Source organism: Cnephaeus nilssonii (genome assembly GCF_951640355.1).
Source record: "Cnephaeus nilssonii genome assembly, chromosome: 15".
Taxonomy (NCBI): Eukaryota; Metazoa; Chordata; class Mammalia; order Chiroptera; family Vespertilionidae; genus Cnephaeus; species Cnephaeus nilssonii.
Genome location: NC_137086.1, coordinates 39,754,198 through 39,826,286, shown reverse-complemented (window position 1 = coordinate 39,826,286; position 72,089 = coordinate 39,754,198). Strand labels below are relative to the sequence as shown.

Genomic DNA, 72,089 nt, shown 5'->3' with positions numbered 1-72,089 from the left:
GAGTCCCACAGAATGGACTCCCAAGTAGGGAGGGGGAAAGGGTCCCACTGAGTTCTTTTTCCCAATGGCTTATAAAGGCTGCAGATCCTGATGCCTTGATATCCCCTCTGATTGGTCACTATTCCCTTAGACTGGTTACTATAGTAACTCCTGGGCTCAAAGGTCGAACCTCACATGGGACATGTGATGCGCTCCTTCCTCATTGTCCTTTTGTTTCTGGGCTTTCTTCCTTCTTCTTTTTTTATTTTGTAAATATAGACCTTTTTGGCTACTTCCAGCTCCCTTGTCTTACGTAAATGCAACTGTTGCTGCTCCCTGCAACTGGCTTCCTTGTGTTATGGAGATGTACCTTCTCCCAATCTGTAGCCCTGTGTTTTTCCATGGACCCCAATTCTAAAAATTCCCTAATCCTGCGTATATCCCCTAAAATTTCTGTTTCACTTTATCTGTGAATGTTTTATATATTATCATCATTACAGTACTAGTAACACCCATAATTCTTTATCTTGGTTTATTCTGTGGAATTATTTCAGCAGTTTGGGAAATCATCCCGAGCTTGTGGTAAAATTTGTTTTACTAGCCATGACTGGCACCTGACACTATAGGTATTTAAATGATTGCTTCGTGGGAGGTGTTCATTTGAGTGCAAATGAGTTTGGCTCTGAACAGATCTTAGCAGGCATTTGACAGCTTGGATGACTGGCGCATTGTCATCTTCATAACACACCTAAAATGCAGAGTGCCAAAATTCGCAAGCAGGTTGGGTGTAGTTAAAGATCTGAGACCTTGTCCAACTTAGTTAATCTTTTCAATCATAGCAGCAGAAATATGCCAACTTTAATTAGAATTGCAGCCTGTAATGAAAAATATGATTATCTACAGAAATATGTTTTTATTTTAATGTTTCATACTTGCGTTAAAATGTATCTTTGTAAGACTCGCATGGTGTGGGATCGACAGCTCATTGAAGTGAAGCCTCCTTAGGAGACAAAGGGGACTGTTGGTATACCTATCATCGTTTTCTTTCTTTGAACATCTTGAATGTTTGCTCTAGGACTATACAACTTGGGGAATTTTTATTGATGAGGAACAAAATCCATTTTTGTTATATCATGTGTTGATGATAGACATTAATAAAGGACAGTGAAGGGACCCTGAGAGAGTCAGTGATTCATATCACATAAAACACTTTTCTGGTGGTGCTGGGTTTTTTGAAAAAAAAAAAATATTTTTATTGATTTATTGATTTAACAGAGGAAGGGAGAGGGAGAGAGAAACATCAACGATGAGAGAAAATTATTGAGTGGCTGCCTCCTACACGCCCCCTACTGGGGATGGAGCCTGCAACCAGGCATATGCCTGGCCAGGAGTCTAACCATGACCCCTGGTTCATAGTGAAATAGGAATTTTTAGAGGTGAAATAGGAAGGTTTAGAGACTTTTTAAAATTAAGTGGGCCATGAAAAAAGCACTGGCTACAAAGCTGCAAAAGGTTACATTTCCATAAGACAAGGGAGTTGGGAGAGGCAGCAGTTACATTTGAATAAGACAGGGGAGTTGGGAGAGGCAAAAGGTACACATTTATGGAATAAAGGGAAAGAGGAAGAAAGCCCCGAGTGAATAGAACAATGAGGGAGGAGGGCCTCGCCTGTCCCATGTGAGGTTTTGACCTTTGAGCTCAGGAGTTACTATAGTGACCAAATCAAAGGGGAATAGCCACCAATCAGAGAGGATATCAAGGCACAAAAAAACTGTAGCCTTTATAAACCATAAAAAACACACAACAACAACTCTGTGAGACTCTTTCCCCCTTTCCCCGTGCGAGTCTGTACTTATCCTATCTAATAAAGAGGGAATATGCCAATTGTCACGCCCTCACAGAGATGGTGGCGCCCACAGCCACAAGATGGCGGTGCCCAGTCTCCTCAGCCCCGTCAGTGTGGCAGGCACGTGCGGCACAGCTGGGCCCGCACCCAGATGGGTCCAGCCACTCCATGCACCTGCCTCCGGAGTCCCCCAGTCCTCTCAGCCCCCCAGCTGCCCAGAGCTGGCCTGAGGCATAGGCAAGCCTCAGATGGTGGCTGCCCAGCTGCCCAGGGACAGCCCGAGGTGCAGGCAAGCCTTGGGTGGTGGCTGCACAGCCACCCAGCGCCGTCCGAGGCTCAGGTAACCAGGGCCGGGTGAGGCTTGCACTGCCAGCAGTGGCAGCAGCAGAGGTGTGATGGGGGTGTCGCCTTCCCCTGATCGCCAGGTCGCCTCCCGCCCCTGCGGGCTCCAGGATTGTGAGAGGGGCCAGGCTGGGCTGAGGGACCCCCTCCAGTGCATGAATTTTCATGCACCGGGCCTCTAGTTTTTCAATAAATTTCCATCTTTGCCATACCACCTTTCATCCATGGTGTCATTCTTCAACTCCACTGGACAAGAGCCCAGAAGACCATCCTGCCCAGGGAAACACTGCTCGTTTCCAGTCCAAAATTCCCATATCAATAGGTTGATGCTCAACCACTGAACCACACTGGTCAGGCTGGAGGTGCTGGGGCTGTGTGTGTGTGTGTGTGTGTGCTTTAATTAATATCCATAAGTTAGTGAAATAAAAAAATAGAACAAAGGCTTAAAAAGGTATAAGGCTAAATTTTTTTGTTTAATTTGCTTATTAGCAATTTCTGCTACGTTGCAAAGTATTCACTAGATGGCTTCATTCCTAGTGTAAGTGAGGAAAAGTTATCCTTCTACCCTTCAAGTTCTTCTGGCTGAAGTAATAATCAAATTAACATGAGCGATATTCGCACGAGAAAAGTAAATTAAAGTTTAAAAACATGTATACAGGAGGAAGAAGCCCAGGAACACTGAGTACCTCACCAAAGTGGTAGAAGAAACCATCTTAAATACCACCTTCGGCCCCTCCAGCCTGCGTGGCTCAGTGGTTGAACCTCGATCTATGAACCAGGTGGTCATGCTTTGACCCCCAGTCAGGGTATATACCTGGGTTGTGGGCTTGATTCCCAGTAGGGGCATACAGGAGGCAGTCAGTCAATGATTCTCTCTCATCATTGCTGTTACTATCTCTCCCTTCTTCTCTGAAATATAAATATATATATTAGAGGCCCGGTGCATGAATTTGTGCATGGGTGGGGTCCGGCCAGCCTGCCAGGGGGAGGGGACATGGGCCGTTGGCTGCCTGCCTGCTGGTCGAACTCCTGGTCAAGGGGACAATTTGCATATTAGTCTTTTATTATATAGGATATACACTGAGTGGCCAGATTATTATGCATTCAGAGATCATAATAATCTGGCCACTCAGTGTGTGTGAGATCATATATTAGTGTATAGATAGATAACTATATAGATATTTAAATATCACCTCTACTAAAGACAAAAGAAGAGGTTGGGGATGGAGAGTCAGTTATGGGAGGTTACCAGGAAATGCACTGCAAAAAAAGTGTAGATTGTTATGCTGAAAAGAAAAATGGGGGTGGGGAGGGGCTTGCAACCTAGTTCAGCATCTGGTTAAAACTGTAGTCTTACTTCCCCACTCTGACTGATTTGTGAGGAGCTGCAGAGCCTAACCCCAGGGCCCTGCCACAGCTGACTTGGGCGGAGCTGTGGAGCGTGCCCCCAAGGCCCCACCAAGACTGACTTGGGCAGAGCTGCAGGGACCCTCAGGGGTCCGCTACAGGAGGAGATATATAGGTCAGAGCCTCCCCACGAGTTCAGTTCAGGCTTTGGATCCAGAATTACCCTGGACTAGCAGATCTGCGAACTAAAGATTAAATTTTCCTCCCTCAGAGTGCTGGCTGATCCTTCTCCTGTGCTTTCTGCCACAACAATGCTGATTGCAATTCTGGACTTCTCTATTGATAGTAAGTAAAGGCTGCCCTGGTACCCTGAGGGAGACACTCTTACAAATGGATATTTCCCTTATAAATGTAAATGTTCTTTTATAAGGTTTTCAGAGCTTCTCTTGTGTGTGTGTGTGCGTGTGTGTGTGTGTGTGTGTGTGTGTGTGTGTGTGTGTGTATGTTTTAATTAACTAGCCTAAAATAATAAATATTCCAATGAGGCATACTCTTTTCCTTTCACTAGCAAAATAAGTTATCAATGCATATTAAGGACTTATTTTTAATTTCTTCTTATCACTCCCACCCCCACCAGAGGGAATGTAGGAATCCTGGCCCATTAAAAAACTGAGCAGGCATATGACCTATGCAAAGTGAAAAGAAATCAGTGGAGAAAGGAAAATCACAGGAGTCTGCTATCCTGAAAATCAAGGCTAGAAGTGTACGTATGCTGATAAAAGTAGGGAGGTGGTTTAGAGGAATGTGTTAAGGGCAGAAATAGAATAATGGGACTAGCTATGGTTATGAGAAATATTAATCATGCTCTGTTAACCAGATTGTTTTGTTCTGATTAAAGAAAGCACATATTAACCTGGCTGTGAGTTGTAGGCCCCAGGGTCCTAGGAGTCAACTTGGACCTGGGAGTCAACCTTTGAATATGGCCCACTATCATGGAAAGAATAACCACCTTGTTGCCCAAACAACAGAGCCCAGACCAAATTGTCTGTAACCTGGAACCATTATACCCATTCTTATTCCTTTTGCCTACTTCCCCAAGTAATCTCTGTCCTTCTACCCAATATAAGCAGCTGGCTTGGGAGGGGGCAAGTGCAGAACAGGTTTTCATGGATAACCTACTGCTTTCCCATATAGCCAGCATTATTAGAATAAAGCTCATACAAGATTGAACCCTCTCTCTGCTTAATTGGCTCAAGTAATGACAGGCAGCCTGGACCCATTGGTTGTCCAGTTTTAAATGGAGTGGAGAAGAGGATGTTTGATGTCATTATAAGTAAATTACTGATGGTTCTGGCATTTGTACCTTGAGGAAGTTACTTATCTTAAAACTGAGAATATAAGAGCTGCCAGAGACCTTAGTGAGTTTTTAATTCCCTCATATATTTTCCAGACAAGGTAATTGAGATCCAGAGACTTGACCAAGATCTTACAATGAGGCAGGATTGAAGTGTTGTAGGCGGAGTGAAGGGCATCAGAGGACTCAGACCAAACTTGGGTTTGTTGTAGGCAGTTAGGTCCAGCAACCTTGGTACTTGGGTTGCGGCTAGGAAAGAATTCAGAGCCAAGACCCAAACTATAAGAGAACATTATTTGATAAATCAGAGGTAGAAGAAGTAATTCCTAGAAGAAACGGGCTTAGGAAACAAGTTATGGAGGTGAAGGACGGGCCCTTGGAGCTTGGGAGTGAGGGAGCTAATGGTAAACCTCCCTGGGGGAGAGGAAGGGGAAGGCACAGGCATGCTCCCATCAGGGAGAGCCCACTGGGTCCTCTGTCCTAAGGGTTTTCTGGGTGGAGATTTTAGGGGAGGTCCCAGGGGAAGATCTTAATAGAATATTCAGCCGCTTTCTAGGTGTGCCCTTTCAGTGTTGTGGTCTCATTGATTGATTGGCTGGTGCCAGGGCAGGGGTTCATTATACAATGTAGCTGGTCCTGGGGTCAGCGGTGGGGTCAACTTATCTGGTTTTGTTGCTTTTCTGGGCCTGGAGTTGAAATATAACTGAGATCCAGATGTTATCTCTAGGGAGCAAAGGTCATGGGATCCAAATCCAATGACCAGCGATATGCTAGGGGAGGAAAAGTCACCCTAAGGGTGACCTCCCACCTACATTTGTCCATCCCTAGGCACCTGGGGCTTTCCACCCTAGTGACCTTCTGTGCCTGGCCCATCGTCCTTGCTCTACTCATGTCTGTCTAACTGCCTACCACAAAAGCAGAGATCGAAGGGCAGATTTTTGTATTTTCACTTGACTTTGCAAGATTGTATCAATGTAAGAAACATTCAAACCTGTGAACAATTCTTGTGAGTTTACTTGAGCCTGTCAACAATTGCTGGGAAGCAAAATCTCAAAGGATTGAGATAATGCTCTGGAGAATGGCAGTTTTGCACCTTGTTTTATCCATTACAATCAAAACATTTCATGTATGAAGTTTACATGAAATCCATTGGTGATAGATTAGAAAGGGAGGAGAAAGCAAAGCAGCGAAACCTCTGGGATTGGATAAAAAATAAAGTGATAGGCACATACTTCTTTTACATAGGTGGGTATAAGATAGTTAACAGTTAACAATTAACTCAATGACAATGAGGGAATTTGTGGTCTCCCCAGAGTGGTGCCTATGCTTTGAGGGGTCTGGAAAAAGGAAAATTACTTTGACATTGTAATGATATGCTATCATAGATGTAAAAAGACAATAGTCAGGCTCAGTTAAGGTAAAGATTGACCTTTGTCAGGGAAGATACCGGCCTGGGACATGACTACCCACCATAAACTGCTTTTAGTTTAAAAAGTTTTCATTTCAGACCCTCCTTTGTGGTTACTTTAGGTCTCTGAGTTTGCAAGGCCACCATACAGGCCTTCCCTGAGCTAGTCAGGTTAACATGTGGCCCCTTTCGTCCACAGTCCACAGTTGTTACAAGATTTAGAGAGAATGTTTATAAGCACAATAGGTCCGCAAGAAATAGTAGCTAGTGATAAAAACAAAGTACAGCCAATACTTACTGATACACAGTACTCCTGTTTAGTATTGTCAATTTAAGAAATGCCCAAACCTGTATTTTTATAGTTTATTTGATCCAAACTGATGACATTGCTGGGAGGCAAGATCTCAAATGCTCCAGAGAATGACAGTTTTGCAGTGTCTTTTACACATTTGCAATTAAGATGGAAACATAAGGAAGATTGCATGAAGGTGGGAGAAAGCAAGGTACAGGATAGTTAACAATATTATATGCTCCCTTGAGAGTAGTTACACTTCCATGGTGTCAGAAAAAGAATCATTTCAAAGATGAGTCAACCTAGATCCACAAAACCAATGGACAGGGCTTGCTTATGGTAAAGATAACCCTTTCTTAGGCCTGAGGTGTGACTATCCACCATAACCTGACCAGTTAGGAATTTATGATCAGATTACCCTGTGAGGTTACTTTTGATCACTGTGTCACTGGAAAGAGACTGGGCCTAGAGTGGGTTTGCCTTAGGTTGGCCAGTCATGTGTGGGTTCTTGACTTCATGAAGGAAAGATTCCATAATTTGAGACTAGGTGATTTTGAGACTACCTTGACTAAAGTCGGGGACAGGGAAACAAAGATAGGACAGGACAGATGAAGCAAAAAGAGAGAGCCTAGGCAGTTCTCTATTGTGGCTCTCTAGAAACGTTATAGGAAAGACATGAACCACGCTGGGCTGCATGGATTCACTGAGAAGTAAGAGTGACAGTGACAGAAGTGAGCCAGGCAGGGCTGCGGTTAACGCTCTGAAAAGTCAGAGAAAAGGGGACTTTGGAGACAGGTTCAGAGGGTTAGCCCAGGACAAGCTGCTGCTGCCTGCTGCTCCCCTGGTTGCAAGTCTCACTGGGACCCTTAGATCTTAGGCAAAAGAGAGAAGAGCTATACACCTGAGAAGGGTGGAAGAAAGGCATGGGTGTGCTCCAGAGTAAGCCCACACTGACTTCCTTTACACTGAGGAGTTTCATCTGTTTTTAAAGGCAGGGAATATTAGGGGAGCTCTCAGGGGAGGATCTCAATAGAATATTCATCAGCTTTTCAGGTGAGTCCTTTCAGGGTCACGGTTTCCACTGATTGTTCAGCACTAGGGGAGGGGTCATTGGTCATTGCATTGGGGCCTGATGTCAGCCATGGCATCCCTCTGTCTGGGTTTGCCACTTTTCTGGGTGTGGAGCTGAACCACATCTGAGGCCTAAATGTCATCTCTAGTTTGACCAAAACTTTGTCTCCGTGGTCAACAGACCCGAGGCCTTGTTCTCAAGATTATTTAACGTGTGTCAGAACTTCATTGTCCTGAGGGCCCAATATCTAAGGGAGTGGTTATACAAGGGCTTGTGTAGAAGTCACATGAGACTATTTTCTGACCCCTTGTTCCTCCTCTAATGGGGTCTGAAACCACATTTCTGGAGACATGCCTGGGGAGGAAAAGTCAGGGGAGGGTAGGACCTGCATGGCCAGCGATGTGCTAGGGGAGGAAAGGTCACCCTAGGGCAAGGCCCTTGTTTTCCCAGTTTTGCCCGTTGTTAGGCACCCTGGCTTCTCATGCTGGTGACCTTCTGTCCTGGGCCATCATCCTTGCTCTGCTCATGTCTGTCCAACTGCCTACACAACTGGACTTGCCCCTTTCTTGACCACAGTACCTTACGTGCAATATCTCATTTGATCACTTAGACTATTTGTATGAAGATGACCATTTAAAAACTATGTATTATCTTTGCTCAACGTCTGTCCTAGCTTGTCTTTTGGAATTTTTACATTTGCATCAACAGAAGAGATAGTTTTCTGAACAGGAAGCTGCTGCCTCCCTGCTGTGAGAGCCCATTAGATGCCTCTAATCTCTAACCTTAGGCCATGCCTCTAATCATGAGTTTGTATTGTTTTATGTGAAGGTGAATTTTGGTTCCTACTGTTGCTCCTATAACCACTTACTATAAACTTAGTGGTTTAAAATATCACTAATTTATTGTTTTACATTTCTGGGGGGTCAGGATTTCGAAACAGGTCTCACTGGGCTACAATCAAAAGGTCAGCAGGGCTGCATTCTCTCTGGAGGCCTTTCCCAGCCTTTAGGGCCTGCCTGAGTTCCTTGGTTCATGGCCTCCATTCCTTCATCTTCAAAGCTGACATTAGGCCAAGCCTGTCTCATGCTGCCACTGTTGGGTTTTCTCTCTTCTGCCTCCCTTTTCTATTTATAAGGACCCTCAAGATTATCTTGGACCATCCAGATAATCCAGGATAATCTCCTTATTTTAAAATCAGTTGAATAACAACCTTAATTCAATGTGCAACCTCAATTTTCCCTTGCCATAATGTAATCACAAGTTCTGGGGATTAGGATGCGGATATCTTTGGGGAGCTATTATTCTTATTAACACAGGAAAGTACATAAGAATAAGTAGAAGCTGCTAGTTAGGAGCTGAATAATTTTTTTATCCTCACCCGAGGATATGTTTATGGATATGTTTATTGATTTTAGAGAGAGAGGAAAGGGGAGAGAGAAAGATAAAGAGATATTGATGTGAGAGGGAAACATTGGTTGCCTCCCTTATATAGTGCCCCAACCAGGGATCGGACCTGCAACCTAGGTATGTGCCCTGACCGGGAGGGAATCCTTCCTGCAACCTTTGGTATATGGGACGATGCTCCAACCAACTGAGCCACCCAGACAGGGCAGGAGCCAAATGATCTTACTTTATTATATCTATGTTCTCCATGGGAAGAATCTAATAGCCTTGATGGATCTTTCACTAGCCTTGTTTTGTCATCAGTGCTGCTTTGTCTCTGTGGTCAACAGACCCGAGGCCTTGGTCTCAAGGTGAGATTCCTCTTTGCCAGGCAAATAGTTCATTTTATACAGAATTTATGTTCAGCAACTTCTTTAAGGTTTGGTTAGCATTATAATTCCTAATATCTCAACAACTTGCCCTTGAAGAGATAGTGTGGAAGAGAAGGCATTCTTGAGGGGAGATATGGGAACTGAGTATGGGCCATGGCTTTGCTGCATGCACTCCCATCCCTATTGCTGTGGCTAGGAGCACAGGGTAGGTAAGAAGCAGATGAACCTGGGTTTGAGTCCCAATGCCCCTTGTTAACAAAATGACCTTGGGAAAGGTACTTACATTTTATAAGTTGCAATTTGCTCATATGCAAAGTAAAAAAGTTAGTGCTAATTTGTAGGATTATTGATATTAAATAAAATAATGCATGCAAAGTATTTAACATAGTAACTGACTTATAATGAGGAATCTATTATAAGTAGCTGTTGTTATTTTCATGCCTCTGAAGTTCAGTTCCCTTATCTGCAAGAAAGGGTTTAGCCAGATGCAGAATGGATTAAACAAATGAACTTTATTTTGCTTTTGGAGAGTGAAGTGTGTAGATTTTAATTAAGGATTAAATATCTCTGTTCTAAAGGTTACACATCCAGTTAGGTATTTTTTTGAGATGGATCCAATAAGTTATATATGTTCTAAGAGATTATTCTTTTTATTTTTGGTTTCAAACTTAATGACATGTTTGACTGTCATATTGTCTCTGATTAAAAAACAAACAAACCACAAACTACTCTTTCTGTAGCTATGTACTTTCTCCCACTTTGAATATTATTTATTTTCCTTCTCTTTGTTTTCTGTATCATTTTGGCTAATGGTTTCTGTATTTATTTGTCTGACTCATTTCACCTAGCATAATGCCCTCAAGTTTCATCTAGGTTGTCACAAATGGTAGCATTTTCTTCTTTTCTATGGCTGAATAATAATCTAGTATATGTGAAAATATTTTTATCTGGACAATTTAGTTCTTTTATATTTGCTTTTATTAACAACATTCAGGGATTTATTTGGTTCATATTATTTTAGACTTCTCCTGTTTTCTTATTTAGGAACTAGGTTATAACTTAAGTATGGAAATATGTACATACATACTTAGAGAAGCCAATGGAGTAGAATGACAAGAATGAGAGTAAATAAAATATCTGAGATGTGAGGGCAGAATTTAGGGGAAGATTTAACAGGCCAGACAAAGAGATCCACAATTAGGCAAAGTCTGACCAGAGAACCAGGAAAAAGATCTGGAAAGGCAATGTCTTAGGGTCTAGTAGTTGAAAAAGTTTCAAGTTGGAGTGTGTGATCAGTGTTATCAGATATTAGATTCTATAAAAAGTGATTATACTTGGTGGTTAGAAGATTGTTGAAAACTTTTGAGAGAGTTGTTTCAATGGAGTAGTAGGAATAGAAGTTTTGTGGGTAAAAAAAAAAGTCCTGGTATAGAATATAATCTTAGAGTACAAGGTTTATAAGGATAGGGACGACTTCAGCAAGAGAGAGGATGTCTATCAAATGTAGGAGCAATGAGGCAACAGAAGAGAGGTCTTCAAGATAATAAAGATCTCTCTTCCCTTTCTTCTGATGTAGATTTCTTTTCAAGAGTCTTAGACACTGCACAGATTACATGCCTAATTACGAGTTGGAAGAAATGCAATATAAATGACGAGGGTGTCTCAATAGGCAGCACTGATGAATCCATTAATTTGGGTATCATTGATCAAGCACTGTGAAGTTAATCTAGCACTGTGAGTTAGATCAGAGCATACATTAATAAACGCACTTGTGCTTGACCTATAAAATGAGTGATCAACATGTCCCATAGGGCTGTGAAACCGGTGAGCTCTCTGAAGAATCATCACTATCACTAAGCCATTTTAAAGGCCTGGTTTTAGATTTTCATTAGGAGAAATATCTCTGAATGCCTCTCCTAATGAAAACCAAGTGCCTAATTTCTGCTAAAACAGACTCAGGGCAATTATTAAAGTTTTTGCTCTTAAAGTGAAAATTAAGCAATTTTACTTTACCTACATCTTTTGTCTCCTTTCCATTGGGAAGTAACTGCAATTACCAATTTATTTAGCAAATATTTATTGAATAATGCTAAGAGTACAACACTTATCCTAAATGATATTGGCTTATCAAATAGCTCAGGAAGAACTATTTATATTTTCTATAGGAAAATAATGCTTAAACAGGATGTACTTCCTCTAGTTAACTTTAATACAGCTCTGTTCCAAGGTAAGGGTAGTTATCCACACTGATGAGAGCTTTGACTGCTTAGGCAAACCTCTGTTCATCTCTTCCTAGAACTCTAAAAATTGGATATTGGCTTCCCTTGGAGATGGCTACCTTCAAACAAGAGGATTTCTCTTTTTGTAAAAAAAAGTCCCTTTTTAGGCTCTTTGGTTATGATAAATGAGTGATCCCCCAACTCATCTAAATATTGGAGAAAGTGCTTTATTTGATTTACATAATCAAGTAACAAGAATTTGCCAATTATCTCCTGTTAACTCAAGAAGGAGTTGTGTTAAAGCTTCACAGTATTGAGAGGAGAGATGGAGTTAAAGGGATTTATTTGGAAGATAACATTGCTGAAGGTCAGGAATAAAAGGAGAAGGATTGGTAAGAGGTTACCCATGGAAAAATGGTTGGATATATGATATAAAATATTCCACTTGAAGTTGGTTTTTGATCTGTGGTATAATCTAATTTCCTTGTGTAATCTTAAAACAAAGCCAGTGTAACTCAGCAGCTCTTAATGATGCTTTTGGTAAAGAAGGAAAAGGAGCTCTCCAATGCTTGCAAATGACTGGGAATGAGGAAGATTTTACAAGGAGGGTGGTTTGATGAAAATGAAAGAAATTTCCAAAGCATCAAGACAAAAATTATGACTACAGAAGAAATACACAATTTTAACGTAGACCATGAAGATATCAAAATTGTTAAAGTGTTTGCTTTGGTTCAGTCATCAATTCACAAGGAAAACTGCAGCCAAGAAATTAAGAGAAGCTGAGACTCAGAAGGGCAGCAATGGAAGAATTCGGAAAGATCACCAAGAGCAAAGCCGTATCATGAGAGATCTAGGCTAAGATCATCCTCACCCTCATATCCTCAATTACTATGTGCGGAGGCAAAAGTGGACAGTGTAGAAGGCCGATAGGAAAAAAAAAATACTCCTTTGAAATATGGGGGTGGAGGAGAGCTCTCCAGATACCCTGGACTAACAGAAAGATGAACAGATGGGTCCTATAGCAAATTAAGCCTGAAAAATTCCTAGAGGCAAAAATGATAAAACTGAAGCTTTCCTACTTTGGGTACATCATGAGAACGCAGGATTCTTTGGAGAAGACAATAATTCTGGGAAAAGTAGAAGATAGCAGGTAAAAAGGGAGATCAACTATGAGATGGATTGACTCCATAAAGGAAGCACGAGTTTCCAATAGCTAACAGGGCTGTTGAGGGCAGGACATTCTGGTCATCATTCATATTCATAGGATCACCATCAGTTGGAGCCAACACAAAGGGACATAACACACATAGGGACTGAATTGAGAAGTCCTTTGGGAACCCCTGGAAGTATGGAGGGGCTAGTCTCACAAAAAATGGAATGATTACAGAGTAATTAAAAATAAAAATAAAAATAAAAATGTGGTTCCTGGTTCCTGAATGCCAGGGAACTGGGGGGATTGCTGTTGGCTTCCACCTCAAACACTGATAGCCGAGTCAACTGGTCATGAGAATTTATGTACAGCAAGCAGCCCAGGGCGGGGCGGGGAGTCGGGGCGGGGGGGGGGGGGGGGGGTGGCGGCGGGGGAGAGAACAGACCTTTAAAGTTCTAGGACTTGAACTGGAAATAACAGACTTTTCAAAAAGGGGAAATGAACCCATTATATTCCAACATAAATGCCATTTCAATATTAACATTTTCTTCTCTAGTTAGCACTTCTTTTCCAAGTCATATTCAGCTGTAGGAAAACTTATTAGGCCAAATCATATTCTATAGAGTAAGAATAGTTTTATTCTTTTGAGAACTTTAGTGGCTTGTAGCCCAAATAAGGTCAGACTACATCTCATCATTTGCTTTTCTCAATAGCTTTTAGCCAAGGATTCTCATGCAGTGTGTACACCCAGTCATTGGTGTTCAACATTTGCTGAACATCTTAACAATGGCTTCCAATGGGAGTTATTATCATTTTGTTACTTTTTTTGGGGGAGGGGGGTAGTTTTGTCATAATAAGCCACACAACCACATGACAAAAAGCTAGGAAGACATGATGCATCAGGTAAAGCTTGGGAGGAGTCTAGTAAAGCTGTTAAGGGGTCCATAGCACAGGCTCTGGTGTCAATTGGGGTTGTTGAAATTCTGGTTCTGTTTCTCACCGGCTGTGACTCTGCATAACTGACTTGGCCTTCCTGAGCCTCAGTTTCTTTATGTGTAAAATGAGTTTCTGTTAGAAGAACGCCCGGCACATGGTGTTTTAATCAACACTAGCTTCCATAGAAGGTGATTTTTAAAAAGTATATATTTTTATTGACTTCAGAGAGGAAGGAAGAGGGAGAGAGAGAGATAGGAACATCAATGATGAGAGAGAATCATTGAGCAGCTGCCTCCTGCATACCCCAAACTGGGGATCTAGCTTACAATTCCTGCATGTGCCCTGACCCGGAATCAAACCATGACCTGCTGGTTCATAGTTTGACACTCAACCACTGAGCCACACCAGCTGGGCTAGAAGGTGATTTTTAATGTTATCCAAAGAAATCATATATATATATACTTAACCTCTATTCCCTATCTACTCCGTGCCAGAATCTGTTAGACTATGGAGCTGGACGAAGAAACACCACCTCTTTCCTTAAAGACTTCACAGGCTTTAGAATTTTGGAAGAGCCTAAGGCTAAGACTAACCCTTCTCTTCTGTGGCTTTATAACCAATGAGGAACAGCCAGGAGAAGATGAGTGGGGATCTGAATCTACTTAGAAGCACAATGCTCCACAGCGCAGGGCCCCTGACACACACACAGAGAGATGGGAAAGTGGGGGGTTCGAAAGTCCACCTTTGTAGACTGAGGTGCAGAGAAACTTCGTTCAGCCTTGGGAGGAAGACCCTGCCAAGGAGAGCTTGCTTCATTCGGGCAAGAAATAGATAAGGACACATATTCCCTGGTGAACAAGCAGGGCTGAGAGAGCGTAGAAGGGGCACCTTTCCTAGTTCGAACCAAATAACAGTTGGGTGGGAGTTGGCCTAATCTGACCGTCCTGTGAAGGATTCCTCATCTAGTCTCACAAACATGCACATGTGTGCAGTTTTCAATGTTCCAGAGAATGGACTCTGTATTAAAGGCATCTCCATTCATGTTTATTAATGGCGAGGTTGTGGAGGCAGGACTGGTGTTTGTTTCATTTATTTAGCACTTGTGACAAGATGGCTCTGGGCCTGGCTGGTGCGAGGGCATTCCTTTATTGATTAAATAATGTGCTGAAAGGGAACAGTGCTTATGTGTTGAGAGATTATTGCCAGAGACACATGGCCAACCGAGTGCTGAAAGGAGAGCCGTGTGACACTTTCGCTGCGAGTCAGTAATTAGTAGTCAGTGGAACCGGACTGCAGTCTCCTGGGGAGAGTTCCAGTGAATGCTGCAGCTTTGCATTTTTGAAGGCATGCAAAATCACATATTTTGTTTCCCCATTGAGCTCATTGTTTTGACTTTGAATAATAAAAAAAAAAGCATCTGAAACGACAGTGATATAAAGCACTATATTTGAAATGGTACAAAAGAAAATGGACCAATTTTATAGAAAAGGGACATGATTCTAATATTAAGAATTGGATATAAAACAGTAAAAATTTTTTTTCAAACCATGCATTTATTCCATTACTTTATTGCAGTTCTAATAAAAAGTCTACAACTCTCAGAAATGTTATAGGAGCCGTGTGAAGTAGATGTGTTTATTCATACATTTACCAGAAAATACCGGACTAGAATGACTCAAGAATGTAAGTTGACATTTTTCTTTGGGCCTGTGGAATGATTTGAAGGATAGATATGTTGCCAAGAAAGATGGGGCGGAAATCTTTAGGGACCTGAGGCATAAGTGCATCTACTTCGAGTGATGGATGGCACTGGGGTTTACTCTCTGCTTCATGTGCATAGTCTAGCCCTCCTGGCAGGGAATACATGGGGCATTTGTGGCTTCTTTTGACAAGTTGATCTGTATTCCACCAATACTTCAGAGTATCACTTCTTCATTCTTTATCTTTACTGGTCTGCCAAAATTCTGTATTTTCCTTTTCTCTCCCTCAGTAGAGCAAATACTTAAAGCAAAGACTCTGGAGGCTGTCTTCCTGCTTTGAATCCTGATCCTGCAATTTACTAGCTCTGTGACCTTGGGAAAACCACTTGACCTTTCTGGGCCTCAGTTTTCTCATTTTTAAAATGGTGATACTAAAGTACCTATCAGATAGAGTTGTTATAAAGATAAAATATTTAAAATATTTAAAGTGCTTAAGAAACTCTTGACACATAAGTGCCATCATACTTTGCATGTATTAATACAACTAATAAACACTGGTTTGATTCCCACAGACTCAAAAATATTTACTGGCTTTCTAAGACCTACAAAATGATGCAATGGATTCAAAGTACTGTATTAGTGGACTACAACCATTCTTTTAAAATCATTTCACAATATGCTCTAGCACATTGTGTATTCTGGTCATTTGGTCTCTTTATCTCTACCTGAATTTGCCATACATTTTCCAACTTCTTTAAATTACTGACTGAGCCAGAAATGGCCCCATTTCTTGTTTTCTGCCACTCAAAGGCTGAACATTTATGTATTTTCACTTATATTAATAAATTGAACACTGAGAGTCCATTAAAAACTCCCTGTATAAATTGCTCCCCTTTAAAATGGTTGTGGGAAGCTGATAATGGCTCCCCTCCCCCCAGCTGTCATCCTAATCCCTGGAACCAGTAAATATTATTTTATAGGCAACAACTTCGTAGATGAGATTAATTTAAGGATATTGAGATGCGGAGATTACTGGTATTTTGGATTATTCATGTGGGCTCAAATGCAAACAAAATCTATATAATAAAAGCCTAAGCAGAACAACCAGAATGACTGGTCGCCATGATGTGCACTGACCACCAGGGGCAGATGCTCAACGCAGGAGGTCAGGGCGCTCCCACAGGGGGAGTGCTGCTCAGCTAAAGCTGGGCTAACAGCTGGGCTGGCGAGCACAGCGGAGGTGGCGGGAGCTTCTCCCGCCTCCCTGGCAGCACTAAGGAGCAGCAAGCTGAGCAGTAAGGAGCAGCAAGCAGGTGGGCGGATCTCCCGAGGGGTCCCGGACTGCGAGAGGGTACAGGCTGGGCCGAGCCCCCGCCCCCCCCCCCCCCCCCCCAGTGCACAAATGTCATGCAACGGGCCTCTTCTAGTGTCATTATAAAGTGAGAGAAAGTGAGATTTCACGTGGACAGAAGAGGGGACAATGTGACCATGGAGACAGAGATTGGAGTGATTTAGTCACAAATTAACACCAGCAGGTACCAAAAGTTGGGAGAGGCAAGAAACAGTGTCCCTGTGGGGGTGTGGCCCTGTCTATGCCTTGATTTTAGCCCTGTAAGATTCATTTTGGACTTCTGGCCTTCAGAACTACAAGAGAGTAAATTCATGTAGTTTTAAGTCACCAAGTTTGTGATAATTTGTTAAAATAGTCATAGGAAACTAAGACAATCATATTTTGGTCTCGTATGTTATTTTCAACATTATTATTCATTTATTTTTGTTCTATATAGAGTAACATTTATTATTTTTGGTATACAGTTCTATGAGTTTTGAAAAACATATAATCTGTTGTAAGCACCTCCACAATCAATATATAGAACAGTTGAAAAAGAAGAACAAATAAGTACTTCCTGATTTCAAACTATATTAAAAAGCTATAGTAATCAAAACAGTATGGTACTGGAATTAACAGACACATAGATCAATGCAACAGAATAGATACCTAATTTAATTGACACTTGTTTATATAGTTGTACTGTATAAACTTTATCTAGGATGTTTTCCTGCTGTGTATGCTGGCTGCTGACTCTCATGTGGCCTTTCTCTAGGTGAATTTTATAATTTTCCTTTCAGAGATAAAAACTGAGAGATAATTTTCAGTTCTTGTGGTATCAAGTCTATGGTTCTTTTTTTTTTTTGTAATTTCCTGTTCTTTGGATTCCAAATCTGCACAAAATATTCATTACTTGTCTACCCTACTCCACCATTCCTTCAATATAAGCACCATTTCTTATTGATTTTTCTCTTCCATAAATACATAGTGCAGTATTTACATATAGTAGATGCCAAAAATTGCTTGTTAAAGCAGTGAAAGTCAAGTGTGTGTTTCAGGATTCTCTGGTAGAATGGAGAGAAAGTTATTTCTAGAAATATGGGAGAAAGACAATAACAAATATATTATTTTGACCAGATCATATTCCTTTTGCTTCCTTAGATTCATTCTCTCTGAATTGTCTGTTCTGTGCCCTGTTGTGACTTAACCCCCATGACTGAAACAGAAAGGCTTCCTGGCCCTCTGGCTTCCATTGGGGTTGAGTTAATGGGAAGCACCAATAAGAAAATGAAAAACAAGAAATAGGTTAGAAAAGGACTTCTCACACTTGAATACACATACAGATTACTTGGGGTTCTTTTTGAAATGAAAATTCTGATTCACTGGGTCTGAGGCTATGATTCTGTATTTCTACCAAACTCCCTGGTAATTGTCATCGACACTCTGAGGACCACTCTGTAAGTAGCAGGGGTGAGAGCATTTTTCCTTATCCTCTCCCTTCCCCCGGTGCCTGCATTCTGCCACAGTTGCAACATCCCTCTTTGACCGGGGTTCTCTACTTTGGCTATACATTATAATTATATATTAGGTTTCTGAAAACCGGATGCACTGGCTACATCCCAGATACATTAAATCAGAATCTCGGGGTCAGACCTAGGTGTCAGTAATTCTTCAAGCTCTAACGCACAGCCAAGGTTGAAAGTGGTGAGTCTTTGACTAGATATTTTCTTGGGTGGCCCCTCTTCCAAAGGTTATGATAACCGTGTTCCCCCATTCCTTGCCCCTCAGGTCTATGAGTAGTAGTGGCTTCTGGTACTAGTTACCGAGTGTCTCAATATTCTATAAATAGTCCCTTTAACACCTCTATAAATAGTCCCTTTAAGACATTATTTTTAACTCCCAGCTCTTTCCTGCCAATAATCTAGTTGATATAGCAAGATAAGAAGTTTGATTTTTATTTTGTAGGTAACTGGGAACCAGTGTAATCTTAGGAATAGTGTAAAGTTCAGACTTATACATTAGTTATTGCTTCCAAATGGAACTTGTCATTTTACTTCCTTTACATTTAGAAGTATTGAAATTTACTATAAGGTGCCAAGCTCAAACATTTATTTGCAGCAGTTCTGCTAAAAGTATGACTTATGATAACATTAACGTTTTGAAATCAATAATAGCATTTGAAAACAATATAGCATTAATTCAGTTTCAAATTATGATTGTTTTTTAGCTGTGGTATAGCTGTAACTGAATCTGTAAATCATTAGTATTTTCTTTTTGCTTTTATGTATTGAGATAACATTGGTTAATAACATTATATAAATTTCAGGTGTAACCCCAGCCTCGGTTTGGGCATGTGTTGGAGGCAACTAATCTAAGTATCTCTCTCACATCGATGTTTCTCTGTCTCTCTTCCTCTCCCTCCCTTTCACTCTCTCAAGAATCAAAGGAAAAATATCCTTAGGTGAGGATTAACAAAGAAAAAAAAATTTTTTTAAAGTATTCCTTCCAAAAAGACTAGGTATTAAAGCTTTTTTTGAATGTTTGGTAGAATCACCAGTGAAACCATCTGGTCCTGTAATTTATTCGAGGAGAGGGTTTTGATTACTTGTTTCAATTTCCTTGGTAGTGATTGGTCATTTCAGGCTTTCTTATTCTTCATGATTCAGTCAAGGAAGGTTGTATGCTTCTAAAAATTTTTCCATTCCTTCAAGATTGTCCAATTTCATGCTGGATAGCCTTTTATAGTATTCTTTTATAATCCTTCATATTTCTGTGGTATCTGTTGTAACTTCTGTTTTATTTCTGATTTTTTAACATAAGTTTTTCTCATTTTTCTTTGGTCTAGCTAAATGTTTGTCAATTTTGTTTAACGTTTGAAAGAACTCTGAATTATTTTTTTTTCTATTGCATTTTTATTCTCAATTTCATTTATTTCTGTTCTGATTTATTATTTTCTTTCTTGTACTGACTTTGGGCTTTATTTGTTCTTCTTGTTCTAGTTCCTTAAGGTGTAATATTAGATTGTTTATTTAAAATTTTTTATTTGTTTGTTTTTTGAGGTAGGCCTGTATTGCTATAAATGTCCCTCATAGTACAGCTTTTGCTGCATCACAAAGATTTGGTATGCTGCATTTTAATTTTTATTTGTCTCTATGTATTCTTTGGTTCCTTTTTTATTTCTTCATTGACTCAATAGTTGTTCAGTATCATGTTGTTTTATTTTTATTTGTGATTTTTCCCGTTTTCTTCTAGTAGTTGATTTCTAGTGTCATACTATTGTGGTCAGAAAAGTTGCTTGACATGATTTGAGTGCTTTAAATTTACTGAGACTTGTTTTGTGTCCCAACACAAAACAAATTTGTCCTTGAGAATGTTTCATGTGCACTTGAGAAGAATGTGTATTCTGTTGCTTTGTGATGAAATATTAACTCCATCTGGTTTAATATGTCATTTAAGGCCAATGTTTCCTTACTAATTTTCTGTCTGGATAATTAATACATTAATATAAGTGGGGTGTTCAAATCTCCTACTATGATTGCATTGCTATCTATTTCTCTGTTTAGATCTATTAATAATTGCATAATGTATTTTGGTGATTCTACATTGGAGGCATATATAGTAATAAATGTTACGTCTTTTTGATGGATCATCTCTTTCATCATTTTAAAATGTCCATCTTTGTCTTTTGTTACCATTTTTGGGGTCTTGAAATCTAGTTTGTCTCATATATGTATGGCTACCCCCACTTTTTGTTGGATATCATTTGGTTAGAGTATCATCTTTTACCCCTTCACTTTGAGCCTATGTTTGTCTTTGGAGATTAGATGTGTCTCCTTGTTTTTTTAATTTATACATCTACTCTGCCTTTTGATAGGTGAGTCCAGTCCATTTATATTTAGGGTGATTATTAGGACTTACTACTGACATTTTATCTTTTTTTTTCTAATTGCTCTGCATTTTCTTTGTTTCTTTTCCCTTGTGTTTCTGGTTTCTGTCTGCTACTCTAGTTTGGTGTGTGTTTTTTTCTATGATGTTTTTCTTTTTTTGTGTCTCAGCTCTAGATTTTTGTTTTGTGTTTAGCATGAGGTCTGTATAAAAATGTCTTATAAATAAAATGGTCCTTTTTCTTGTGATAGTATCTTATCTTTATTCACCTATACAATAATCATCCTTTCCTTCCTCCCCTTTTGTGTTTTTATTTCAAATTGTCCCTTTTTATGTTGTTTGTTCATTACCAACTTTCAATAACTATAGTCATTTTCATGCTTTTTTCTTTTTTTTTAATTTAAATTCCTTATTGTTTAAAAGTATTACATGAGTTTCCCTTTTCCCCCATTGACCTCTCACTTTTTTCCTTTTAAAACAAAAACTATATTTTTATTGATTTCAGAGAGGAAGGGAGAGGGAGAGAGAAATAGAAACATCAATGATGAGAGAGAATAATCGATAGGCTGCCTCCTGCACGCCCCCTACTGGGGCTGGAGCCTGCAACCCAGGCATATGCCCTTGACTGGAATTAAACATGAGACCCTTCAGTCCGAAGGCCAACGCTCTATCCACTGAGCCAAACTGGCTAGGGTATGCTTTTTTTCTTTAACCTTAATGTTGCAATTAAGTGTTTAACATCCTGTTCTAAAGTAGAGTTGTAATTTTATGCTTCTCTCTCAAAGTTTTGTGTACTTTTGTCTTTTTGTTTCAAGTGAAGTGTTTCTTTAAACACTACTTGTCATGCAGATCTTGTGGTTTGTTTGTCTGAAAAGATCTTTATTTTGCCTTCATATCTGAAGGATAATGTTGCTGGATATATTATTTTTGGCTGGTAGTTTCTATCTTTCAGTATTTTGAATATGTCATTCCACTCTCTCCTGGCTTATAGGGTTTCTGTTGAGAAATCTGTTGGGGTTTGTTTTGTAGGTTACTGTTGTTTTTTCTTTTGGTTTTTATTTTTATCTGTCTTGAGCATTCTTTCTTTATTATTAACTTTGGACAGTTTTAATGTGATGGGTCTCGAGAAGGTCTTTTTGCATTTAGGTAATTGCATGTTCTGTTAGCTTCTTATACTTGAATGTCCAGTTCCTTCCCTAGGTTTGGGAAGGCCCCATCAATTATTTTTTTGAATAGGTTCTCTGTTGCCTTTTTCCTCTCTTCTCCTGGGATACCCATTCTATCTCTCTCTTCCTAATGGAGTGATATCGTTCTACTAGAGACCTTTCTAATGGAGTTGTATAGTTTCTCCATTGTCCTTTCTAATGGAGTTAGATAGTTTTTCTTGCGTTCTTTCATTTTTTAAAAATATTAGTTTTCTCTCTTTTTCCACTTGGATCATTTCTAAATTATTATTTTCAAGCTCATTATCTTTTTTTGTATGGTCTTCTCGATTTTTAATGCTTTCTACTGCCTTTTTTCATCTCACTTACGGAGTTATTGAGGTTTTGAATTTATGTTTAGTTATTTTTTATAGTTTTAATATCTTTGGTAAAATACTCTTTCTGTTCATTAATTTTATTTCTGAGCGGATTGAATTGCCTTTCTATGTCTTTTGTATCTTGTTGAGTTTCTTTATGACTGCTATTTTGAATTCTATCATTTAGATCACAATCTTTCACGACTTTGTGTTTGTGTTCTGGAGAATTGTCATTTTCTTTTTGGGTTACCATGTTACCTTAGTTGTTTATGGTTCTTGAGGTGTTGTTCCTTTGACAGCACATTTGAAGTAATGAACACCTTTCTAATTTAGGTACTCTTGATTTTAACAATTCAACAGGATGATAATTGGAGGTCTTTCTTTTGTTTACCAGTAGATGGTGCTATCGTCCAAGTTTTTGTTTTCTATTACCTGTGCTACTTACCCTCAAGGGTCATGGTGGCAGACCTCACTGTGGTGGTCGGAGTCGCTTTCTGGGTGACCAGGGTGGTGGGTGTCCCTGCCTGGGTCTTAGGGCATCGCCATCATAGTAGGGAGATGTAGCATGTGGAGGGGGGCTAGCTTTGCTAGCTCATTGTGCTATATTACCTGGTTTCTTATGGTTACTGGTGGCATTGTGCTGTAGCTGGGAGGCCATAGACACATCTCTGCTGCTGCTACTGGGCTCAGCCACATGTGGGGGAGGGAGCTGGATTCTTGGACAATGAAGCTACCTTAGCCCCTCTTACTCTCCACCAGGCCATAGTGTGGGGGCTACACCCCAACTTCTCTGCTACTGCATTTAGGACCACAGGCTCAGCTACAGTGTCTAGGGAACCGTGTTTGTGGGTATTATGCCTGTCTTTTCCCCCAGCCTGCCTACCCTAAGAATGCCAATAAGTCCACCTTCAGAAGTGCCAATGTATGGATCTCTCAGGCATGCCACTGTGATGAATAGAGGAGCCCTTGTTGGATTATAGGTGTCCGACTAGTTGTAGATTTAAGGGGTGATATAGAGGAGTCCTCTCACTCCACCATGATGCTGATAATCACTTCTTGAGTTTTCTTGAATTTGTACCTTCACTTAAAAACTGACTCAGTCACCATACTACTATTGGTCTCTTGATTTTCCTTGAAGGCACTGGCAATTCCATCACTTTGTGATCCACTTACAGTGTCATCATTTTGAAATAGTGAGTTTGAATTCATCTTTTCTTCTTAAGTATTATACATTTCCTTAGAATTCACATTTCAAGAACTCCCTGGATATTCCGACTAATTTGCCATTTTAAGAGGCTCTCCATTTCAATTTCTCAATTCTCTGCCACTAATCCTGCCTTTAATCCTAGCAATGGACTTCCCCTACAAAAGACCGCTAAACCATTATCATTCCCCAAGAGAAAATTGTTCTCTAATCTTTCCCTCAATTTCTTCGTGCAAACATTGAGCCTCTGACACTCCACCCAGAGAGTTGTTAGCCTTTTGTTTCTTCTTACATGTGAATGAGCTTATGCAATCAGACTCGAGTATAATCTTGAACTCAACTCAAGTGAACAAATGATTTCCTCCCCACTGTTGTATTGCAACTCTGCAGTGGAAGAAAAGGTTCATAATTTATTTTCAATATTGAGAATAGGGTAAGGGTTTGGTGCTACTAACCCTACTTCAAGGAATAGCCTTATTTTTAAGATGGGTATAAAAAAATCAACTTGAAAAAAGTGGTTTTTGAACGGAGCCACGTGTTTTTAACCCCATCTACTGATTTAGATGCCCTAGACTCAGCCCATTTGGGGATATTCTCTTCCTCAAATGTAATTTCTTCATTCTCTTTCATAAGACTGGAGAGAAACAGGAGGATCAGTTAGAAGTTTGCCTAGAACATGATGATAACTAATCATTTTGGCTAGTAACTGGTTTTAGTGTGTGACAGAATACACTGGTTTGAAGAAAAATTTAGGGAACATTTTACTGGGAACTTCCAGAAAAAAGAGATATGTATAACACACCCTTGCCCATGCTTTTTTGGAACGATTTCTTTCTTTTTTTTTTTAAAATATATATTTTATTGATTTTTTTACAGAGAGGAAGAGAGAGGGATAGAGAGTTAGAAACATCGATGAGAGAGAAACATCGATCAGCTGCCTCCTGCACACCCCCTACTGGGGATGTGCCCGCAACCAAGGTACATGCCCTTGACCGGAATCGAACCTGGGACCCTTGAGTCCGCAGGCTGACGCTCTATCCACTGAGCCAAACCGGTTTCGGTGGAACTATTTATTTCTAAAGTATTTGCTTGCTGTTATGTAGATGAAATCTGAAAAATTGAGAATTAAAACCATCAATGAGCACTGTGAAAGAAAATGAGCTTCTGAGGCTTTACTGGACTTAAATATGTGATTTTTTTGTAGGCTAATTCAAATGTTAATAAAAAAGGCCCTGCCGGCATGGCTCAGTGGTTGAGTATCAACCTATGAACCAAGAGGTCACGGTTCAACTCCTGGGCGGGACACATGCCCGGGTTGCTGGCTCGATCCCCAGTGTGGGGCATGCAGGAGGCAGCTGTTCCATGATTTTCTCTCATCATTGATGTTTCTCTCTCTCTCTCTCTCCCTTCCTCTCTGAAATCAATACAAATATATTTTTTAAAAAATGTTAATAAAAAAGAAAAGAGAATTGACCAGAATGTCTTTATTCTTATATCATAAACCAAATTCTGCACATTCATTTAATAAAGAATTTTTAACCAGTTTAATTATTTAGATTGAAGTACTTCTAGGAATTGCATCTAGGCATTCAGTTATTGAAATGAATATTTTTAAAGTTTTTTTTCTATAATGTCTTCAATTTATTTTTAACTTAGAAATGTTTCAGGTGATTTGGGATGTTCTTGTAGCTGCTGCTCATGAGCAATAGTGAATTAATTAGTAGCTAATGGATCACCAACTCCCCCAGTTTGTCCTTCATATTCTGTGGCGCAGGTCTTCTAAAAGACCAGTGGAAATATGCTCACACCAACAATCCCTGGTAAAGGAAGGTTGCAATGGCAGCACAAATGCCAAATAATCATCCATAATAAATCCATTGCTTTAGAATGACATTTACTCTTTTAGTGTGTTTTGCTAATGACAATTTTTAAAAAAAATGATTCTTTATTGTTGAAAGTATTACATATATTCCCCTCCCCCCCCCATTGACCTCCTCCAGCCCTCCCCCAACTCCACCCCATACCTTCAGCACCCTATTGTCAGTGTCCATGGGCTATATATGCATACAAGGTCTTTAGTTGATTACCTCCAACCCACTGACCCTTCCCCACCCTCCCTCCGAGATTCCGCACTCTGTTTCATGCTTCCATGTCTCTGGGTCCACTGCATTCATCAGTTTATTTTGTTACTTTACTTGTCTTTCTCTGACTGACTTATTTCACTTAGCATGATACTCTCCAGGTCCCTCCATGCTGTCTCAAAGGGTAAGAGATTCTTCTTTTTTACTGGTGCATAGTATTCCATAGTACAAATGTACCACAGGTTTTTTATCCACTCATCTACTGATGGGCACTTAGGCTGTTTCCATATCTTAGCTATTGTAAATTGTGCTGCTATGAACATAGGGATGCATACTTTCTTTCTGATTGGTGCTTCAGGTTTCTTAGGATATATTCCTAGAAGTGGGATCACTGGGTCAAATGGCAGATCCATACTTAATTTTTTGAGGAAACTCCATACTGTTTTCCATAATGGTTGCACCAGTCTATATTCCTACCAGCAATGTACTAGGATTTCCTTTCCTCCACATCCTCGCCAGCACTTGTCATTTGTTGATTTGTTGATGGTGGCCATTCTGACAGGTGTGAATGGTACTTTATTGGCTAATGACAAATATTAAAAGCAGTTCGTCAAGGAACTGTTCCAGAATAAAAAAGATTAAGAGAAATGACAACTGAATGCGGTGCATGATGCTTTATTTATTTATTTATTTATTTAGTCATAAAAACATTATTGGGATACTTGGTAAAATCTAAATAAAATTTATAAACTTGGTAATAGTATTGTATTAATGTTAATTTTCTGACTTTGATAATTTTATGTAGTTTTGTAAGGGGATGCCCTTTATTAGATACACACACATGGTATTTAGGGTTAAAAGAGGATCACTTTTATAACATATTCTCAAATTATTCAGAAATCATGTTTGTGTGTGAACACCTACATCACACATATGTATATGTAAGGCATATACATATATATATATATATATATATATATATATATATATATATACATATATATAAAGATATGGCTGCTTGTGTGTTTGCATGCATACAACAGAGATAGGTAAAGGAAATGTGGTAAAATGCTAACATTTGGGAACTAAACAGGAATTCTTTGAGCCATTCTATGGCACTTTTCTGTGAATCTGAAACAATGTCAAAATGAAAAGTTAAAAGAAGAGAATAAAAACCACTTAGCATGTTTTGACAGGGGAACAGGTTGCTTAGAGACAATAATACAGCAAGAAAAACTCAACCTAAATATCGGAAACTGCAGGTCCCATTAAAACACTATTAGTCTATATACCTTTATATGGATATTTTTCAAAACCAAAACTAAATTTTCACTTAGGAAATCTTGTTAAATGAATTAGAACAAATCCATCCAGGAAATAGGAAGTAGTAAATTCTATGATATTTTACCTGGTATTTGTTGGCAAATACCAACCTGCCTTTAGTGTATTAAATAGGATGGTGTTCGTTTATTTTCATGAACCATGATACTTTTCAGATGTTTATTTTATTAATCTACTTTGGTTTCCTTCTTCCTGGTAATGAAAACATGGGGTCTTGTTAATTTCAGATCAAACAGGAAACACATAGTGGATTCTTTATAGATATGTTTCCTTGTTAAATTTGCTAATTTTTATGAAACATGAAGTGCATTATCTAACAGGAAATGGTCTTACATTCTATTTCACCAAATCTTTCCCTCAAAACATTTTCCTTCCTTGCATCAGACAATTCTTGCTTAGTATATATTTTCTCACAAGACCCCACCTTTCTTGCCCACAGACCCATGTGCTTCAGGGTAGGCAACCTCATCCCTACTTCCAGGGGTTGGCGGGGGTGGTGGTGGTGGTGGCGGGGGGGCAGAGCTATTCAATCACAGTGCTCCCATTTTCCTGGCCAGTGACTGGTTTAGGAATTAACATTTTATTTTTAGCCAAAGAAAAATGCTGATTTAAATTTAAGGAGCATTTAATTCACTCCCAAGAAAAGGATGTTTCTTATCACTGTGGAGTCTGACTATGACACCTGGAACTGTGCAGCTCTCTGTGGGTGAAGCTGGCGAGAGATGGGAGGATGGAAAAATGAAGAGGCTTTGAATCCTCGCTGACACTGATGAACTGCTGCATCAACCAGCCCTGGAACCTGAATTGCCTTTGCACTGCCAGGTATTATAGACCCTTAATGCTGGGAATCTGTGTTACTTGAAGGTACATACATGCTAACCTATTACTCTACAGGGTGTCCCAAAGAAATGGCTACACACTCTAACAGCTGATAGCTCAATTTTGAAAATGAAATGTATTTTAATAAACACTGCCTTTATAATTATTCAAAATGTGTGTGTATCAATTCATCAAACTAGATGATACAGGCTTTTAAAAAATATATACTTTATTGATTTTTTACAGAGAGGAAGGGAGAGGGATAGAGAGTTAGAAACATCGATGAGAGAGAAACATCAATCAGCTGCCTCCTGCACACTCCCCACTGGGTATGTGCCCGCAACCAAAGTACATGCCCTTGACCGGAATCGAACCTGGGACCCTTGAGTCTGCAGGCCAGCGCTCTATCCACTGAGCCAAACGGTTAGGGTGATACAGGCTTTTATATTTTATTTAAAGTAACCACAAAAATGCAGATTTCTTGAGTCATAGTCATAATCTTATTCATCTTTTAAGATATATAATAACCTTTTAGAAGGGAAATTTGTGGTAAGGAAGATGAAGAAATGCTGGCTATACAGTGGAAGTAATGATATTTATCAACTTCATAAGTGATAGTGAGGATTAAATGAGTTCTGAGTTACTATATTTAAAGCTCAAAGAACAGTGGCTGGTACGTAGTGAGTTCACAATGATTGTTAACAATAGCAATAATAACAACAACAACAACAATAATAATAACAATTTCTTCTCATGGCTTTTATTACTAAGAAACTTACCTCAATTTTAAGTTGTTTTTATCCTAAGTCACAGACTCTTTGAGAAGCAAAGAACAGTGTCAATGAATTCAACTCGTGAGAGTTTTAGGGAGTAAATATTATAACTCTCAGTTCTTAGATGAATAAGTTGAAAACTTGAATCATATTGATGGGACCATCTGCGCACTACTTGCAAGTACACTTTTGGTCACCATACTGATATCAGGTCCAACAGAACAGAATTTAAAATTCTGAAGGGCAGCATGATGTAGTATGGCATTTACCAAATTGTGAGTCATGCTATAACAGCAGGTTGTGAGACCAATTTAGTGTGGTTGCAACCAGACTTTTAAATAACTGAACTATAATAGAGTAGGATGAGTGAAATCCAAGTGAATTGCATGTATAAAGGTAGATATTATTTTATGAAACTTTGTTTCAGCAATGCATGTGTGTGTAGGGTTACATGACAAAGAGTTGTTCTCACTGTGAGTTTTGGTCATTGATATGGTGGAAAGATATGGGCTCTGTGGCAAGACAGACTTGGCTTCAGGTATCTAACTCATTGGCTTGTTATATGGTAAAGAGCATGAAACTGCCCAACAGTAAGAACTCAGACTAACGTCCCTTCTTTCCCGCCTCTGTCCTCAGGCTCCCTACCCGCCTTCCTCTGTGGACTTGAACTTATGAAACCATCGAGTAAAGCAGCGCTGACATTAGCAAACAAAGTGCCTTCAAAAGAGCAGATACAACTGTTTTATGTATTATGTATTCATCCAAGCTTGAAACACCAAGAGCACATTGAGTGATCTGAGTCCCGAAGCAAGAAAAATCACTTTTATTTAAACTACAACAAACAGTATCTCCCGTGCTCCTCACAGCGGAGAAATCACTCTTCCTTTATTCTTAAAATAGTAGGTATTTGGGTAGAGCTATTGATGGTTTTCAGTTTGGTTACCTTGGCAAGGTGACACACCATCCATGAAACATGGGAGTGTGAGGACAGTGGGCCACCCTGGCACGCGGAGCAGCTGGGCAGACTGTGCTCAGGTGCCACCTGGCCCCATGCGCTGAGGCCGCTGGACGCACCAGCTCTTCCTGTCAGAGGTGAAGGAGGGAGAATGAGAGGGTAAATGTATTATCACATGGTGACCATTGCTTATTCCACAGAGTCCATATTACCATAGGAACGCATCATTTGTTTTTTTCCCAAGTCCAGTCCTTTTACGTGATATTACTTACCTTAACTCCTTATGTACTATGTGGCATTCTTCTGTGAATCCCAGGGAGAAGAAACAAAACATTATTTGTTTTCACAGACACAGAATTGAGCCAAGAGAGAGAGAGAGAGAGAGAGAGAGAGAGAGAGAGAGAGACTGACTGATTATCCTTCCTTCCTCCCCTCCCCCTTCTCTTACTGTTCCTCTTCCTCTCTCTCTCCAATTTCATTTCCTCTTCCTCCTCCCTCACCTCTTTCCTTTTCTTCTTTAGTAAAATGTATATTGTTTTGTTTTGTTTTGTGCCAGCACTTCGTGAAACTGCTGAGTTAGTCAAGGTAGGAAATTGAATGGGTGCCTTTTGCCTCTAGAAAATATGAAAGCATGTTCCTGCCATTGAGCTGGCCCCCATGGTGGTATCAAGTGCTGCTGATGGGGAGGCAGGGAAATGCATTACCACGTCAGTGCTGTCATTACCAGAGGGGTTCACTGTGAACTCAGGCGTCCAGGAAAGCAGGCAGGAGGGAAAAGGGGTCGGGGTATGGGGCAGATGGGCCGGAGAGAGGGAAATAATAAGCAGGATTTTGGGGGGTTTGTTTAAGAGGCTGACCAGAATGGTGGTGATATTAGTTATAGAAGAATTCAATTTGAATGCAAATCATAATCCTGCTTTCATTCTTTTTTTTTTTTTTTTTAGAGAGAAAGAAAGAGAGATGAGGAGGGAGAGAGAGAAACATTGATATGAGAGGGAAACTTCAATCAGCTGCCTCCTGCACTCCCCCTACTGGGGATCGAGCCACAACCTGGTCAAGTGCCCTGACCAGGAATTGAACCAGCAACCTTCTGGTGCATGGGACGATGCACAACCAACTGTGCACACTGGCCAGGGCAATTCGGCTTTCAGAAAGGTGATTAAGATAGCCACCGGTTACCCTGTAGCACGTATTTGGGAAAACAGAGGCTCAGCCACACCTGATGGCTTCAGTTCATCAATTCATGTACATTGTACATCTACCAAGACAAGCTCTCCTCTCTAGTTATAAACCTCAAGATGTATAGTATGTACCAGTGTAATCTCAGAGATCAGCTCATTTTATTTTTTCTTTCTGCTTACAGAAGAAACTCATTTTAAGATGTTTTCCTCCGGGGAGGGGTTTGGGATGGGAATGGAGGGATGAGGACAAATATGTGATACCTTAATCAATAAAGAAATAAAAAAAAAGATATTTTCCTCCCTGATATAAATCTTACGTTTATTTTAAATAAATCACTTACTTAATATAGACTCATTAATTGAGTTCATAATACAGTTGCTGAGTGCTGCACCTAAGCAGTGTTATCCTCTTACAACAGGAGAAGTTGGCTTAGGGGAAGGAGGGAAGTTCAGAACCAGGTTTTACTTTCTTCATTCCATTATACCTAGCTTTCTTCCCATGGACACTGAGCTCTTAACTGAGAGTAGTTATAATCATTTTTATCTGTTTCTGCGAAGTCTGTTTTCTGTCTGAATTCTGATGTGCAGCATATCGGATAAGCAGAACCCTAAGGAGTTCAAAGTCAGCTAGTTAGTTCCTGGATGTGTCCCAGGCCCTTGTTAATCCAGTTATGCGTAGCAGGTTACTCATTTTCCCATTTCTATTCTCCACCCTGCCTACACGAAGGTTTCTAATTTTATTGCAGAATGATCCACCTAATAGCAATAGAGAAATCATTAGTATTATTATTTTTGAATGCAACAGTGGTAAAGAGTAATTCCAAGCCAAGTGTTATAAAAAAAAAGCAGTATATAATGGCTATGCTACCATTCCCTATAGGACTATCTGTTTTCCCAACAACAACATAAAATCTTGTGCTTCCCCAAGTTATTTTTTAAAGGGCTTAAGCAGTCATTCAGATAATCAGACTTCATTGCTGTGAAATTTCATCAAAGTGTACTCAATCCTTGAACTCATATCTGGGTCCATTTTGCCAATCAGATAAAACTTCCCAGGCTTTTTCCTAGAGGCATGGGGGCGAACGTGATCTTATTGCGCCGCAAAAGATTTTGTGCTACAAACCATTTTTCATAAAAGCTATTTGTTGTGTTAGGAGCACTCCAGACAGGCTCCTTGTTAAAACAGATTAGGGGGTGGGATGGCTTGCTCTGCTTTGTCACTTCGGATGAGATGAAAAATTCTTAGAAATTCTTACCAGTTAACTGCAGAAGAAATGAAAAGGCAGAAAAAGAATATAGGGCAAATTAGCATCTTAGTAAGTACAAATGTCATTTCTCATGAATGGACCAGTAATTATTTAAAAGAAGAAAAGGGGGGGGGGGGAATAACCCTAAGATAACCTCTGACTTGGAAGCACTTGCAATTCATTTGTCTTAAGATTGCCACTTGCTTCTTTTCATGTTTTGGTCATAGAGGTTGAAGCCAACCGAGTCCTTTCTTTTTTCCTTTGTAAAGGTCAGCCACCCGTGTCAGGCCCACTCACTCCCATAGCCCCACAAACAGCCTTTGCATCGAAAAAGCACTAGGTGGTGCCCATTTTCTTTGCTGATGAAAGAGCTGGGTTTCCCCAAGGGAATCACACCAGGGAAGTTCAGCAGCCCGGAGCCCCACACAGTGCGGTCCCCTCCTCTAACAGATGACCAGGAACGGGGTGTCACGTTCTGTTATTTCCCCAAAGCATCCTGGGGCTTGCCCGGTTTAGGACAGAGCTTTGGCTTGGGTGACAGTGCTTTTAAATGTGAAAGTGGGACTGGAGGGATGGTGGTGGCAAGAAGCTTTGAATATTCTCTTTGAAAAGAAAAGATAAGAGGAATGAAGGCTGCGACTCTGCCATCTGTGTCTCTAAAAAAGTGGGAGCATCATATCGTTGCCAAGGCTTTCCTCCTGCCAGATCATCCGACAACGCAGTCCACGTGCTAGTTTAATTTTTCTCATTTTTACCCAGAATCAAGGTATAAGAATCATAAAAGAAAATAAAGGCTAATTTTAAATTTCAGTTTGCTCCCTCAAGAAAAGAATGTTTTGTCAAAGGAAGTATGGTGAAACTGAGGAATTTGCATGCCCCTATATACTGTTTGAAGAGGTAGCTTTATAACACTGGGTTTATTCCTTAAAAAAAAAAATCTTATTAGGCACGCTTAACAGATTGTTGCTTTGTGTGCAAGGAGAGCAAATAATTGGCTAAGAAGATGTTTTCTTCAGGAGAATTTTATCCAGGCGCTATGCCCATCAGATTTGTTTTAGAATTTAGAAGCATTCAGAAAGTTTTTGTTCTTGTAAAGGTCTGGTAGCTGCAATTGGGCATGATCAAACTATTGCCACAAAATGAAAATAAGAAAAGAAGATACTGATTTTTTTCCCTAGTTAAAATATGTCAGATCATTGTCTATCTATGACCTATTCTCAGAAATTTGGCTGAATGGGGACAGTTTGTTCAAATATATTTATTTTGTTTCAAAGGAGGCAAGAGAATAGTCTTTTTGAATATCAAAAAGTAGACTTGTACTAAAACCTGAATCCAGTTTCCTAGTTGGTGAACCATACTCCAAAATGAAGAGAAAATAAAGACGGGTAGTAGTTTTAAAAAGTTGAGATAAGAAAAAGGCTTTATCATGAAACTCCGAGAATTATTTCTGTGCTCTCGCTGCCCTGTCATATGTCATGACATGTGGCAGGTTGACTGCTCATTAATTCTATTTATATCAGTATGATAATCCACCCCACTGAGTACACATGTGTTAAAATATTCATAAATTATGTTTATTGCGGACAAATATACATTAAATGCCAAAAGAAGACCATTATTTAAAGACAAAACTAGTCAAAATCAAACAAGCATTGCCTTTTTACTGTCAGCCCCATACATTATGTTTTATCAAATTCGCATTAATTGCCTCTCCTTCCAGTGCCTCATAGGGAATGTTTATTGTTTATTTTTAAAATGTGCAAAAGAAATAGGTTTCTCCGAAAGGAATAGACTTGAGAGACAAAAGCTGTTACGTTATTTCAGACAAATAATAACATCGACCGGAACAAACCATCTAGAGAAAGGCGCTTCTGGTCTCCAAATTTGGTGAAAATATGACATTTAAACCCTAATACAGAATTGAATTTGAGGATGTTTTTCATGACCTCGGAGCCGAGATTAAATAAATCAGAGGATTTCTTGATAAAAGGCTGCAAATAGCAATTTTAAGTTTATACATATTTTGAAACCAAGTATGTAAAGGGAGGTTGAGAAAATCTAGAACGTTGAGAATTGAAACCAAGAATTAAAACGTGCTGCAGCCCACTGTGTTTTGGAACTTATTACTTCCAAATGAAACAATCCTGACCTGCTCTATTTTGAGTGATTTCAGGAAGTTGAAGAAGTCGAGGTGATTATTCTTTTTACAAGCTGCCTGTGCCGTTACAGACCACAGTTGAAAAGTTTGAATTCCTTGTCAAAATCCAAAGTGGTTTTAGTTAAAATATATTGCCTAGCTTATCCAATTCATCACATTCTGAATTAATGCCACGAAAACATCGAGGATTATTAATTATTAGGACCACACTTCAGGTATACCTAAAATAATGGTCCCTTTAAAAAAATGAACTGTGTGCTGGTCTAATAGCCTATTTGCAATACTCTCTAGGAAACTTATAAATTTTCAAAACTTTAATTATGCGTAAAGGGACACTTTTTTTTTCCTGGAGAGAATGACAAATGATGAGTAGAACAAAATAGGAAATTCTGATTTTATTTAATTGTTATCATATGCTTTTTGAAACAGGGGCGCAGCAAAGGACACGCAGTGAAAATGAAGTACTTTTCTCATGTTTCCAATATATTGCTACAAGAAGGAAGCCATCACCCTTGGATTGCATGTTAACTTCAGGTAAGATATCTGTTATTTGTTTTTAAGTTTCGGCTTTATTGGGGTGTAATTGACAAAATTGTAAGATAATTTAAAGTGTACACGGTGGTCATTTGATATATGTATTCATTGTCTAAGAATTCCTCCCATCTAGTTAATTAACACATCCATCACCTCACATTTTATCCTTATCTTTTTTTTGGGGGGAGGGGTGGTGAGAACACTTAGTTGTACTCTCTTAGCAAATTTCAATTATATAACACAGTATGGTCACCATGTTTACATTCGATCCTCAGACCTACCTTATTCACCTGATTGTTGAACATTTGACCCCTTTTACAAACAACCCCTTCCTATCTCCTTCATCCCCAACACCTTACAATCAATATTCTACTCTCTGTTTCTATGAGTTTGACTTTTTTCTTCTTTTTTTAGATTTCACATAAAGGTAAGGTTTCCAATATAGTGATACTTTACAGAATGTTTTGCTTTTCACTTTACCTTGGAAGAAAATTACATCATTTAAAGAAACTTATGGGCATGGGAACTGATCCTAAGGAAATAATTCAAAATGTGGGAAGAGCCATATGTATAAAAACTGTCCTTATAATGTTATTTATAACAGTAAACATTGGAAGGTATTTTAATATATAATAATGGGAGCATAATTAGAAAAATGATAATCACCTGATGAAATATTATGCAGTCAATAAAAGTATGGGCACATAGCAGTATGGGAAATGTATAATAAAATATTAAATGAAAAAAGTCAGGATACAAGATTAGGGTATAACATCATTATAATAATGTTAAGATATGCAAATAATAAAATGTTAAAAGAGAATGAACACAAAGCTATTCATTAAGGAGTAAAACTGATTTTTTGCCCTTTTCAAACTTCTTTTAAGCTGTCTTGCTAAGATAATTTAAAATGCATTTAAAATTTCAAAGAAATTATTTGGAAGAAATCAATAGTCAATTTACATTTTTTCCTTAGATGTCATAAATAATCATGACAGATTTTTGAGGAGAAAAATTATACAACTCCCACTTCCCAAAATGCGAACTTTGAAACCAGTATCCCAACGTGCGGCTTGAGCAGTCAAACCTAATTTGCTTTTTACTGAATCACAGTGCACATGTATTTTGTGAGATAAGAATTTCCTCTTTTATTTTTTTTGTATTTCCTTGCTTATTTATATTCAACCCCAAACCACAGCATTTTCATCTACCAGTTCTCAAAAACCCCGGGCAGCCATTTCAGAAAAACAAAACAAAACAAAACAAAAACTCATATCAAAACACCACAAAACACCCTCATTAAAGCTCTCTTCGAACTTTGGGGTAGACTTTCATGTGAATCTTGGCCTCTGTGCAGCATGCTGCACAATCATTTTCATCTGAGATTTGAACATATTGGAAGAACGAGAGCCTTCCTTTCTTTTATCCTGTCATCCATCCCCCCGCCCACCACCCCCCTGGAAATGATGGGCATATGGCAGGCACCCTCCCTGGATTCTCAAACAACAGGAGGGACCTGATTTCAATTCCTACATCCTGTCATCAGTGACTCTCGGGATATTTTGTTCTTGCAAGGCTAAAGATGTGATTCGAATTTACCATACGGACAGAGCTTAATGCGATGCCATTTTTACCACCAGAGCCCTCAATCAGTTAATTAAACATGATATAAATCACCGCATGTATTTGTAAAGTAAGATTAATATGGCAAAGTCAAAGTACATGAGGAATTCTCCCCTTCCTAGGAGTGTGAATCACCGGGAGGAAGATTACACTTTGGGAAACTCAATACTTTGGAGCAGGCTTTGTTGGTTTAATCCCTCAGACTGCTTTGTGCAACTCGAAACCTGGAGCTGTTATCTTTAGCCAGAATTTCAGCCATAACGTCCTCAGCTTTCACCCCATCATTGAAATCAGCATTCACAATCCTTAACAAAGATGGACCTTCCTGCGGACCACAGGGCAGCCTCTTACCACCTGGACACCAGAAACACGTTTCATAAATATTTCATTTTGTCTTAACAGGAAGACTTTCCCCAGTTTCCCTTTTTTTTTTCCTTTCCTGGGGAGCTAAGGGCTACCCCCAAGCTGCACATTCCATCACTGTAGTCAGTTAGGTTTATGGCCTTAATAAAAGGATTTTCCCCTTTCACGTGCTAGGGCGCCTTGTTAAACCAGAGCAATTATAGAAACACAAGATAGGTGCTCTGCGGAGATCAAAGCTCACCTACAGACAGCTCTGGAGGAATTTGGAGCTCTCTTTGAAAAGCGCTCAGTTTACAAAGTATAGAGAGGTATTAAACCTCAGGAATTAAAAAAAAAAAAAAGCCGAGTTTCAAATAATGTTAAAAGTCTGACAGTAGTTAATATGGGATCTCCTCCAGCCACTCTTTGTGTATTATTCCTAATATCTATTCACAGCGTATCTGTAATAGCTCCAAAGGAACCATTATGCTCAGAAGACATACGCATATGATGGATCCTTAATACCAAATACATTACCTACTCAGTAGGTACATTTTAACCTCAATATCCTCGCTCAGGGGGAAGGGTGAGAAAATGGCCTGTAAATTTCTTTAGGAGGAAAAAAAAATGTAGCAGGCCTGGGTCTTATAGCTGTGGCTCTCTCAGCAAGATCCCTAGAGGCTTCACTAGGTGACAACAGCTTCTGCCCTTTGGGGCCACTGCACAACTCACCCAACTGCAATGGGGCATTAATGCACCCAGTCATGGGCATTGTAATGTTTCCTCTACCTCTCCAGATTGTATCATTCTTCCTGAACACACACACACACACACACACGCACACACACACGCACACGCACACGCACACACACACACCACACACACCACACACGCGTGCGCGCACACACACACACACACCCACACACACCTACCTTGCTTGGGTTTAAACTCAACCTTGTGGCTACAGAAGCTTTCAGGTGACAAAGGCTTTGGGGGTGCCTTTCTTGATTCAGCCCCATTTGCAAGCCAAACGTTTTCTTTTGTTGTGCAGCATCTTAATACAACAGCGCAGAGTAAACGGGCTCAGGCTGGGATTTTGAATTCCATGCTTCAGTTTAGAAAAATGAGTTATTTAAAAGGCAGCTATTGCCACGAACATTTTGCTATTGATTTAGAGAACACCATTTGGGGTTTTTGGTGTCTAGTAATCTTAGCTTGGAAAAATGCAGAGGTAAATGTAAACTCCTGATTTTACTTCAGCATATCCATGTTTAAGAAAACATTTAAAGATGATAGAAATAAGAACTGATATTTATTGACTGCTTGTTTTGTGCTAGGTTTTATGCGAAGGTGGTTGCATGAAATATCTTAATCTTCATGACAACCCTATGCGGTAGGTTCTATTATTACATTTATTTTGTAGACACAGAGGGGCTGTGTCATTTGCCAAAGGCCACACAGCTAGTAACAGGTGAGGTCTGGATTTTATTTTATTTTTTATTTACTTATTTTTTTATTTTATTTTTTACAGAGAGGAAGGGAGAGGGATAGAGAGTCAGAAACATCGATGAGAGAGAAACATCGACCAGCTGCCTCCTGCACACCCCCCACTGGGGTTGTGCCCACAACCAAGGTACATGCCCTTGACCGGAATCGAACCCGGGACCCTTCAGTCCGCAGGCTGACGCTCTATCCACTGAGCCAAACCGGTTTTAAATCTGGGTTACACGACGCTAGAATCTCAGTTTTACAGCCTGTGACTATCTGATTTGAAGTTTATTTTGTGCCATGACCTAAAATTTCTGTTTTATAGTTTCTTTTTATTTAGCAGCAACATTTAGGAGTTGAAATTAAAGTTAGCAGAGTTGTTTATGTTTTTCTGAAAATTTTGATGTTGAATGGATTTTATTTTTATTTTTTAACTATAAAAAGTAATTTTTATTTTTAAAGTAAAAATTTTTTTAGTTACACTTGACATTCAATATTATATAAGTGTCAGGTGTACAGCATTAGTGGTTAATGTAACTTTAAGTTTTGTGCTCTCGTAATTTATTTTGGGAAATGCCATACACCAAAAGTAAACCGAGAGAGTTTCATGACAGTAAACAACTTTCTTTTTGCCTTGGAATCATCATTTCATAATTCAGCTAAGAAAATGTCATTATTGAAAGTAAAAACATTCAATTATCTTGTTTGTCTTCCCTTTAAATAACGCATTTTCTCTGATTAGTTCAGATTCTGATATTTTAGCTAATAGTGAAGGAGATTGTTTCAGATTCAGAAGTATTATGTTGCAATGTTAGTCAGATAGGCCTGAATTAGAATCTTAGATTTACCAATATTGGTTCTATAATCTTGGGTCATTAGTTCAATTCTCTTGGTAAAATGAGAAAAGTAATGCCAATTATACGTTGTTATGATGGGAACTAAAATGAATCACATATGTAACACCTACCAGAGTTCTAACCCCTGGTGGTCCGATACATATCATTTCCCTCTCTCCTCCCCTTGATTGTATTTGTCATAGAGCTGACTGCAAAGGTTCTCCATTCCCCCTTAGAGAAGCTGTGCAAGTCCTCCTTTCATAGTCTGGCACTTTGTTAGAAAATAATGCTGAAGCCCTTGTCAAGCTGGAGTCCAAGTTTATACCATCCAGAGGCCCTGGAGCTACCAGCCAGACCTGAGGCTCTGAACACAGAGAAACTTACTCTGCTTGTCAGGGCTCTTGCTTGATGGTCACACATCAACGGAGCCCTTGAAATAGAAGAAAAATGTACACTTTCAGTTTTGAGATTATGAACAGTGTGGGTTTTAAGAATTTTCTAGCTGTCTTCTGTGGGTTGTCATTTGAACAAATACCTCAACCTGCAGCTCAGCAGCAACGTATGTCATCTTGCCCTTTAAGACCTCGCCACCCACTGCTCTAAGACTGGCTACTTCCTCCTGAGGCTATGGAGACCTGGCCTGCACGTTCCCATTGCTTCTAGCTTCTTGTTGATATATAATAAATATTAATAATTATTCAATCAATCAATCTGCCGCCTTTCATTAGCACTAAATTTCTCTCACGGTATGAAAACACAGTTGACGTTTTATCGAAATTCAAGACTTTTTGAGGAGTCATTTTAATCTTTGATCTGAGTATATGTCTCTAGAAACATATATGCATACCAATATTCTCTTTAAAAAAAACTGTTAATGTCAAAAAATGTTTATTCTGCTTCTTGACATCTCCTTGTCTTTTCTTTCCTCACTTTTCACAATCTTTCTTTGTCTACATAAAATGCTCTCATTGTCTTTAGAAGCATTCAACATGCAGCACGAATATAAGATCAGTCCTCTTTGAAAATATCATTTTAGTGAACTATGAAAAGTTAGCTGTTACTGAAGTAATGCATCAAGTAATTCCACCATTGCTTTTTACCCAAAGGTCTACCTACTCTACCAGAGTCTGTAGCCTTAGAAACACCTGGCATTCAGTCAGAACACTTGCTTTCCTTCTCAGGTTGCCAGATTTAACAAATAAAAATACATGGCAGCCAATTAAATTCAAGTTCCAGAAAAACAATGAAAAAAAAATTAGGATAAGTATACCGCATGCAATATTTGGGCTCTACTCATATACTAAAATGCTATTCAGAGTTTATCGATCCTATATTTTATCTGGCAACTCTATTTCTTGTGCCTCGTTAGTGAATAAAATAACAAATTCAGTGTTGCTTCTGCTAACTCTTAGGGGTTCAATATGTGCCATTTGGTGGTGGTGGGATGGGCCTCTGCATTTGCATAAACACTGGGAGGACTTTGAACCAAAGGTTAAGGACTAAGTCAAAAGCGATGGTTTCGGTAGTCTGGAAGGACTGAGAATATCAAAGAGCTCTCAAGCCACAGATTGTAATTCAATTTTCTTATTTGCTTTATGCATTTCTCTTAAAGGCAAAAATGAAAATGGCTCAATTAAAATAGTACAGAGCAGCAGACTGCCTCTGAATATGTGTTACTCGTTTATTCATATTCATTCTTTCATTCATTCAACAGATATTTGTTGCAGGTCTAATATGTGTCAGGAACTGCGTGGCAGTTTTAGAAACATTTTTATGTTTACTTATGTTGAGGGTCAAGGGTACTGTGTATAGCTGGATTTTAAGGGTGATTGTTTAATAACAATGGCTGTAGATGCCTAAGTCATGCTTCTTGCCTTCTAATCAAACATCAGTGATAGATATCATCTGTATGCAGGATAACTAGTGGTGTGTATTTTATTAGAGGTCTTTTGGTTTCACCTTTACCAAAGAGCATATACTGAGAAGATTATGTTATAACAATGCCAATATTTATAGATATGTAACCACAACTTTGAAAAGAAACTTTCCCCATAGCACCAAGTTAAATTATGACTCATTTTATATTTTTAGAAACCAGAAGGTCAAAATATTGTTCTGGTATATTGCTTCATCTGTTAACATCAAATGGCTCCTCTCCATTGTCTTTCTTAATTTTTAAGTAATTTTGACCCATTCTGAGGTTATGGGGAATCTTACATGTGTTTGATTGGATTTAATCAAATAGGCTGTGCAGCTTTTACTATGCCTTGTAATTTTTTTCATTACAATAAAAAGCCTTTTAAATCACTGCTGCTTAGAATTATATTGAAAATACTTGTGATACTTTTATATACAGTGAGTTTAATGCCAGGATGTGAAAGCAAATTGATTGTAGGCAATTCTGTGCTTGAGCACCCCAGAGTAAAAAGAATTACACCAGTAACCCTGGGGACCCCTGCTCTCGAAAAGGCTGTTTGTGCACTCAGACATTCACTGGCAGGTGACAAAAGAAGGGATTGCTTAATTCTGATCAGAAAGTGTACAAACACATTTTAATTCAGAGAAATAACTTTTGGAGGGGAAAAACAGCACCTCAAGAGACATTTATGTTATAATGTTTTTAATTCAGTAAATTAGCTGCAAGAAAAGTGTGTTGCCTTTTCAGTAAGCTCTTGAACATCTTCTAACAGTGACCGAAACGCAGACCTCTTGCCATCTGGAGGGTGTGTTGGGTGTGGAGGGGCTTGGCTGGATCAGCAGATAAAACCCTCATGGACTTTTTACCCCTGACACTCTGGTCAAAGTGAGAAGTACTTGGGGCTTTTAACCAGAGTCTCTAATGACACATACCTCAATCAGCCCGAGGAGCAGCTGACGTGTTTTAGGAGTGACCTTAGACTGTCATGCAAGCATTAGAGAGAATGAATTAATATTTTTGGGAGGGGCCCTTGGTCGAGATTATGATCCCTGAAGAGTTGCTCTTGATTTTCCTTTCCTGGATCTTCAAGGTGAAATGTTCAGGAAACCAAAGAGTCCTTGTTTTGTTTTCAGCGAAAACAAAAAACCAGATGTGTCAGGCTTGATTTTTAGCAGACACACTAACAGCATAGAATTGTTCCCGTCCCTTCCAAGCTTAGCTGGTGCAAGTATTGAGGGCGGGGGCAGAGGTGAGAAATAAAGAGATAGAATATGTCTATTGATACGGGCCATTTAGGGAAAATCTATACAGACAAGTGGGCCTGGAGACAATGATTTTGGTTCTAAATAAAAGTCAGGCCTCTCACATGCAAGCATGTTTCTGTCAAGGACGTGACCTCGAACAACTTCTAGAAGGAATCTCATAACACAGTGGACACAACCACTCATTGGAACTGAAGCCTCCTACCACCAGTTCCCTTGAAGAGGGTGCTCATCCAAGACCTTACCTTTGGATTCTCATACTTGCCTGTGCAAAGCTTCTCCATGAATGTCATTCACATCAGGTTACAATGACCGACTTGTTTTGAGAGAGGTAGGTCCTGCAATGGGGTGTAAGAGTGCAGACCCCAGAGCCTGCTGCCTCCCTTTACTCCCAGCTCTGTCATTAATTAGCTGTACAGCTTTAGGCAAAAGTGTGCTTCAACTTTTTTCCCCTTTTCATCTGTAATATAGGAAGGATTGAGTTAAGACATGTAAAGTCCTTGCTTACTACCAATGTATTCATCTTCGCTAGTGGGCTGGGAGCTTTGCTTGCTGAGGCTGCATGTTATTTTCACAGTCACATACGTATGCTTAGAAAATGAAAGTGTATGAGCATGAAGAGGCACTGAGAGCATTTTTCACATGTTTATTAGAATTATTGCCCCTGACCACAGTGGGGACCTGATCAACAACAAAGGCACAGGGTCATTTAAGTCCTTGTGATAAAGTGTTGTGTGCAAACATTGTTCAACGGTGGGTTCTCAGGGATCGTCTGGCCCAGTATTTTCATTCTCTAAATAACTGCAGCCCAGGGAAGTGAGTCCTCTAGCCAGGTTTGGGCAATGCCAGTACAATGCCCTGGTCACCTAGTGGAGTGTCCATTCCCTGACACCAGGCTGGTCTTTGGTACAACACAGATTCAAGCCAGTCATTGTTAGGAGGCCCTAATTTTCCTTCTGAAAAAATATCCCCTCTTGCAAATTTCCTAAATTTGCCAACTTCATTGTGGAGCTTTACATTTTTATCATTCACCCTTCTGAACATCAATTCTATTCTTCCACCTGTCAGGGATGGTCCCTTTGCTTAAAACACACCTTGTGAATTCCTACCATGATAGCTTTGTTCATGTTGCATCTCTTATCTGGAATGGCCTTTCTGCTCCAACCCATTTTACAAGGTCCTATTCAGTGTTACCTCTCCCATAGAGCCTTTATTAACTATCTGAGTTCACAGCGAGTTAATTGAAGCAGGTAAGGATTAATGCCACACTCTGTTTTGATAAAGTAGAACCAGTAAACAACCATGCTATCTTGTGGTCCTTTTATGAATATTACTCAACGTAGACCTCTGCTCTTTTTAGGCCAGAGCTGAGTGTGTTTCTACACGCAGTCTGACCATCTGCACTATAGACTAATGCAACTTCTTGTTGTCTGGTCTTCCTGAGAATGCATTATATAGATTGCAGCTCATTTAGAATGCAGCTGCCGGGGTCGTGACTCACACAGAGATTAATCATTACGCCTGGGTTAGCTTCATTACTTTGACTACCCATTACATCTTGCTGAGATTATAAAATGTTGCTTTTAACTTACAAGCCCTATGCTAGCATCCACTTACTTCCAAGATATGCATTTATGCTGTTTTCTTTGGTATTATCAGGTCACTGGAAATTGCTAGTATTTCCCATAAGCTTTGACTTCAAAAATTAAGTCATGCTGAAGTTTTCCAACATCAGCTTGAGGGGTATGTGTAAAAAAGAAAGTAAATCATGTGCTTCATTATAAGTAATATGAAAAATTACAGGGCATGTACAAAGAACTGGGTTGAAAAATTTAATAGAAGAACCCAGCTTTTCTTTGAATTAAAAATAATAATGACATCACACAAAAAGGATTTTCCTGCAATTGTAGAGTTATTAATTAAAATACTGCCACATTGGTGCAAGCCATCTGCATTTTCTGTGGTATTATCCCGTTCCCTTCATCCTGTGATTCAGCTCAACCCTGAAAAAATAAAAGAATTCAGAAGATAAATGTTGCTATTACTCCCAGTCCACAGTGAGTGCAAGTGGAAAAATTAAGGACAAAGATATTTACCAACAAAAATTACTGCATAAATTGAGCTCACAGAAATGAGTAAAAGCCACAAATAAAGATGGGCTCTATTAATTTCCCCCAAATCTACATCCATATGAGGTCTCTATGGGAATAAAAAGAAAAAAAATGCTTAAAATAATAAAATTTTTGAAGAACGTTGTGGAAGTGGGCTTGACTCACTTCTCCAATTGTGTTTCCTGACATTTATATTTTAATTAAGTTAAAATTAAATCTTAAATGGTATGTCACATATATGTGAACCTGAAGAAGAAATGGAAAATTAAAGATGTTGTGATTGATTATATTTTAGAACAAAAGTTGTGTTTTAGAGTTTTAATCCTTGTGTGAAATTGTGAATATCTATTTTCTTAGTGGGAACTTAGAATTGTCTGTAGTTCTTTGTACAGCTAACGAGGATGAACTTATTCCTGGTCAATCTCACAAGTTTGATGAGGCCATCATAAAACATGACTGACAAGTAAATATTGAATTGCTAATAATAACAAAATATAGGGAGGATTTATTCTATGCCAGGTATTATTTTAAGCACTTTATATGCAGTAACTTGTGAGGTTGGTATTATTGTTATCTTCTTCACAGATGAAGAATCTGAGGCCCAGAGAGGTCAAGAAATTTGACCCGTTACATGGCTAGTAAGTTCTGGCACTAGGATTCAAACCCAGCTGGTCTGGCTCATGAATTTGTGTTTATAGCCCCATTATGATATACTACTTTCTGGAGTCAATGTAGAGGGGTATCCTTTGATAGTACCACAAATTATCCAAGATCTATATTATCAAAATAGGAATTAAAAAGCTAGGAGAACCAGAGACAATGGATTTGATGATTTCTTGATTAGGACCCAGGGCTCAAATTTATTCTATGGAGAAACAAGTTCTATCTTATAATCTAAATTTGTGATGGCAGATGGATGCTATGTGACTTTATCTGATGGAGAATGGAGGACTTTTGGAGCAGGAAGCCAGGTGCATCATTTAGAAGATAGTCTGAAAATATTCCTGCAATTTCTCACATATACTCCTCACTCCTGGATCTAAATGTTTGTGTTAAAGAATAGAATAATGATTTGAACTAGAACATAGACAAAATTAGAGAGCATTTGTTCATGTAGGTAAAGTAAGTCTTGACTAGTCAAACTAGCAGAACTTGCAGTAGTCAAACAAGGACCAGCCACAAAATAGAAGCAAGGACATGGAAAGTAAAAAGCATGCAAATTCTTATCCTAACTCTAGAATTAATGTGTCCCATGGATTCAATAATATCAGACCTTCTTCCTAGTTTCTTGGGAACATAAAGAACTGTATGCACCAGTGCCTTAAAATCTACGAAAGAATCATTTAATTTTTAAATTGTTATTAGGAAGGCCAATGCATTTATCTAACAGTATGAAGTGTTCTCCTGTGTTGTTCTTTTTTATACCATTGGATTGTGATTTCCTTTGACCAAGGACATTTACGTTTTAATTTTTTTTACCATGCCTTGAATAGAGCTTTTCACTCAGGAGACCTTCTATATGTGTTGACACTAATGTAAAAGCTGTAGTTTGGTCCAGTTGCCAAATGTGCATGAGATACTGACTAGTACTGTATAACAGGAGCTGTGCTAGGCATAGGGACATGGAATGACTTAGATGTGGGCCCTTCCCTTATGGGACTTAGCCTTGTTTCTTTCCCTGAAAAGCATTTACCTGTTGTGATCATTAGTTAGGGCCTGTCAGTCATGCCACAGATTTCATCTCCAGTGTCATATTCCTGCTGGAATCAGTTTGTGTGTCTCACCCTGAGCCACTAAATCCTATGAACTGGTGAAAACTTGTCTGCTATCCATCATTTGGGGACTTGGTAAGTGCCATTTTGAAAAACAAACAAACCCACCAACAATTTTAAAAATATTCTTTAAAAACAATAAACAAACACCCAAGTAACTAACACACAGATCTAATGCAAGTAGCTGTATTTGAAGAATGAATAAAATATTGAGAGGAAATGGTGGGAGTGTTTCATGAACAAGATAATAGTTGACCTAGGTCTTAGCAATCTGATAGGTTCTGCTTGCAGAGATGAGGACATGTGTCATTTTAAATGGGAAGAAGAGTGAGCAAAGACATGGAAGTAGGAAAGCATATGATGTTAAAGAAATGGCATGACATATTTTAGAAGGAATTAGTTAATTTTGATGAAATGTACTTATTCTGAACAACAATAAAAACAGTGTAAAAACTAATGATTGTGCAAGGAGTTTACAAGGGATAAGATACTTGCCTGGAGAAGTATCTTAAACTTAAATTATAAATTCAAAACTAAATCTTACAATAATTTTTCAAAAAAAGAAGTGCAAGACTTGTGTATTGAAATAAATTGAAGAGGACAACCTAAATAAATGGTAAAACATCCATGTTTGCCATGAAATAGCAAGAATCCTCAAATTGATTTACAGATTCTGTCCCTACCAAAGTCCTAGTTGTCTTTTTTTAAGAAATCGACAGACAGATCCTAAAACTCATATGGAAATATAAGAGACCCAGAATAGCCAAAATAATCTTCAAAGAGTACAAAGATGGAGGATTCACACTCACAATTAAAAAACTTACTACAAAGCTTACAATAATTAAGACTGTGTGATATTGGCATGAGAATAATCATATAGATCAATTGGACAGAACTGAGAGTCTAGAAATAAACATTTATGGTCAATTGATTTTCTACATGGATGACAAGAGAATTCAATGGGGGGAAATAGTCCTTTGAACAGATGGTACTGGAACATCTGGATCCACCCCAACCACACACCATATAGGGTGTCCCAAAAATGTATACACACTTTCACAGCTGGTAACTCACTTAATTTTCACTCCTTTTCAGGTTTAACCGACTTGAAATAATGGGTGAAGCTAGACTAAGCTTTAATCAAAGAAAATTTATCCAAAAGTGCCACAAGACTTTTTTTTTTTTATGGGCATACATAAAGGATAAAGTTTATGGTACAAAAAAAAAAGTTTACGGTACAAAACCAGCAACAGCCGATGAATTGAAGGTGCACAAATAACAAACGAAATGATTTTTGATGTTTGCAGTTTCATTGCTTGGCGTTATCAGCAGTGCCTGGATCAGAACAGTCATCAATTTGAAAACCAGCATTGACAAAAAAAAAAAAATTTCATTTCTGTAGATTCTTTTAAATTTTGAAGATGAACTGTATGTTAATAAACATTGACTTTATAATCATTCAAAGTGTATATACTTTGTGGGGGACACCCTGTATATAAAAATTTGTTTAAAATAAATCAAAGACCTAAATCTAACAGCTAAAATTATAAAACTCAGAAAAATCTAATTGTAAAAGTTTGTGTTCTGGATTAGGCCATTATTTCTTAGTAAAATAACAAAAGCACAAGCAACCAAAGAAAATAATAAATAAATTGTACTTCATCAAGTCAAAATTTTTTCCAAGGACACTATCAAATAGGTAAAAAGACAATCCACAGAATGGGAGAAAATATTTGTAAATCATATATCTGATAAGGATTTAGTATACATAATACATAAAGAACTTTTACAGCTGAACACTGAAAAAACAACAACAATTTAAATGTGGGCAAAGTATTTGAATAGACATTTCTCCAAAGATGTTATGCAAATTTTCAAATAAGCATATCAAAAGATGATCAACATAATTAGTTATTAGGGAAACAAAAATCAAAACCACAATGAAATACTACTTCATACCCACTAAGATAACTATAAACAGAAAGGTAGATATTAACATGTGCTGAAAAGTGTGTGGAAAAATTAGAACCTTCACACATTACTGTTGGGATTGTAAAATAGTGCAGATCCTCTGGAAAACAGTTTGTTAGTTTCTTAGAAAGTTAAACATAGAGCCCGGCCAGCATGGCTCAGTGGTTAAGTGTCGACCAATAACATGGTTCAATTCCCGGTCAGGGCACATTGTGGGTTCGATCCCCTGTGGGGGGACATATGATATCTGTCTATATATTTATTATATATCAATCAATGTTTGCCTGAGTTCAGTGTACTACAACATTATTAAATGGGGTCAATATATCTGTGTAACTGGTAATATACGAGATCCCATATAATAATGTTGTAATGCACTAAATTCAGGCACATATTGATAATTAGCTCTTTTGTTCAAATTAGGAGCATAAACTCTATTCTTCTATCTATTCAAGAACTATTAAACATTTAAAAAATATTACAGATGTTGAAACTCACTGAAAAAAAAAAGTGATTAAATAAAATCCTTTAGTTTACTGATTTTACCATAGTTAAATGTTCCCTGTGACAATCTGGTTTACGTTTATAGTAAACGAAATGACTCTCTTTTATTAATAGGGAGCTCCATGTTTCAACTATATTGCCCATTGAATATCACAAAAGGAAGATTTTATCTTGTTTATTAGCTGCCCTCTTGAGAGTCATCACCAATTTATTTGCTGTTCAGTAGGTCTGCTGATTGAAAACTCAGATAGGGCAAAGTGCTTCCAAACCCATCTCAATTTTATGGGGTGACGAAGACCTATGGGCAGAAGCAAACTTTTAACCTTGTATTTGTGACCAAGAATGAAGGACCCACACCTAATCCTCCAGCACTTTTTGACCTGAATGAAGCCGGCAAGATCTTGAGTTTAAGTTTAGTGCCATGGGTCTATAGCTATAAATGAGATTCTTCATTTTGGCGGACTTGACTTGTCTAGTGATTCTTAATAGCCATCCACAGTCAAACTCAACAGAGCATGTAAAACTATCCAGAGAGAGGGTGTATTGTCAATCGTCAGGTATCCTTTAAGGCACTTAGACACTGGCTTGATTAGTTGGCATGAGTAAAGTATGAACAAAAGGGTGTGGGTATTCTCATTAGTCTACTTTCATGTATTTATTTATCAGACTTTTGGCATAATTTAGACATTAGGGAAGACATGATAAAGTGTTTGCAATAGGTATAGATTTACCAGAGTGATTCATAGTAAAGTACTTAGAGAGTAAATGCCATACTTTTAAAGTAAGTTGTGGCATATAAAAGTCTCAGTAACTTTCCACCCATTCTTTATTCATTGGAGGAACACTTACTAAACCCCTGTCACACATAAAATACTGTTTCAGGCATGTATTTTTCCTGGCCCGAGCATTTCAGGGGAAAAATGCATTAAAAATGCAAGAAGAATTTTGTAAATCATGAAAAGATCTGACTGAAGATGCAGTTGATCTTGGTGATGGGAATATTTATTTTTTCTACATTTTCAGTATTTGAAAAATTTTCTCTAATGAGTACTTATCTTCTCTCTCTCTATAAAAGCCTAAGTGATTGAATGACCAAACAACTGGTCGACCGATCACTATGATACGCACTGACCACCAGGGGGCAGACGCTCAACAAAGGAACTGCCCCTGGTGGTCAGTGCACTCTCACAGCAGGAGTGCCACTCAGCTGACCAACAGGCGCCAGGCGCCAGGCTCATGGCTGGAGAGTGCAGCTGCAGTGGGCGTGAGCCTCTAACGCCTCCGTGGCAGTGCTACTGAGCAGCAGCAGCGGCAGCAGCTGCAGCAGGGCGAGATGAGCGGGAGTGGTGTGGGGATCTGGCCGAAAATGGCAGTCTGACATCCCCTGAGGGGCTCTGGATTACGAGAGGCCACAGGCCAGGCTGAGAGACCCCACTGGTGCACGAATCTGTGCACTGGGCCTCTATTTACTTTAATAATCAAAACAACAGAACAACCACAGGAATAACAAAACATAAAACAGTTCTGTCTTTGACAGAGGAGATAAAGACAGAGAAAGCCTCAGCTTGAAGGAAGATTGCAGACAGGGTTGGCAGGAAGAGGTTTTATTCTTTGACAGAGGAAATGAAGAAAGACTATATAGGAAAAAATTGGGGGATGATCTTCATGACAAGCAAACACAAATTGCCAGACCTGGGCCCTCCTATTGTTTGACCTTACTTTTCTGACCTCCTCTAAAAGTCTGCAGTTTGCCTCTCCTTTCTCCTGCTTGTTGATTCCAGAAGCCTGGACCATGCCTACCCTCAAAACTTCAAATGTTTTTTCTTTGTCCCATAAATAAAGTTTAATCTCTTTATCCAGCCATTGAATAAAGTCATCTGACTGGTCATCTGACTCTTAATGGTACTACCCAATTTTAATGTTCATTAGATACCTCCATTAACTTTCCTTTGACACTGGCCAATCCTGAGTCCTCTGATGAAATTTTATCATTTCTTCTTCCAGCCTAAATTTGGAACCTTTGTTCCTCACTTTCTGACTAAATAACTCCTAGACATCACTCAAAGCTAAATTGAATAGTTCAATTCACAATGCTTACACACAGGGCATCATTTGATTATCTCTTACTTTGGTACTATTTTGGCACACATTGTGCAAGGTTTTGACTTGAAATATCACTTAACATTTGTGTTATGTTTCTCTCTCTCTCTCTCTCTTTCTCTTCACTTTATTTCTCACAATACTCCTATGAGGTAAGAGTTATTCTTATTATTATTTGGCAGACAAGAAAACAAAGGCACTAGATTTACACTAATATAGTAGCTACTATATGTGTTGATTTTAGTTTAAATTAAACCAAAAATATTTAAAAGCTTTATTCCTCAGTAATGTTAGCCACGTTTAAAATGACCAGTTGTCACATGTGATTAGGGATTACTGTACTGGACAGCATAGGTTATTTCAATCATCACAACATTCTATTGATTGGCCAGTAGCAGCCTACGTGGTTAAATGACTTTCTCCAGGTCAAATGGCTGCTTAGTGTCCGTCGGAACTTTGAACCCAGTCTGCCTGGTTCCATGTTAACATGAGCACACGTGCATGAACAAACACACATACATGCATGCACTCAGGCACAATACATGCTCACTGAGAACTGAAGGACAAAAGGACTTAATAAGATGGTCATGGAAGCGGAGTTTTCACTGCCAAATGAAGTGCAGGAAAGGGACAACTGCTTTACGCAATCTCATGCCACCTGTTTTAGGTGGAAAAGCAAGAGGATATAAAGAAAGGCCCTCAGCATAGAGATCCAAGGCTCGGTGCTAATGCTCACTCATCACACCCACAAATATGTAACTTTTGACTTACCCAAACAGAGGTTCTTCATCTTAGGTTGAGCTTCTAGGGACTATGAAACATCTACTAAATTGTAAAAGTTCAGTATATTTGTGTCTGTGCGCTCTTTTTTTGTTGGGAGAAAACCCATAATCTTTATCAGATTCCCAAAGGGATGTGTGACTCCCAAAAGTGTAAGAACCAGTGGGGTAATGAATCAATTGTATCTTTAGTCTGGAATTTGAACATGATTATTACTCTTAAAATTTGAGTTATTAAGGAACTTTCACTCATTTTTTATGATTATGTAAATTGCTACCAACATTTCAGAGGCTAATATAGCAGAATCTATCAAAATTTAAAAATGTTCTTTGAATCGGCAATTTTCCATACGAATATCTGTCCTGCAGAAGTACCTGAGTATGTATGTGCACAAAAATAGGTGTACAGTCATCCACTGTATCCTTGTATGAAAAATGGGAAATGACCTGAATGTTCATGAATAGAATGATTATTGATGCAATATTTGTAATATTATACAGCAGTAAACAAGGATGAGACAGATCTATTATTGTAAAGATCTTTAAACAGATCTTATATAGTAAAAGGCCAATATGCAAATCAACCCAATGGCAGAATGACCAGTTGCTATGACACACACTGACCACCAGGGGGAAGACGCTCAACGCAGGAGCTGCCCCCTGGTGGTCAGTGCGCTCCCACAGGGGAGCGCTGGTCAGCCAGAAGCCGGACTCCCTGCTCCTTAGTGCTGCCTTGGAGGCTCACTGCTGGCAAGCACAGCGGCAGTGGCAGGAGTCTCTCCCGCCTCCATAGCAGCGCTAAGGACCCCCTGAGGGCACAGGCCAGGCTAAGGGACTCCCTCCCAGTGCACGAATGTCGTGCACTGGGCCTCTAGTTATTTCATGAAAGGAAAATTGAGAAAAATTTACAATTTTAAAAAGCTTACCAGTAAATGTGTAGAAATAAGCTTGGAGCACTAATCCTTAACAAAGAAGGAAATAGAAAGCTGGGAGATAGCGGCACTAGAGGACCTTTTACTTTTTACTCCATCTGTTTCTGTACTGGTTGTATTTTTACAACAAAAATGCTTATATATTTACCTATTGCTATATAGTTAAACAAAAATTTTTAAGCAAGAGAAATTCGTACTGGACTATAACATAGAGCCTTAATTTACCATAAAAGTTGATGTTTCTTTTTTGTAACTTAGATTTCCCATATTTAGTGCTAAGCAGCATACATTTTTTTATGTCAAATCAGTGAGTGTATGCAGTACACCAATGTCATCTTCATAAAGTAGTGCTTTGAGTAGGATGCATTCTTGGACAATTGTTTCTCTGTAGATCTTCAGTCCGCAATATAATACCTAAATACCCCCAATGATAATAATGATGACATCAATGACAATGACAGGGATGATGATTTCTAACAATGACTGAATTCTATATTCCAGGTACTGCTCTAGATGCTTTGCTAGTAGTAAACTCATTTAATTGTCACAACCACCCCATGAGGTAGGCACTACTATTATCCTCATGTTATAAATGAGGAAACTGAAGCGTAGAGGGGTAAAGTAATTTGGCAAGCCCACCTGGCTCCAAAGGGGCAGAGCTGGGATTTATGTGGTCTTGCCATGAGGCTCTTCTGGCTCAAACCCAGCTTTCCAACCTTATCTTTCATTCACCTCCAGTCTTTCAACCTACCACACACACTGTGACTCAGCCACATAGCACTCTTCAGCATTTACCATTATCCCCTGTGTCTCTTTTGTACAATCTGGGAAATGCAGCTTAGAGATGCATGGAGCACAGTGGACCTGCTGCATGGGTCTTCGCCCATGCCATTTCCTCTAATTTCCACATCCTTTCAAGGCTCAGATTAAATGTTTCTTTCACGAAGCCTATCTTGCTTTCCTCAACTCAAATGTTCTTCCTTCTGCACTGTTCCCAAAGCCCTTCTTTGTCACTTCTCTAATAGCAATACATCAAATTCTGTATTCTGTAAGCCTCATTGCTGTTCATGTCTTCCCTCTCAACTAGACTCTAAAGTCTCTGAAGACAAGGTTCAACGTTTGTTCATTCTCTACAGTTGTATTGCCTTAACTGACATCTTTTTGAATTTATTTGAATTTGCAAAATTGTCAGGAATCCTGCTTAATATTTAGATCATTAGAGTTAATTAACTTAGAAGATTTCTGAGCAGAGTTTTATGTGTACATAGAAAAACTTAGAATTCCCATTTTAATGAACAAGTGTACTCAAAAGTTAATAGCAAAACCAAGGGTTTCATGTGTTATGTGTTTAAATAATACTGTAATAGTTGATACTAGTGTCAATAATAGTAGTAATATATGACACTTATATAGCTTTTCCAATGTGCCTATACTTTAACCATTGTGTTTGATATTTGAACAAATGTTTAAGGTTGGCAATATTAAATCTCTTTTTTGTAGAAAAAACTCAGGCTCACATAGATGAAAAGGAGTTGTCCATGCTCTCAGAGGTAGGCAGAATCTGAGTCAGGACTTGAAGTCTTGTCAGCCTGATCCAGAGCCCTTGCTCCTTATTCCTCGTGCTGACTTCCAATCCTGTGCACTGAAGCACTGGAAGGCAGCATTTTGTAATGGGATTAACACTGGGCTGGATCTTGGAAAACAAGACTTACAGTCCTGGTTCTTCAATTAATCACATAAACTTTGGATTGTCCTTCAACATCTGTAGGCCTCATTCGCCCAATGTGCTGAGGTGGATTGGGGTGTTGGATCAATAAATACCCAAGTTCCCCTCCGGTTCTATTCTCTGATTCTCAGAAGAAGCCAGAGTCTCTTTGATGTTTACCAAGTGTTACATATGGCACGTGTCAAGAGCTGTGAAAATTTTATTTAATCCACTATGTTTATGTTCTTCAACATAAAGGTGAAATATTTTTACATTTTCCAATGCATTTCTCAGTAATAACATAGCCAGTAAAAATATTTTTGTTCGTGTAGAGCAGTGCTATTATATCTTAGCCAAAGAAAAAGCACACTATTATATACTTGGTGGAGGGGAAAAAGCCTCATTTGTTATCAAGAAGGAGCAGCAATATAGTAATTATTATACTGCCCTTTCCCTAATTTGACTTAAATTAGTGACTTTAAGTTATCAGAGGTTATGAAATATACAGTATGCGCACATAGTAGACAAAAATATTGCTTGCTAGTACCTACGTTTATGACATTAATCTATCTCTCAATGATCTAATATAAAATAAACCATTTGAAAGCAATTTCATTGAAATACTTTCAGAAATGTTGAAATGAAAATATTAATCTTTTGGAAGTGTCATGTTGGATGCTTTTTTTTTTTTTTTTTATCTCAGGAAGATGGGTTAGGGAGTGCTGAGAATAAAGAAACAGCCACGAAGATGCAACACCAGGAGGCAAAGATGTCAGCCACTAACCAAGAGGGCTGTTTCTTTCGCACATTCCTCTTTCCTCCTGCCTCTCTTTTTCCCCCTCTCTGTCTTCTTCCTTTCCTCCTTCTACAATTATGATGGCTACACAAGATATTGTGCCGGGCACAGATATGCAGACATGAAACAAAGCAAGACCGTACCCCATGGAGTCTGTTCACTTGGGATTTTCCAGAGAGGTTGGTCAGGTTCCTTGGGGTCGGGGGCATGATCAGCTGAAGGGTCATACTTAGTCCACTCATGAATGCTTACTTTAGGCTGGTGCCTGCTCAACAGGTCCTTTTTAATATCCCTTTTTTTCAGACTCTCGTACAGTTCCACTCCTGCCTGTTAGGGTATTTTCCTACTCAGAGTACTTTCTCCTTAACCAAAATAAATAAATTAATTAATAGATTGCTAAATTTAGTCTTTTAAGAACATTGAAATAATTTAAATATATGTAAGTAAGGTCATACCAGAAAAATATAATTGAGACTTGGAGTTGCATGCATTTTTATACACCTGATACACAGGAGTATTTTAAGCCTACCTATATGCTTTCTTTGTTATAGGAACAAAGGGGAAATCTACCTCAAATATTATTAAAACTCTTCAGCGACTTATCGCTTCCCCTAAAATAAAATCTAGTCTGCTCTCTCGGGTCCAGGATGACTTGGCCCTTCTCTACCTCTGCCTTTTCTTGTCTCTTTCTTGCGCCTTGAATATGCCATGGTTTTTTGCAATTTCATCTTCTCCAACCACAGCGTTGATTTCCCTTGTTGCCATTAGGCTATGGTGTCTAGCTTGTTTGTACCTGCTTACTTGTTTATCATCTGTTTCTTCCCAGAATGTGAGCTCTATGATGGACTTTGTCTCTCTTGTTTGCTACTATATCCACAGGGCCAAGCATAGGTGCATGGTACATATATGCTGAATAAATGAATGAAAAAACAAATAAGTGGGTGTTACTCACTTGAAACTTAGAAAAAAAAATGGAATGGTCACTATTCTACTAGATGGAATAAAGTTTTAAAGGTATAAATTTGAGGGGCCACAACTTGGGATGCAATCCCAGCTTTATCGTTTACAAACTCTGTGACCTTAGGAAATTACTTAAATTCTTTGTGACTCAGTTTGTAGAGAACGAAGATAATGATATCTACCTCAAGGTTTGTAGAGATTATTAAACAAAGGAACACATCTACAGTGATCAGCAAATGCTAAAGAATGCTTAGGAAGTTTCATATTCAAGAATTTCAGAAATGCTTATCAACCACTAGGATTTGAATAGTAATGAAAGTGTGCGGAGGTAGGGTGTCCCATGGCTCTTTGCTGGGTCCAGTGTGTGAACCTGAGAGCTGGGAGGACCATAATGCTTCCTTTTGTATGGCTGGCCCAAGACCTCCCAAATGCCCATGGCCCTGACTGGCTTTCCTCTATCCACTGGTTGGCTCAGTGGATAGAGCAGTGGTCGGCAAACTGCGGCTCGTGAGCCACATGCGGCTCTTCGGCCCCTTGAGTGTGGCTCTTCCACAAAATACCACGGCCTTGGCGAGTCTATTCTGAAGAAGTGGCGTTAGAAGAAGTTTAAGTTTAAAAAATTTGGCTCTCAAAAGAAATCTCAATCGTTGTACTGTTGACATTTGGCTCTGTTGACTAATGAGTTTGCCGACCACTGGGATAGAGCATTGGCCTATGGACTGAAGAATCCTGGGTTCGATTCTGGTCAAGGGCACATGCCTGGGTTTGCAGGCTTGATCCCCAGAAGGGGGCATTCAGGAGGCAATCGATCCACGATTCCCTCTCATCATTGATGTTTATCTCTCTCTCTTCCTCTCCCTTCCTCTCTGAAATAAAAAACATATATATTTAAAAAAGTCGTTAGCACATAGGTGCAGTGTGGAGCTGGCTGTAACCGACAGTATTTCACTAACAGTTCAGAGGAAAACAATAGTGAGATAACTCAGCTAATGTCTGCCCAACTGCCAGCCGCCAGAGCATCAGGGTTTCGCTGGGCAAAAATGACAGTACATTGACATTTGTTAGACTCTACACTGGAATTAGATTTGGAATCAAGGTTTATAACAGGCTGAGAGCGATTCATCAGTTCATTTTTTTAGATAGATGAGCAGTCCCTTGTTTTCTTGGAAACTCGGACCTGAGCAGATGTCGTTCAGAATGTGCACCCTCTTGTTTTCATTTGAGCAGATACAGGGTGAGTTTCTCCCAAGAGATTCAATATGTTGCCCTAAACAGAAGAACCTAGAATCAGAGAGAATTGCCATATTAAAGTCAGATACTACAGATATGGGTGGATCTTGTAAAACGCAGTAATTCCAGGTAGGAGAGACAGAAACTCAATCTGGCCCTTGTTCGACTATCAATATCCTTTATTTGCATAATTAATTTTCCTGGATTGAAAGGTAAGTATACTTTGTACGTATTTAGAATGTCTAATGTTTACCTGGCTTACTCTTTGGGGATCTTCATGAGCTCAAATCAAGCACTAAGCCCCTATTTCTACATTTAGAGAACTAGATAGATTAATACTTGCCCTAGAATATTTATGATACACATGAGGTAATGTTAGATTTTTCAAAGGACGTCTCAAAATACACAATGAATTTTAGTTCTTAAGATGCTCCCAGTGCATCTTCCACTTATGTTTTGGGCCTAGGAATGCTCTGGCACTTGCAAGTTTAACCTTAAGCACGTTAAAAACACCTGCTACTTTCTACTATGGATAATAGCTCCTTTTGTGTCACACATCATGCCGAACCCACTGTATACCTTCAATGCTTTCCCTATTTAGTCAGTGAGGAAATTGATGCTCTGAGAAGTTAAAACAATTTGCCTGTGGCCACACCATCTTTAAGTGGTGAGATCAGAACTTGAACACAGGTCTATCGAGTCCCAAACCTGTGCCTAGTACTTCAGACCTACTTTATCCACCATGATTAGGCAGAATGGAAGGATGGAGTGCCCTGTTTAATCAGCCTTCTGGTTAATAAAATGTTACAGATATAATAGGGCAAGTGAGTGGCAAGAAAATAAGTATTAACTCTGTGTGTGTGTGTGTGTGTGTGTGTGTGTGTGTGTGTGTGTGTGTGTAACAATAGCAAGAATAAGAGTCAGAACTGCCACAAAAATAATATGGGTGTCATGTGAAATCCTATGCCCCCTTTCACTGTGTCTCTAATTAGAGACAGAAAGACTCCACTGAAAGCAGATAGAAGAGATTTCTGCTTTTTTTGGGGGGGGGGAAACATGTTGAAGCTCCCTAACAATTTTAATACTATGAATCTAGATAACAGAGACCCACAGTGAATGGGATTTAATCTTTGCCGACTCGGAAGGTATTTCAAAGCTTTTCAGTGCTTCATGGCCATCATTGTGACCATCAATTATGAATCCTGAAAAGAGAGAAAATATTGAGTTCCTGGCGAAATGAAGGCTAGCTAAGACAAACTTTATTATTTAAAATTTTTTAAAAAATCTATTACTAAGAGCCAAAGTTTCCCCTAGATCAGGAGTCTGCAAGCTTTTTCTTAAAGGGCCAGTTAGTACATATTTACTAAGCTATATGCACCATATGGTCTCTGTCATAACATTGGACTCTGTCATTATAAGCTGCAGTGGCCATGGACAGTATGTAAATGACTGAGTGCGGCTAGGAATGGTTTTATTTATAAAACCATTTGGTGGTACGGATTTGTGATTTTCCAACCCCTGCCTCAGATTAAACATCTCAAAATTGTCAGACATATTTTCTTATCAAAGCCAGACCCCAAAACCAGTTCACAATGGTTTAAGATCACCTCAGAGCCCTAATCCATTTGGCTCTGTGGATAGAGAGTCGGCCTTCGGACTCAAGGGTCCCAGGTTCGATTCAGGTCAAGGGCATGTGCCTTGGTTGTGTGCTCAATCCCCAGTAGGGGCTGTGCAGGAGGCAGCTGATCGATGATTCTCACTCATTGATGTTTCTAACTCTCTATCCCTCTCCCTTCCTCTCTGTAAAAAACCAATAAAATATATTTAAAAAATTTTTTTAAATCACCTCAGAGTCTTTTTCTTCTTATGTATGTTGGAGACAATGTAATCAAAGATAAGATAATACAATGTTAATTGGTGTCTTTAATAAAGAGAGCCAATAGAATAAGTGTATTTTGGAAGTGATTACCAACATTAAAAAAAAGTTCTTGGAAAAAAGAAAGGAGTTCTCAGAATAGCCTCTTGGAAATTAACTAGGACCATCAATTAGGCTGAAATAATCTCCAAGGATTTAGTTGACAGATAGCCAATGCTCAATCTAGTGACTGTGGCCAAAAATTATTTGTGAAAGTAGCTAAAATGAATTTAGAGGAAATTGTAATTTTTCCCTTTAGTTATTTAAGTGGCAAGAAACCCATCAAAATAATGACAGATGTTACAAGCTGACTTTGCTCCATGGAAATGATGTTCAAATAATATAGTGCCTGAGCTCCTTGGCCTAATTACCTAGGCACTATAGTGACAGAGAGTTTAGAAATATTGAGGTAGCTATTGATAAAACATGTGGAAAATGTGAATATTCTTCAAATTTCTGACAGCAGAGATGGACACTGAACTCCTGGATTAATTGGAGAGCTTCTCTGGATTTAGCTCATTTCAGGTCCACTGAGTGTGCATTAGAATCAGTAGGGGCCTTTCTGTGGGAGATCATTCTTACCCATGATTTTTAAAAAATATATATATTTTATTGCTTTTTTACAGAGAGGAAGGGAAAGGAATAGAGAGTTAGAAACACTGATGAGAGAGAAACATCGATCAGCTGCCTCCTGCACACCTCCTACTGGGGATGTGCCCACAACCAAGGTACATGCCCTTGACCGGAATCGAACCTGGGACCTTTCAGTCTGCAGGCTGACGCTCTATCCACTGAGCCAAACCGGTTAGGGCTTACCCATGATTTAGAACAGGGGTCCTCAAACTTTTTAAACAGGGGGCCAGTTCACTGTCCCTCAGACCTTTGGAGGGCCAGACTATAGTTTAAAAAAACTATGAACAAATTCCTATGCACACTGCACATATCTTATTTTGAAGTAAAAAAACAAAAAGGCAAAAACACCCGCATGTGGCCTGCGGGCCGTAGTTTGAGGACGCCTGATTTAGAATATTATAAACCACTCTCTCTTTTTTTTTCTTTTTTAAAGAAACAAAGTCTGCCATTGACTCACGTGTGATTTAAAAATACCCAATGTATGAAGAATACCTGTTCACAACACTCAGGCAATTCTACAGAGGGGAGGTTTTGGGTAGGGACATCTTTGGAGCTGCTACTAAGACATTGTGAAACCTGGATTAGTTGTATGACTCATGTTTAAAGTCAAATCAATAGTATGCTTAAATTCTTTGTGAGGATTAAGAGACATGAGAAAACATTCTATTCTATAAAATAGATACTAGTAAACCATGATCATTAATGTTGTTAAATGATTGTCTTAAAATACTATATTAATATTTAGGCAAAACAAAAATTCATTCAAGGAAAAATCAGTCAACTCTTCTCTTTCCTTAAAAAAATATGCTTTAATTGAGTCAACATAATTAATGAAATAGCCAGGTATCAATATAGCCACAATGTTCATATTATCAAGGATTCCACTGTGCAGGTTCTCTGGCTATGGATTCTGAAGGCTTACAGAGAAATTGGGCATTACTTTCTTGACTGAGTGCATGGGGGCTTTGCCCCCTGATATCCTGTCCAGAGGGATTTTCTTGGTTTAATCTTCAACTATCTGTTTCTGTGCTACTTTGAAAAATGTTTACGCCTGAGTACTGAAATTCATAATTCTGCTTGTCCAAAATTCCTTGGGCCTGTTTACTAACGAGAGAAAGGCAAAGTTAATAGACTCAGGTGAGTCAGGATGTAAATAATCACTGTATTTTTCCCCCTGTTAGTCTTTCAAGTGCAAGAAATCTGGAGTTATTCAAATCACAATGTTCTTCCTAGATCCAGGCTATTTAGTTAACAAAGTTAGTCTTAGTTAGCTAACAAGGTAGGAAAAAGTAATGTATATTATAATTAGCAATATATTATTAGATACTAGAGGCCCAGTGCACAAAAATTCGTGCACTTGGGGGTGTCCCTCAGCCCGGCCTACACCCTCTCACAATCCGGGACCCCTCGGGTAGGGTCCCTAGGCCTGGCCTGAGATCAGGGCCTATTGGGGCTTTCCTTCCCCCAGCTGCAGGCAGCTGGCCCCACCCCTACGATCTGTGCAGCACTGCCCCCCCTCCCCTGCCACCGGTGATCTCCCTCTCGATGGCTTGGCTGGCCTGGGCCTCCCTCTGTGGGGCAGTCGCTGGCCAGCCGCACACCTGCCACAGAGTTGCCGCTGCCAGTGGCCTGGGCCTCCCTCTTTCTTTGCTGGCGATGGTGCCAGCCCTGTGAGGGGCTGTCTGCCTACCTGATTGCCCCTAACTGCTGGCCTGCCTACCTGATCACCTCTAACCACTCTGCCTGCCTACCTGATCACCCCTAACTGCTGGCCTGCCTACCTGAACACCCCTAACTGCTGGTCTGCCTGCCTGATCGCTCATAACCACTCTGCCTACCTGCCTGATCACCCCTAACCACTTGCTTGGGGGTGGGGCCAGCCCGGCGAGGGGCCGTGGTGGTTTTGGTCTCTGGTCATTCTGGTCGTTACGTTTATGGTGACTGGCCTTTTATTATATAGGATGATATTATAATATGTATATATTATAGAAGAATCAGGTGGCTTATTTTAGCTTGAAAGGAAAAACTCCAACATATTATTACTTAAATATAAATTTCTCCACAAATTTTATTTCATTTATAGTCTGTCTCTGGACTACCAACAAATCTTTGGTTCATTTCCCTAGTTAGCTTCAATTCTTCAGTACTTGAAAATCCATAAACCCTGCCATTTATTTCTTATCAAACTACAAGTCTTCTTGTTATGTTTCACGTTAAAAACAGGGCAAATGCTTCTTGAGCACTTGCTCTGTGTGAGATATTGTGTTAAATTCTTTGCTTGAATTTTTTTCATCTTTATGACAACACTCAAGGGAGTAAATGTTATTGTTATTTTAAAGATGAGAACACTAAATTTTAAAGAGTAAAATGGGTTAAGGACATAAAATTTACTGAATGGTGAAGCCAGTATTCAAATCTAAGGTAGTTTGATATGAAAATTCAGATTCTAATGTATGTCTCATAATCTGTTCTTTAAACTAATGAATTTATAAATTACAGATTAAACTGATATCTTGATATATATGTATTGCTCATATATATTATGTAAATATTGAGTATATGTATTATATGACATATATTACATAGGTACTATATGTTATAATATATTGTGTAGTTGTGTCATATTATATAATATGTATATACATATCTAAATATATGCCTATATGTTACACACACACACACACACACACACACACATATATATATATATATGTATATATATATATATATATATATATTTCATGTACATGTAAATAAAATTCACCAGTTCATTGCAAATGTAGCATAGATTTTACATGGTCACTTACATGTTTTCTGCATTTCTACAAAGGAATTTGCAATGAAAGCCATTAAATAGGATGCAATTTGTAAGCCTTTCATTAAATAATGGTTCTCAGCTGGATTTCTGAAAAAGGAATATTAATGCAACCATATGTAACTAGCATTGCAAGAAATTAGTGTTGCTGATTTAGTCTTGAATCAATCATTTTAAGCTATGCATTAGACTCTTTGCTGATACATTTCTTTCTCAGACAACTTAGCACAAATTGTGGTCTGAATACAGACGTGTTTGAGTATAATTTTTGTGAAATACCACTAGTATTTCAAGTTCGTTGGGTTTGGTTTGGAATGATCAAATCCATATGCAGAAAGTTAAAATGCTGCCACAAAAGGTCCACTGGCTAATTACTAATCTTTAACATATATGCTCTTGGGCATGAGGTTAGATGATAAGTCAACTTCCCAATGCAAATACCCAAAGCTAGATTTCTGGACAAGGGCGCTGGAATAAGGGTGTGGGTGTGGCTTCTCTGCATTAAAATATCTAAAGCCAAGGTTTGAAAATGCTTTGAGGCATTTTTTTTTAAAACTGTGTTATCAGGCCGGTTCTACAGCATATTCTGCAAGCTTGAAGTATTGAAATATGCTATCATCCATGTTTATTTTCTTAGTCACAAGAAGCTGTTGTAATAACAAAGATTAAGTCATCACCCAGTGACAATCAGAGCATTAGCTAAGAGAGATCATGAGAGGATGGGAAGCAGAAGAATTCTAAATACAACTAGATAAGACATGTCTTCTGGGGAGAGAAAAGGTATTAAGAAGCTTTGCTTGGTAAGGCATACAGATATGTGGCCACTTCAAAGTCTGAAATGTTCACTTCAGACAGAACTCTGGAACTTACACCATGATTGTATTTGATATTTCTCTTAATTTTCTTTTAGTCTATAATAGACCTCCCCCCACCCCCAACACACACACACACACACACACACACACACACACACACACACTTTAAAAGATGTTTTTATTGATTTTCAGAGAGAGAGGAAGGGAGAGGAATAGAGAAATAGAAACATCAATGAGAGAGAAACATTGATTGGCTGCCTCCTGCACACCCCCTACTGAGGATTGAGCCCACAATCCCAGCATGTGCCTTGACCAGGAACTGAACCGTGACCTCTTGATTCCTACGTTGACGCTCTACCACTGAGCCACACCCTCACGTTTAATTTGAGTTAGCCAGTTATTTTTTCTTCTTCTGGGAAATGGATCTTGTTGATTGCTTCCTCAGAGTGTCATTTAACTGGTTTCTCTACTTCCTGTACACTAGTGAGATAGAGACATTTGGTTAAATTATGGTTCAAATTTGTGGCCAAGAAGATTTCATAGGTATGGATGTGTCTTTCCTATTGCATCATATATACTATCCAAAAGCACGTAATATCTAGTTGATCAATCAGAGAGTAGCTTCCCAGATGGCATCAGCCTGATCTATTCATTATAAACTTTCCTATCAACCTTTCACCTAATAATTTTGGCATCAATGGATAAAGGATGTCTTGACCCATTATTTTAGTACGGGTTATTAAACTCTTGTAGAATGAAGTCTATTTCAGCTAAAAGGAGAAGATGTGGTGGATCACAACCCTTGAGAAATACCCAAGGGCACTAGATAGGGGACAGTACAACAGTACAGAACAACTGAACACAATGATTTAAAAGGGCAAGTTGGTGAGATATCTTCAACCTTCTTAGGTATAGTTCATAAGCATATTTGCTAGTGTTAAGCAACAGGAAAATCTGTAGTCTGGTGGAGCAGTCAAAGCCTCACCACATAATAACTCAAAGTCTCAAGAACTGAATGGCCCTAACCTTTATGCTCTGCGGGTCTCTTCCAATGGTACCCAGGTGGTGTTAGTCTCAGTCAAACCTCAGGTAAAATTCCAAGGAAGGTAATAAAGTTATTGTCATATCTATTTTAATGAATATTGTACACTTAATTCTTTCAAGATAAATATTTTGTTTAAACCAAGCAAATTGTACAGGCCAATTTGTCTTCCTCTTTCTTAGTATATTTTCCCCATAATAACAACTGTCAATAGAGGTGGCTTGAATGTCTTTAAAAGCAAACAATTACCATAAAATATAAAACAAAGAGCTTGGCCGGTGTGGCTCAGTGGTTTGAGCATCAACCAATACACCAAGAAATCACCAGTTTGATTCCTGGTCAGGGCACATGCCTGGATTGCAGGCTCAATCTCCAGTGGAGGTGTGCAGGAAGCAGCCAATTGATATTTCTCTCTCATTGATGCTTCTATCTCCCTCTCCCTTTCTCTCTCTCTAGAGTCGCATTATGTGATCATGGTTAAGCCACTTTGCTGAAGATTTGGGGAATTCATGAGAGCCAGACAACACAGACCATTCTGGAACAAACACTTCCGGTCATGAAGTCTGTCGTTCATGCTCTATCACAGGTGATCACCTGCGGAACATTTCTCTCCTTAGACCTAGGTCATGTTTCTGGGGCCCATGCCCTCACACCATGCCCGAGTCTCCTTTCCCCCTTTCTCTCTTTTCTTGTCTATGCACTTGGCTCCTCCCCATGGCCTGTGCGTAGTTAATATAAAAATAACACCTCTACCCATAGAAAACATTTCTGTTTTACATTGCTGGTTACTGCCCCCTTGTTGAAGGCGTTCCTTCTAGACTAGGCTCTAAACCTTGCCTTTGAAAACCATAAGTGTCCATTAACGAATTCCCAAGTAAAAGCAAATCACTTCCCTATTTGATACATTCAGCTGCCACTTTTAGAGTGTGACACACTGTGCTTGTTTCACCGTAGGTTCCCTTTGGAGAGAAGAGCAGAGATAGACTTTTCTGGGGAAGTGGTTCCAGGGAACAAGAAGTGGGATGGGGAGAGTAAAGCAATTCCAGGCTGCATTATTTTGCATTTAGCAGGCCACCAATATGATTAACAAGTTTGAACCCGTTGGCACTTTCTGAGGAGCTGTGCACTCGTGTAGAATTGTCCCAAAGAACAGAGGGGGAAGGCTGTTAGCCACTCCTGCACATAATAGACACTTGCTTGTGTGAGCGCGACCCAGTGTCACAGTGTCAGAGGCCCTACGCCAGGCATCTGAGGGAGGCAATGCAGGTTATGCCTGTGCAAGACCAGCTGCTGCCACGTGGCTTGGGTAAGAGATGGGCTGGAAGCAGAGAAGGTAGTGCCCCAAGTTGTTAAATGTCAACTCTAACACCACATAGGGTCTCAGAATTTTGGGGTTTGTAATCCTACTCTGTACCGTTCCTGGCTGTGTCAACTTGGACAAATCCCTTTACTTCTCTGAGCTTACATTTCCTCAAAAAATAAATAATAGCTACATTGGAAGATTATTGAAGTTGGGACAAAATTTAAATAAAACAAAAAACAGTGGAATTGAAGAGATGATAGGTACCCCAAGTAGAGTAACTGTTATTATCATAGATAAACTTGACTTTAAAATATTGGCTCAGAGACTACCCAAATTGAACTCAAGAAACAAGAAAGTATTTCTGCAGCAGCAGGCAATCAGATTTCCTTGGAAGGGGATGCTGTTCACCCTGTGGAAGATAGGTTTTTTATATTGGCTCTTTTTATCTTTCCTCTGGAGAGTGATGTGCAGTGTAGATGCCCCATAGCCTGAGGAGGGCCTCCAAGGCGGGGACGCTGATGCATGGCAAACATGGCGGCGTGCTTGTGCATCCCTGATGTGCCCTAACACATAAGCACGCTTTGGGCTATAAAGGAAAGAAGGTTGAGTAGTAAAATGGTAATGATTCTTCCTAAAGGAGAAAATCTATCCAGTACATCCAACCACCACCCAAGGACGGAGGCTTTGCGCTTTCAGAGCAACATGGCCGTCACACTCCCTCACGTGTACTGGTGACAATTTTAGCAATGGAGACGGGGGATTTGACTGGAGTTTCAAGCTGAATTTTGAAAAGAGAATCCTTGTGGGAAGTAACAGATTGAATGAATCCATCACTGAAGTTTGTCTGCACATGTCAAAAAACAAAGCCCATCAAGATAGGCGCAGGCAAATCCAGATTTGTTCCTCAAAATGTTGTCATGAGGCACAAACAGCACTGCCAGGCCAAGCTGAGGCACATCCACCACGTGCTGCAAAAAGTGGCCTCTTGTCAGTAATATCAGGCCAGTAGGAAAAGAAAAACATTACCACATATTCTCTAAGAATGATTGTATATTAAAAATACAGGAAGTTGTTTTTATTGCAGTAACTAAAACACCACTAATTCAGACTCTCATAGCTTATGAATGGGAAACAAAATTAAAAAAAAAAAGAATCAGCTTTTGTAAAGATTTGTAGATTTTCTTGAAATGATATTTTTTTATAAAACAGGACAGTTGATATTTTGTCAATGACTGGTCACAGCAAGATGTGTGTGGTTGTTTTTTGTCACTAGGAAAAAACATGTTAAAAGGCAATTCTTTGGCGGATTCTGTGACAAAATTGAGTTATTTGGGATTTGTATGGGTTAGTTTATGTCATTTCTGTAATTCCTTATATTCTCCGTGACTCTTTATTGTCTTTTTATTTAATGAAGTCAGTGTCAAATGAGTTAACACACATTAGCAGTTTATATTTATAAAATATTTATGTGTTCAAAGTTCTTTCATATTTGTTCATCTCATGTTCATATGCCTTGATATTTTAATTTGAAGTGTCTGTGTGTTTGCATATGTATATGTGCTTATGGGCATGCATGCACATTTCTGGTTGAACATATAAATAGAAAAATCCTAGGAGGTTACCTCATCACAAGGTATTATTTTGGCAGAATCTGGAAAACCCCTTGTCTACACTCAATGCTCTTCTTCAACCACTAATGCTCAAAACTCCACTTTTAGTGATTCATTGCTTTGGCTCAAGTGTTAGTTCTTTGTAATTCCTCTAAGAGAGGTGATACATCAAACATTGAGTGTCTATGAGCTAGTTTGTCAGAAATGTTTAGTTTGAAGAAGGTGAATAGCTTGTAAGGGCACTGGGCTCCCACAGGGCAGGAATAGAGCCACCATCGAAGGATGGAGGGTGGGGTGGTAAAGGACACAGAAAGGAGGGAATGGAAGCACTAGCACCTGCTGTCCCCACAGGGGGCCCTCTCCATAATGTTCATGGGATGCAAACTTGAAACTAGGAAATTGACGAAATTTTAATTTTTCTTCACATAAATCAGGTCCCATCCTCCATAGCTAGCTACTCTTCTCATAGCCACAGTTTGGAAAAGAGAAGGCAAATGCCACTCTAGGGAGGAGGATGAAATAAAGCATGAGGAAATCCCCATGGCGTGACTGAGAGGGGATATAAGGGAAGCCCTTCTGGTTCTCAGGGGCTGTGGAGAAAAAGGTCATAGGTAGGTAGGGGTTGGTGTCCCAAGTTCCTTAAAGGCTGAGACAGAGAGCCAGACAAGGCCCAGGATGGCTTATTTGCCTGAGAGTCTGGGTGTTCTTAAAACAGTAAATATGAAACTTGCCAGAATGAGCCATAACCCACTAAGCACCAAATGAGACCCTGCAGTGGAAAACAGCCTTAGAGCCAGATGGAGACCCACCATGAGGCATGACACCCCCACATCCGTTAGGGAAGGGGAAGCATGGTGGAAGAAACAACTCTCATAGCAGGTGGAACATGAGAAGAAATGGGGTGGACACTGGAGGAATTTTAGGTCCGCTGTAGAAAATAAAGATGCCAAAATTTTCCAGCTCCCTTGAATCATATGGATAGTTACAAGGCAGCAATAACAATTTTCAAAGAAAATACATACTTTGGGATATCTTGTTCGTATTCTAATGGGGATAATTTTTCCATTTTCTTATTCCAGGAGAAGATTCTAATGCTTTTCTATCGTTCTCAATAGGCAGAGAGCATAAATCATCTTTATGTAATCTGTTTCTGTCCTCAACAGAGCTTGTCACTTTGTGAGATAAGATGAGAAGTGCTTAGTTATAATGAGTATTTGAAGTAGCTTTGTTCCATCGGTAGATTTGAATTGTGACATTTTATTAAAAATATGAATATCTGTAAAAATAGTACTGCCCCAAAATTGGGAAAATCAGTTCTTTGGGATTCCTAATTGCGAATACTAAGTCAGTCCTACAATGCCGTGTTTGGGGTTGTGGCATGGGTTCTAGGGAAAAGCAATATGATGGCGATCTTCTGAATAGGCCCATTGATGGAGGGCTTGGGCTCTGTATCTTTAATGGCTGTTACTTAGGCGTATGGTAGTGGGTGGCAATAAAAGTTACTTGAGATGTCACATTATACAAAATAATAATGACTTTTTAAAAAGGTGTGAATTGAAATGAAAAGACTGCATCTCCGAAGTTTCAAGACAAGCTCTGCAATATAAATAATCGAAATATCATTTGGCCTCAGTTTGAATCCTAATTCTAAACAGCTTACACATTTTCAAGTCAGAGTTACAGGAACAACATTGATAGCTAAATAAACAGAGTGAGTACATGATTAATGTTTTAAAATAGTAAACACTTCACATTTGGAGCATTCCTTTAACAGATTGGTCTGGGAGACCTTGTTTTCATTCCTGCTTTGCAATCTGTGTTTTGTTTATTTATTCTCTTTATGTTGAATTCCTCTTTTTTAATTTACCTTTCATCTTAATTTACTCTAGGGGGCAAAGTGAAAATGTCTAAAATAAGTGAAAAAATCTAAAACAATTAGAAACTTTAAGACTGAGCAATAATCAACTCGAAGGACATAATAGCCTTTTTCAGCAGGATGAATTGTGGGCAATAAAAAGATACCATTAATCGCTATTTTCTTTAGTCTCTTAAGGACTCATAAAGCTGCATTTTATACTTCTAACAAAGAAATGAAATCATCCAGAAAAACTTGGAGGCTAAGAAGAGGTGAGTCTTTTTTGCATATTATCTTTAAAATGATGTAAAAAATACATAGTGTGAGGGACTCTGAGGGGGGATTTCAAAGGACAGACCCAACAGTCCTGGCCAAGAGCACATATTGTGTGATATTAAGTATTAAACCTATTAGAAAAAAAAAATTAAAGGCATATGTACTTCCTGTGACTTTTATAAAAAAAAAATTATCTCAATTTTATTTTATATATGTTAAAATATTTTTATTGATTTCAGAGAGAAAGGGAGAGGGAAAGAGAGATAGAAACATCAATGATAAGAGAGAATCATCGATTGGCTGCCTTCTGCATGCCCCCTACTGGGGATTGAGCCACAACCCAGGCATGTGCCCTGACTGGGAATCAGACCACGGCCTCCTGGTTCATAGGTCGATGCTCAACCACTGGGCAGCACCGGCTGGGCACCTGTGGCTTTTAAACAGCAAAAAATGAAAAAGAGATTCTCTAGAAACTGTTCAGAGATACTCTTGAGTCATATTGGATCTTGAGTCAGATCTGCTCCAACTGGAGATACAAATAAAATTTTTGGAGAACAAGAGTAATAGATCCTGTACAAAAAGCTTTGATGGCCATGATTGGGTTGATAAATTCAAATGCTGAACATGTGGGTACATTTTAAAAAATGTTAGTCACTGCCACCCAACAAGAGAATAGGAATACATGATCCTGCCAGTTTGTTGGTGATATGACCCAGCTCTTGGTTACTCAAAATAATTTTCCTGTTCAGAAATTTGGATCCTTCCTGTGATCCAAGATGGGCCAGTTCCACAAATGTACATGACTCTTATTTATGGGCGCATTATCCAATGGAAGGATGGCCCAGGCATACACATTCTGTGCATCTCTCCGGTTTTCCCTTTGTTCAGTGATCTGCTTTTCAGGGCACACCAGTGTACTCTTGTGTTGCTCATCACCTCCTTGGTCAAAGGTTTACTTTGGGAAGATAGTTTAGAAAATGTATGCTCCTCATGTTTTTTTGTGATGTTATTATTTTTATACAAGTAAAGTCCATTTTAATTCGTAAAAATCAACAGGCCATAAAAAAAAAAAAAAGCACAAACAAAAAAATAGGGCCTCTTGGCCAGAGACAGATTCAAATCGAGCCCAGTCTCTTTCCATTTCATTTCCAAGTTGCCTCTCCGTTAAGAGTCTTGGGTGTGGGCTAGAAGGGGACATCTATAATACTTTTTTTAAAAAAATAAATTTTTACTAGAGGCCCGGTGCATGGGATTCGTGCACTGGTGGGGGGGTATGGCCTGCAGGGGGTATGGCTGTGGGAGCGCCACTAATCCTGGTCTGCAGAGCGGCTGCTCCCTGGTCTGGCATCTTCCGTGGAGCTGGAGCACTTGCCTCTCCAGGGAACTCAGTGGGGGCCGGGCCCAGGGACAATAGCACTGAGAGGCAGTGGAGTAGGCCTCAGTTCTGCATCGGCCATGAACCAGCCTCCCAGCCTCTGGGGTCAGCTCTGAGAGCCTGGCAGTCTTACTGCATGGCCTGTGATCATCTGGAGGAGGTGGCAGGGAGTGAGGAGGAGGAGCCTGGGGTGAGGAGGTGACAATCGCAGCCCGGGTTTCTGCCCATGGGCTGGGGATTTGCAGCAGGAGCAGCCGCTCATCCTGGTCAAATGAGTGGTGCTCCCACTGTGATAGCACACTGACCACCAGGGGGCAACTTCTGCATTGTGTGTCTGCCCCCTGGTAGTCAGTGCGCATCATAGTGACTGGTCAACTGGTCGTTCTGGTCGTTCCGCCATTCGGTCGCTGGGCTTTTATTATATAGGATTGTTGATTGTATTATTTATATATCCCATTTCTCCCTTTTTCCCTCCTCCTAGTCCCTACCCAGCTCCCCCAAGGTCTTCACTAATCTATGGCCCGTGTCCATGGGCTATGCATATAAGTATATAAGTTATTTGGTTTATTTCTTCTCATCCCTCCAATCCCACATCAAGGTATGTCAGTCTGTTCCATGAATACTTTCAACAATAAAAATAACTTAAAAGAAAAGAGAGTATATTGCAAAAAGAGAAGAGAATTTGTAATTACATTAAAGGTTTATGTGTATAATATACTGGTTTGAAACTTAAGTACATTGAAAGTAAAAAAATAAGCATATTTAAGGATAACTAGCAAATCTCAAGCAGAAGGTTAATGCATAAAAACAAATAGTTGTTTTCTAATTAACTGCTATTTGATTTGGGATTTCATATTTTAAACTAGTTTGGCATGCACATGTCACCATCTAAGTGCTAAATCAGATATCAAAAACATATACTAGGAGATGGTTGGAATGAGTTCAACCAAGTCACTTCTTAGAACTAGCCAGGAGTCACCAAGGAATTATCCATGGTGCATGATTGCACAGGTTGCTTATACAGTATACACATAAGATGCTAAACCCTTCAGAGCTGCCGTGCTTTTATTACAGAGGTTTATATAGGGTCAGCATTGTATATACAGCTAAATCAGGAATGCAATTTTGTAAAGCAATGACTAAGACTATAAGATAATAGGAAGTCAGCAAAATCAAAATATCAGTCCCCTTTTCCACCAGGGGCCTATGTTTTAAATATTTAAAAAAACCGCACCCAATGTTTTGCATCCTTTACTTTAATATGCCTTTCCCTGGAGTTAAGAGAACAAGAAATCCCACAGGATCTCATAGCTAGTATTTCTTTCTTTCTTCCTTTCTTTCTTTCTTTCTTTCTTTTTCTTTCTTTCTTTCTTTCTTTCTTTCTTTCTTTCTTTCTTTCTTTCTTTCTTTCTTTCTTTCTTTCTTTCTTTCTTTAATACTGGGGGTTGAAAACCTTTGCTGGAAAGGAAGTGAGTTTCTCTCTCTTCCTCTCTCTGTCATAAAAATCCATTCTTTCTTTTTTGTTCTCTGATTAAGCAAGGTTTAGTTATTTTATATAATAATGCCTTTGCAAAACTTGAAATTCAACTGGGAAGATGCAGCTTGTAGAGGGCAGATAATTCGTTGTATCCCTTGCACCAGGATATACTAAGCCTGGTCATTTCATTCATTACC

The 72,089-nt window shown here is 39.1% G+C and overlaps 1 long non-coding RNA gene across 1 annotated transcript; it reads left to right on the top strand.

Annotated features, from left to right (window-relative positions):
- The first annotated feature begins 27,455 nt into the window (after positions 1-27,455).
- LOC307111822 lies at positions 27,456-64,901 on the top strand. Its single transcript, XR_013814624.1, has 3 exons — positions 27,456-27,602; positions 34,343-34,447; positions 64,453-64,901. It is a non-coding gene; the product is annotated as an uncharacterized lncRNA (long non-coding RNA).
- The last annotated feature ends 7,188 nt before the right edge of the window (positions 64,902-72,089 follow it).